The sequence below is a fragment of the Amblyomma maculatum genome, chromosome 6, assembly GCF_055883805.1.
Source record: "Amblyomma maculatum isolate TAMU_Amacu chromosome 6, ASM5588380v1, whole genome shotgun sequence".
Taxonomy (NCBI): domain Eukaryota; kingdom Metazoa; phylum Arthropoda; class Arachnida; order Ixodida; family Ixodidae; genus Amblyomma; species Amblyomma maculatum.
Window position 1 is genome coordinate 12,805,395 of NC_139349.1, and position 59,914 is coordinate 12,865,308.

Consider the following 59,914-nt stretch of genomic DNA (forward strand, 5'->3'; position numbering starts at 1 on the left):
CAAAATCAATTTCGCTTATTAGTAACATTTTAGGGTGAAAATTTACTGATTGATTTCCCGTCAGCCTAACCTGCGGACGATCGGAGGAAAGCTGCCGATGTCTTCAAAAAGGTTTTTGCGCGCACTTCTGCGGACAGTTTATCCGAACAAGTATGTAGTCACACTGAATTTTTTAAAAGTGACATATATTTCGTCTGAGGCATTTATCTATAATTATTAACCTATAGTCTCGCACGTATTAGGTTTCGCTTCTGGTGATCCAAAACAGCTGGTTAGGGTGAAAATATACTGATTTATTTTCCGCCAGCCCTATCCCGCGGACGATGGGAGGAAAGCTGCCGATGTCTTCAAAAAAGATTTTGCGCGCACTTCTGCGGACAATTTATCCGAACAAGTATGTAATCACATTGAATTTTTTAAAAGTGGCATATATTTCGTCTCAGGCGTTTATCGATAATTATTGACCTGTAGTCTCACCCGTATTAGGTTTTTCTTCTGGTGATCCAAAGCAGCAGGCGTCGATGAAATTCTTGTTTCTTCTTTGCAAGAATATTTCGTCATGAACTTTTTGGTACTCTCCTTTGTAGCCGCGGTTCGTTTTTTGGGCGTGCTTCCTTTCTCACCTCTTTAATAACGGCAGTTGTAAGGTCCCTTTTTAAAAGCGGCAAGAAAGATAATGTTGAAAATTTGACGCCTTTTTCTAAGACACTTATTTTATTTGCAGCAATCTATATAAATGGACCATATTGCGTGATTTCGGATTCGGACAAGTTTTTTTTGTTGATGCCAATCATCAGCTTCCCTTTATCTCTCGGCTAGACACCAGTGTTGCACGCAGTGTTAGGACAATGCATGTTTGTGTACACTCTCTTTATCAAAGAAGCAAGATATTTAATAAGAGTTCCCTCCAATAGAAGTATCTGCTTTGTTTTAGAGGTCTGCCATGAGTTCCTTTTGAAAACTATACCTGCCCTGCCTATGTTCTATAACGTAATGATTTTCAACTATAAACAATTGCCACTGCAGTGTAGAGCCATTGTGTCATTCGCCGATGTTGCCTAACCTGACATGCAATACATTAAAGGTGGAATTCATTAGAGTTTATAACATTTTAATGTGCTTTACTTGCGCAAGCAAGGATGCGACCCTGACATAAATTTCTCATGCAATGCCGCCCTTAGCTGCGACAGGCGTGCTGTTTATTGCCTGTCACGTATATCATGTGCGGCTATTTTGTAACAGTTAATTACTTTCTCCGCCTTATTTAACTTGGACCTAGCCTCCTTTTTCGCTAACTTTAAAGTATGCGCCACCGCCCGCATGCCTTCTATGAAGATGGCTTTACTTTGGGGCACGTATGAGGTCCTATAACTCGCCGTGGTGACTCAGTGGTTAGAGCCGTCGGCTACTGTTCCCTATAGGATGCGGGATCAAATCCCGGCCGCGACGGTCCCTTTTCGGTGGAGGCTGAAAGCAAAGCGCCCGTGTGCTGTGCGATGTCACTGCATGTTAAAGGCCCATGAAAAACTAGTTACGAAAACTGAAGAGGCGCGAGAGCTATAGATATCCCATCAATCGTCATCTCAACGCAAAGAAATAAATTCAGTTAACTTTATTAGCACTATGCAGGGGCAGCCGCCCCGTCAAGCTGCTCTTCGAAGCAGATTTTTAGCGGCTGCTCCTTTCCTTTCCTTGTAGTAAAGGAAAAAATAAATTATTGTTATTATTATTATTATTATTATTATTATTATTATTATTATTATTATTATTATTATTATTATTATTATTATTATTATTATTATTATTATTATTATTATTATTATTATTATTATTATTATTGGATATGTTCGATCGAAAATGATGCCCCTCCTCTCCCCCTCAGCTCATCCCACGTTGACGAAAGAAAAAAGAAGTAAACAAGTAACGACAGCACCCTATCACGTTCTGTCTCGACCGCGTAATTTGGGAGCGTCCAATGAGCGGGCGCGCCCAGCAAGCCCATGTGACGTGAGATGGGAGGTTTGCGCGCGGTTCACGAGGGGATGTGTCGCCCTAATCGGTCGTGCGCTTTCACTTGGAGCACGCTTTAAAAAACATTTGCGAATTATACCCTCCGCGCAAAGCTTTCAAATTTGTCTCGAATACTCATAAGGACCAACTCTATAGATTTATTGCATTAGGATAAACCGCCTACCATGACCTCCTCCAGCAGCGCTATGACCACCAAACGCCTGGACTGACACGAGACAATGACAATGCGGTCTCAATCAAGGCAGAGTCCGTGCCTCTCAACCTTACCTTTTCATTGGAGGATCACCCTCTCGACACCAGCTATAAACGTTGTTCCTTGATACATTCAAAAGCAAACATAGGGCCACCAGTTCCATCATGCTCCACTGCAGCATACGCGATTACTCCTGAGCACCCAAATGATACGCAAGACGACATGAAGCAATTTTTCCGCCTCTCTGGGCTCAACATCGCCTATCGATTTCCTCTCCGTTGTGGCTAGCATACAATATTTCGAAGGCAATAAATTGAGCCGTTATTATGCACTGTTGTACCGACTGCATGACTGCAAAATGGGCATTCCGGAACACACGTAGCAAGTGCACTTTTAAAACACACGGGGAACGAAGAAAACGGCAGGACGAGCGCTATCTTATGACGGAGGACCTTCTTGGAAAAACAAAGCAAGCCATTGTTGGGAAAGAGAGCTCGCTGGAAAGGAACACGGTCAAAGCACTTGTGGTTCTGTATGTTCACAAAGTTCATCATCCCTTGAAGAAGATGGCAAGCCAAAATGTCATTCCAATGGTGTTTTCAGCACCAGTGCAGCTCTTCCGACTTTGCTCAAGCATTTCATGTGCGAAAAAAAGAAAAAAGAAATAGTGGCTGCAATAAGAAACATGCTAAGAAGTTTGTCAACTACTGTATCGGAGTCGTCTATGAGATTCCGTTGACATGCTGGAAGGCCTATATATATAGGCCAAACTGGGCGTTGTGTTATTGACCGGGCAGGGGATCATTTGCTTGCGCTACGGGGTGGAGGAACCAACTTTGGTGAGCATTGCACAGACTGCGGGGTGGGTGAGCCGTGACTGAATAATATTAAGGTGCTGAGCAAGGGTAGTCACAAGACGGTGCGAGAACTGCTAGAAGCATATCATATTAGGAAGAGGGAGGAAGAGTGTGTCAGAGAAACATCAATAAAGCTTTTGGAGGAAGAAATTCATTATCTGGAACATGTTTTGTGAAAAGCCGGTGGATTTGAGGTTGTTTGTTTCTGCATATGCTTTTGCTTTCCTAATATTTCATGGCGTGGCTGCAGATGAAATATTAGGAAAGCAAAAGCATATGCAGAAACGCTGCAGATGAAATAGATGAGAAAAAAAAAACAAGAAATTTACGCTTGTCCTGTTGTTATTTTCGTTCCCTGTGTACTTGCTTTTCCCCTTCCAAATCAATGTACCATATAGCCCAGATACAAGTTTTATTAAGTTGGTGTCACCTTGCCGCCCTCTATTCTTCGGCTTCCCATCTCATAACCTCTTCTTGAAGGTGGGGTAGGTCTCTTCATGCCAGCCCTGGAGCATCTTCGCTTTCAGCTGGTTTTGGACGCCTCCGCCTGAAGGCAACTGAATCTCGTCGACTGGCTCACGCCAGACTGACCTGGCGAGTAGTCCTTTCTCTCCCCATTCCCCAACCTCGACCACACGATACGACAAAGACCCGGCCACGACGCTGAGTTGTTCGACCTTATGAAGAATCACCGCCTCTACAACTCACGTAGCTCATGCAAGGTAATAAGTTCGGGTGTAGAAGACGACAATGTGGGCAGTGGCGCGGGATGGAGGGCTTATGCTAGCCTGCTGACATCGAATTACAGTTCACCCTGCCGTCATGTTTTCCTCTATCCCTCAGGTGGCCATCGCGTGACAATGTGGTTTTTAATGTAATTATTACTTTATTCTCAGTAGCAATAGCATGCGCCCTACACGGATGCTTTTATCTTGTCAGAAGGCTCGGCGGAGAGAATTCTTTTAGCGGGAGCTTTGGTGGATGCCGCCGAAAGAATTTCTGCTCAGTAAGGCAGATGCAATCGCGCAGTTATGTACGATTCTAAAAATGCCTTCATTGTGGAAAGCTAATAATTACTTTCCCGGATAGTCTCTACTCATGAAATTGTACTTTTGGTGGTGCAATCTGAAAAAATGACTTTGTTTCTATTGCTTTTGTCTACACAACTGAGTTTGTTGCAATTAACATCATGATCGCAACCTTCTCCGACGATTAACAACATACTAAGGATCAAATGGGACTTATTTCTCCTTAAGCTTCTTCTTATCTCTCTCGCACCGAACGCTGAATAGGCCGAGGCAATTGAGCAATTCCTTGGCTGCCTCGCCCGGACGGGGCGGGCGTCTTTTTGTCCGCGCCTGTGGGCATTGAACTTGTTGAATAGGTAGGGGACGCCAGGCAACCGCAGTCGGTGGATACGTTAGGCCCGGAGAAGCGCTTTCTTCGGCTGCCGTCGGCAACCAAGGGCAAAAACTGGTCCCCTTCGCTTCTTCGTTCCTGTTGGCTACAATCGTATACTCCAAAATGAACTTACGGTGTCCAAAAATATAAAAAAGCTGAGCGAGCAAACAACTTATTTTCGGTTATTATTAGCCTAGTTCACGAAGGAGGTGCATCACGTTCCGGGTGGGTCCTCGAGTGCAGAGTCTGATATGCAGCTGTATACGCATTACCAACTGTCGCTGGCCGATGATCATGGGCTTAGATGGCAGGAGGAGGGAAGAGCTCCAGGCGAAAGATGATGGAAAGAATGAGAGGAGGATGCAGACTGATGCGTAAAATTTCGAAATACCGTGGTGGTCGGCCGTCAGGTTGCAGGGTAATCTTTACCGACTTTAACGGAAAGCAGATTGATACTTTTCAGCAGCTCCGCCTTCTTTCAGACAGCTCGACTGAGTAAATATTTGATACGGTCTTGTTTCTTGCACTTCCACGCACTCTTCCTCGGTGTGCACACCGCACATCGATCAATACGCCATCATCCCAGGCTACAGCAAAACGACATTTTGATGTCATGAATTCATGTCTCTAGCCGAAATCTCAGTCACCATCTTCAATGAAGGAAAATTCGAAATGCCGAGTTCGGAGCATGCGCGTGTTTAGGGATCAAATAACGCTTGTGCGACATTAGCTGATCTCATTTCTCCAGTTAAGTAATCGAGAACTTGAAAAAAGAAATGCTCTGTTTGCTTGCATTGCAGATGAAATAAATAATGTCTAAAGACATCAATATGGCCAAAAATATTTTTTCCCTAAAAAGGTCCTTGTCCCTTGTCCCCTTGCCCCTAAAGAGGTCTGGCTTGTGCAGCCAAGGTGGCCCCATTATTCTACATGTATCCTTACATATATTGCAACTGTCAATTAATTCCAGTAATTGGTAAAGACAAGGCATAGTCCGTGCTCCCCTGAGTGACCTAACATCATCTTATACTACCCGTACTGCACCTTCAGCAGTGTTTACAGGACATGCGATGATACAACAAACGAAAAGTAGTTTACTGGATGTCGCCTATTTATTATTATTGTTATTAGTGTAACTGTCCTCTTATCACAAATTTACCTCGTCCTGTGCCAGCTTTGACTACATTATCCGTTCAACTTGCTGATCCCATCCGCTCCCTTGCCCCCTGGACTGCGCTTGCCTTCTGCCATCCAATCCATTACCTTTAGTTTTCGTCGGTTTCGTGCCTTCGCCTCTCTATACCAGATATTTCCAACATGCCTACAGAGTGCTCAATGCAGTAATGATGCACGAGGACGCTCCTGTTGGGTCCAAAGGGTATGAGGGGTGAGGAAGGTCTTAATGGGGTTTCTATAAAACAAGCGTCACAAAGATGATAAAGATGGAGTTCAAGCTCGGGGGAAAGAACATCTCAAAATTCTACTCAAGGCAATGCCCCCAGAATGGGACGCTGCTTTTCATCATCGTCGCCTTGGCAGTCAATGATCAAATGCGTACAATGTCTGAGGTTCCCACTTATAAAATAATAGCACAAAACGAACAAATCGTCCGGCGAAACTCAACGCAAAACCTCCACCCATATCCTGCGGGTGCGGTGACCCGTAAGGTTGCGTGATTTTCGGGAAACGTTGGGCGTCCTTTTCTCCTCCTTGGCTAATAGCATTGATAATTTCCGAGCTCACGCTTCGCACCGCTCCCCCGCCCCGCCGCGAAATCTGAAACCTGCCGGCACACCTGGCCACGTACGCAGATCAATTATCGTTCAAAAACGTCTCTCGCAACCACTCCAACTCGCAGATGCGCAGTCGGGCGCAGTCGGCCATGCACCCGCGACTTTCTCTCGCCGGGACACAGCGGGGACCCTCGCCGCGTACCTTTTACGCGGAAGATTCACATCGGCTCGAAATATATTACAGTAGCCTGTCATAGCAGGCGGCGGCTGAGGGAATGTGTTACACCACCGCCGTGATGTGCGTTATAAGCGACCAGGTGCTCATGCAAGCGAATCCATTATGCATGTGCCCCTGTCTGGTGTATGAGGGAGAGGAGGGTAGGTCCGCGCAAAACGGAGTCGCTCTGCCGACTGATCTCGAATACGTGGCCAGGTTTCCAGTAGCCGGGTCCATTGTAGAGCTTTGTTGTCGGGACACACTCCGGTGCGCGATGACGGTGCAGCAGCAGCAACGGCAGCCGGTGGGCGCCGCCCTGCGCGGTGGTTGGGGGGGCGCCCCGCGGCGGCTTTGTTGCGCGCGCGGGCAAAACCGGTGCTTGGCGGGGGATGACGTCAGCTGGACGCCGCGACCCCCCCTTTCCCAGCAGAGGCAGCGCCGCTCGCGGGGGAACAATGCGCTAGGCGTCGTCTCCGCCGGCGTCGTTCCGCGCTGTGTCCCGCCACGACCATGATGACGCCGATGGCTGTGTGCTCCGCGCTGCTCCTGGCCGTCGCCGCGCTAGGGGCCGCCGAGAACGTGCTGGATGCCATACGCAACGACGGCGAACTGTCCAGGGTGAGTAGCGCTCGCTCGCGCGGCGGCATCGCGTTCATTTGACGCCATGTTCTCCCGAAGACCCCATGGGCGAGCCGTCATGGCGCCGGTCGATCGAAACCGCCGCAGCGGCCCGCGCGAGAGCGGCCCGCCAGCGCCGCCCATTCCGGTCCTTCGACGGCCAAAATACGCGCGCTCCGGACAGGCCTGCCGTCGCCTCTTCAAGCGAGCCGTGAATGGGCCGAGCAATTGGAGGCACAAAGGGACCGGAAGAAGCGCTTCGGGTCGACGGCTTCTTGGAGCGGTCCGCGCCGCTTCACGAACGCGCCGGCACGCGCGAGTCGTCGCGCGGGTCCTCACGGGGCGGGGCCGGCGACCGTTTCCGCGCGCTCCGCTTCACGTTGCCGGTGACTTCTCGGCAGTCCCGCTGGTCGCGCGGCTTCAAGCTCATCTACCGTGCGCGTCCCGTGCCCAAGAACCACAGGACGGACCTAACTACCAAGACCCCACGCGATAGATCCCCTCGCAGCAGCAAAACCAAGAAGCGCACGCCGCTGAGTATCAAGGGAACGTCCACAGAGACCTACCAGGCTACGTCCGGTGCACTCCATCTATGAGGCCGAAGTGGACGTCTCGTGCGTGCAGCGTCGGCTACGGCATTCGCCATGGGGTGGGGCTTGGGAGCCCTTTTGGTGGGGAGTCATTCCGCGCTCGGATAATCCGCGACGGTTACGGACGCTCCCCACGGCACTTCCCCGGTAGCGTCGCGGCTACACGAGCGTGACGCACGGCCCAATCTTTCTCGCTACCCAGGCGCCGAAAGAAGCCGCAAGGCGTCCAGATTTCGGTTGACAACAGATCCGGCGAGCCCTCACGGCTTCCAGATTGTACGTAAAAAGCGTTCGGGCTATAAGTGTGCGTGACGATGCAGAGAGCCGCTAGCATGGGCGAGCCCCCCAAGACGTGATTCACTGTGTTTCGGTTTCTCAAACCACGTTCGTCCCGGTATATGGGCGGTGCTGCTCACGAGCAAACGGCTGCTTCGCGTCGAGAGCCCTCGGTTGTGTACCGCTAGTGCCATTTTGTTTTTACTTGTTTACAGTTCATAAGCAGCCGCCGTTGCATGCAAACAGGTTCTCGTAAAATGGCACGTGCCTTCATTGACTCTCCTCGGCTGCGGAAGTCTCTCACCCTCCTTGCAGTTTGACGCACAACTTTTTATTTTTTCTTCTTGGGTTTGCATGTGCTCAGTCCGCCGTGGCGAGACGAGTCGTCAAACACGCTTACAAGCCAGCGACGCGCGTAGCTTCAATTGAGCAGTCGAGCGGAGCTGAAAATGAGTTGACAAACTATGCGTTCTGTGAATTTGCGGCGACGATGAAGGAGGGCATCGCACCCGTGTTCTCCAGTCGGCAAGACGGCACGGCACGGCTATGAGGCACACTGCTACGAATCAGCCACGACACGACGTACTTTCTTTTTTTCCCTGAGACAATTTATGATACACCGCTTTGTGTTCTTCTTATGGAAACGTGCGCGTTCGGGCGCAAGCAATTTCCATACCATTTAGTATTTCGAAGCACGCATTTGACGTCGCATTCAGCAGCCGGGTGTGGCACTTGTGAAGCCTCCTTCCAAGTTCTGCTGGGCGCACATCGAACAGCAACTGGACGATGCAGACGAGAAGAGGCGATGTCGATTGGAGATGCGAATAGCGACGACTTTCCCTGACACATACAAGCGGCGGGTGTTGCACGTCCTCAGCCAATTAAATGACGTCGCTACGTCCTGGATCGAGAGAGTTCTGGGTGTTCGTTTGTTGGCATCGCTTTCGTCCTTGTTGGCTTTATATTTACGGCGTGAAGTTCTGTCAGTGCGAACTCCCAGCGTAAGTTGTTTGAAGTGACCGGTATGAAGCAACGCATCTTTTCCCCAGAAGCTTTAGACAGCAGCGCCGCGATGCGCACCAGAGAGGCAATGCAGATGGTATGACAGCAGCCTCGTACTTTGGCGCCCGCCGCTCATCTAATCCGTTCTCTCGTGGTGTCCTTTCGAGGCACAGAGCCGCCAAATACCCCAAATCCTATCTAGCGTTCATCACAAGTCTTCAAGGCCTATACAACAATAAAATACAAAACCATCACACAAGTGGCTGAGCGGAAATCCGTTACTTTTCCTTATGGCATCCAAAACATAAGAAGTCTCAAATTGCCGGCATTTTACAGCTTGCCCCACAAGACCTTAACTTACGCGTTTTGCAACACTTCGATGTTTAGGCGGCGCCCCTTTATTGTATTCATTTTGTGTTTTCTTTCTGGCTGTCCTTGCGTGATGACTCCCTGCTCTAAACGACCAGGGCCGCAGTCGCAGCTTGTTCTCTGCATTTTCAGATCTTGTCGATTCGCGTAGTGTGCAGCGCAGATTGCATTCTGCTCATTGCCCTCGGCCCAGCATACCTCCGATGTGCGCTCGTAATTTCTGTCTCGGGGCATTGTCCGCTTGCGCATTGCAACAGATTTCGGTGAAGGAATGATCGGCGTCCGCAGGCTTCTGCTCCGGGCCGTGCGCCCAACAGGTAGGCGGAGATTTCGCCGTGACGTAAGGTGGTTGCGTAATCGCCTTCTCCTCCACCGCTTCGTGGCTGCCATTACCTGCAGCCCTGTAGCAGCGGCAGGCGTTTTGATCGCTCAACCGGCCGTCCCTCCTTGGACGGCTTGCGACAGCCTAGCCGTCCCTCTGCCGCCGCCGCTGCTTGCACGGGCGGCGAGCAACGCCATGATTCTATAGTATAAGGAAATCGTTTTCGAATAGCTTTATGCAGCACAATTTTTGGAGTTTTGTGCGTGAAGACCGCCTGGAATATTATGTGCGATATGTGGAACGAAAACGTAATGCCTGTCGTCTCAATACATCTTGGCTTCATTTCGCTATAGAGCTTCTATATCATTTGCTTTGACTTTGAAACAACATGCTAAATGCTGATCGATAGCTTCTATCCGTTACAATTGTTCTTCTAAAGGTAGGAGAAGTAGACGAGCCAATAGGCGTTCAAAGCAAATGAGCACTAAGCAACACTAGCAGCACGCACTCGCTCGCACATTCGTGTGAACGTCACTTTCTACATAGAATCTCCTGCAATTGTAGATATAGTTTTGTCCTATTTCTCTATTTCTAACACTGCGTGACGGAGTGCGATTTGAACCAGTTCAGCCATTTTTACGCAGTGGGGTTACAAAAGAAGTACACGGACTCGCAGGCAGTGCTATATTTGACCATAGCAGTTGGATGCGTCCAGACTAGAGCTAGAAAGTCGGATATGGAGCTAGTGCTGAGTGCTCTTGCAAAAGCCTTCCGTTCTTTTTCTTTTTTTTTTTTTTATCAGCGCAGGAATGGCTAGCCCTGTCCCCCTGTTTTGTTCCAAATGCAATAACCGTGCTCCCTGCCACACAAATCTACAAAAGGTAGCTAGTCTGGAAAAGAAAATTTTCTTAATGCCAGTGCGCAAGACCTTAACTTGAAGATTGTAGAGTGCCTTTCAAGAGCGGATGGTGAGGCTATAGAGCTAAGTTTAAAACCACGCGCCTAATTGTCGAGAAAATGTTTCCTTTCACGGTCATATTGGTAATCGGCAAGGACTGTCGCCTCTACATAATGTCCATGAACACGCCTTGCTTGCTTTTTAATAATGTACATACAGCAAATCGATAGCGGCCATTCTGCCCCTACGCCATTTTTCTTATGTCAAGAGTAGCATAGTAATGATAAATACTCTCGGCTATACATGAATATTGGCTTTACAACATGCAGTGTTGCGTTTGTCTTTCAAGTTCAAGTACAGTCGTTCAGTCGTGTCCGACTCTTCGTGACCCTATGGACCATATCACGCCACGCTTTCCGGTCTCTCACTATCTTCCCAACATCACATAACTTCATCTGCAGCGCCTCGAGGATGCCATCTAACCATCGCGTTCACTGCCTACCCCTTCTCCGGTGACCCTCAACCTTTCCAAACATCAAATCTTTCTCCAGCGACTCCTCTCTTCTCATCAGATGACCAGAGTAGCTGAGCTTCTTCTCATCAGATGACCAGAGTAGCTGAGCTTAACTTTAGAATTTGACCTTCCAATGAGCAGTCAGGGTTTTTGGTCGACAATATCGACTGATTTGATCTTCTGGCCGTCCAAGGAACTTTCAAGAGTCTCCGCCAGCACCACAATTCAAACGCGTCAATTCTTCTGCGGTCAGCCTTCTTCACAGTCCAACTCTCGCATCCATACCTCACAACTGGAAAGACCATAGCACGAGTTATACGGATCTTGGTTGGCAGTGTAATGTTTCTGCTCTTTACTAGGCGGTCAAGGCTAGCCATGGCTATCTTTCCCAGAAGCAGGCATCTCCTAATTTCATGGCTGCAGTCTCCTTCCGGGGTAATCTTGGAGCCCAAGAAGAGAAAATCTGTCACAGCTTCCACTTCTCGTCCCTTGATGCTCCAGGACTTGATAGGGCAAGACGCCATGATCTTTGTCTTTTTAATGTTCAGTTTAATCCCTTACACCCGTGTTAATTAACTATTAGCTCTATGAAGTTACAATCTACAAATAATGAATGACCAACGTTACATTGAGGGTGTCAAGACGCCGACGCCAGCAGAAAAGTATCAGTCATGACCTGAAGGCTAATCGTAAAAACGCTGAGGTACAGGAAAGCGAGAATGCGCTCCGCTAACATTGCAGGGGGAAGACTAAGAATGACCAATGACACCGTTATGATTGCCAACCAGGCGATGTAGCGAATGAATCTGAGAAGCCTGGCTCTTTCTACCCGGTTGCACTCGATAACCATATGGTCGCTACTTCTTCGTTGAAAGAAAAAATTTGCCTTATACGTTATGCAAAACCTAACTGGCTATATTTATAATTTCATATAATGCTACATCTAGGTAATGTCTCCAAGTCTGGAAACGTTGGGGCTGCGTTCTGGCCCGGTTCGCCACTACTCCATTCTTTCGCCTGATCGTCCGCGGTTTGAGAGCGACGCTTGTTGGGAGCTTTGAAAACTAAATCGCAAAGCCTATTAGTCACGAAAGAGGCCCTGGAAGTCGAAAGAATGATCCCACATACAGCTTTGACGAAGTACACGGGACCACAAACTTTTGCGGAACATAGACACCAAGTATGACATTAATTCCTGAAGCTCTACATTGGCAATAGAGGTTTACCATTAGGGTCGCACTGTTATATTCGGGGCTGCATGCGTAAGCTACAAGTCAGTTAATATCTTCAGCTAACGTCCATGCTTTAGAGACGTCAGCAGCTGTACATTCGAATCTGCGAGAGAGATGAAGCACCCCTTTTCAGTTCTCCTGGTCATTGATTGATTTACTATTTAAAATATTGTGAATACGACTCAGACTAAAATATGAATGCATTATTATGAACAATTATGCAGGGGACAGCAATAGTCTTCAAAATATATACAATATATATTTTTCTAGACAAAATCAACCAGTACAAGATTAAGAGATATCAAGTCCTATCGACAGAGAGGAGAGTTCCTTAGGATCTTTTGTCATAAGCATGATTGTGTACCTTATTTCGTTTTCACGGTGTTTTAACGAAAATAAAAAGCACTAATTCGTTCCGCCCTAAAGAAAATATAAAAAATCTTTCTATTATCTGCATAGCTAGGTTCTTATTCAGTTTTGCTGGGGAAACGGATTAATGAACGAAAAGCAGTATTCGAATTCATTAATTTTACATGATCTGAAGTAAATAAATTATAAGTCTGGTAATTTAGCACATGTCAAGATAAAAGACAAAATATGGGCGTTATCTGCCATTTCAAATCGATACTCTTTTTTTAAGGTCCAATTCCACAACTTCCGAGTTCATGTGTCTTTATTAACTGTTCAAATATTTGCAGCTGCTTTTGCAAGCCCTATGGCGATATATGCTTTGTGAACGCTACGTGGTTGCAGTAAATATACTTGTTCAGAGTTCTTATTTTCTCAATTGTTTGAGCTTTCGAGTATTTATATAATATACATGCGCTGTGCTGCACATGAGCGTTTTCATCCATGTCGAGAAGTGTGGAGAAGATGAAGTATAGAAATGCCAGCATATTGTGGGTATGTATTAAAAAGTTAAATACTATAGTCGTCTTCAGTTAGACTTGTGGGCCCGTGTTTGTAAGGATTGATCACTTAACTGATGACAGGTGTCACTTAAGACTGATTTGCTTTCTAGTAGTTTTGTTTTAAGACGCGCTTTGAAATTCCTGCCGTACTACTTTGCACAAGATATTCATAATTATGCATTCCGGTATGCCTCACGCCCCAATGTCGGTGCACACTGCCGAGGCGGCACTCAAATGCAGACGCTTGATCCAGCGTCACGAATATGTAAAGTCGATGGCCGTTTATCTGCTGGGTTACGCATCCGCGATCTCGGGGTCGGCGCTGCAGTGGGTCACGCCCTCTTGTTTGCGTGATTTAGTCAAGCGGATGATATCTGCGATGTATCTTTCTCGGAAGAGAAGCGGTCTTGTCCGCGATAATAACTGGCGATGTTAATTCACGCAGTTCATGCCGCTAAGGCCCATGATTGTAACGAGTACAATGCACAACAAATCAAGATCGGTGATCGCTTTGTTTCGTCGCCGCTTGCCAGAGCTCATACATTAAGTACTGATCAAATCAACAGGTGATTGAAGAACATGTATAGCTTATTGGCGTTATAATGCGACTCCATCTTGCCGCAGTCAGCCGAAGTTCATTGACGCAGCTAACGGACCTTTATTTTCTTATAAAGCGCATAGCGATAGCGACCAGCTCTCGGACAGCAAGACGCGTGGCGTGAGCAGCGTTCGATTACCCCTGAAGCGCCGTGATCAGAGTGGGTTTGTTAGGAAACGCATCGCGATCGCACAATCAATCGGTGTTACCGTAAAAAGGGAAACAAAACTTTTGTTTTGTTTTGTTTTGAAGCTTGCGCAGATCAAGACGCTCCTGTAAGGGTGGCGTGAAGTCCTCTGTGATTGCAGCTTTCATAAGAACATTTGAAAACAGCCGTTTGCATTATTTAATTCACTTACGAAATGGCATTGCTGAACACTAGCGAAACCAGATTTGGCTAAGGTCGGCGTATGAGAGACTACCCAGAAAAAGGCGATTAAACTGACGCCATGAACTCGCAAGGAATACCTTTACATGCTTTTGTGCGCCTATAGTCATTTATGGGCTACACAGTTCAGTACAAGCATAGGACATACGCTCAGCTGCGAATACGCGCAGCCTACACGCCTTAAGTTTAACTGGCGATATCACAGGAGCCTCATAACTTATAAGGAAGCCTTTGACAATTTTACAAAGTTTTGCTTTCATTAGCCGACCTTGGGCCTACAACTTTGACCACAGCTTTCTAGTTTAACTTTATAGCGATGTATACAAAGGCTGTTCTAATCAGTTGAGTTTGCACAGCATCTTCTGGAAGCGTCCCAGCCGAATCCTTTTTATAATCTATATTATAGCATTCAAAAAGCATGATGGATATTACCTGAGGCCTCGTGAAGGTTTGAGCCGCATCGACCACTCCTTGTAATTAGCACTAAGTGACGCATAATGCAAACCTTCCACAATTAGTTTTCACAGAGGACGTTACAGCACTGGAACTGCTTTTCCTCGATACGATTGGCTCTATATGGTGTGGCGCGTTTTATTCATAGAGTAGTTAATGTTTTAGTCTGTAAATTCAATTTGTGATCTTTGCCCTTCGTGACTGGTGCCGATTCCTCGTACATGTTGTCTAATTCTCCTTTAATCTCCTTCATGATGCGAAACCAACAATTAAGTGAACTATAAAATGTTTTTTTTTGTGTCTATTTTCTTCCAACTTCCTTCCATGCTTACTTATATGAGGTAATTCTTTAGTTAATAAATTTATTTAGTTGAGTAGCCGTTTTTTAGGCTCACAATGGACTCTGTGAATTCCTGTTCAGACATGAGTTCCATGTGACGCCGTCTGATGTTGCGCTTCTTTGCAAATCTTGTGGATGCGAAGTCGATTATAAACTTTGCAGTCACCTCATAACTGTCTTTGTTAAAACAGGGTATACATACACACAAAATACGTGAAGAAAAAAAAAAGTATCGCACTGATGTAAACGAGAAAAAAAAAATCAACTTTGCACATACGAATTTTAGCTTGATTCGATGGAATCTATCTGGGCGATTAGGTATTTGACGTATTAAATTAAAATTTTACCCATTAAAATTGGGCAACTCAAACCAATTCGGATGGGCTCAGTACGTGTCTCAAATTTTAATTGCTGACACATAAATGATGTTTTACCTCTCCGTTTTTCCCATTTTATCCGTAACTTTACACGTAATGATAATGTCATGGCATGCGCATGAAGGGCACTTGAAATGTTGGCAGCGTATGGTAATGAGTTGTCGTCGAATAGACCTGACGTTCCTTGGCATCCGTGCTTGTCGCTGCGAGGGGCAATCAGGAAAGCGGAAATGGGCGAAGCAGCGGCCGTCAAGGTTACGTGAAAGCTGTAATCTACGGTTAAAACAAGCACGACTTGTGCAGCACATGGTATATATACAGCCGCGTTCTTACGGGTACGCGGCAGTCAGTCAAGGTTCTGCTAGTGCACTTGATGCTGCGAAGGTGCAGCATGGTGATAGCGAGGAACACTGCTGAACGTTGTTACTGGCTGACAGCGTCAATCATTGCATTTACACGTCGATACTGCTCTAGTGTTTATCGCTTTTCATAGCGCGGCAGCGATCGCTGGCACACGTGCACAACGTGAAAGCCCGAGAAGGCAGCATGCAAGGAATCCTCCCCTGTTTTACTCGCTTTTTCCATCTACCCTCTTTTTTACCTCCAGTGCCCTTTAGAAGCACGTTTGTTGTGAATATTTTTTTCTTTCACTTGAATAACTAGTGCGGCTGTTTCTCTTGCGGTTATTCTAAGAAAGCCCCCTCCTCCCCTTTCACAGCATTCTTCGTGCTTTACTCTCTCATTCTATTTGCCACATGTATCAAGGAGTTGATAGTGTATGAGGTGGTATATAGGTCCCTTCGATCACCGAAAATTAAGGGTAGTTAATTTGAGGCAACTACAGCTAAAGCGATCTAAAGAGCGCTTCACGTTCTGGTTCACAGTTCATCACGTTCCTTGTTGCCTGGTGCGTTGTCGCGTTCTGCGTTTACAAACTGAGTAGTCGCTGGGCTAAGAGTGGCTCCTTTTTGGTTCTAATCCTTGACTCTCGTAAAGGATCAGCTGAAAACTTGCTTATTACAGTTTCTGCTGCCAAAGATCAGCGACGGGTGCAACCATGGTGGATCTGGAATGTGTACTGTTAGCCGGAAGAAGGGAAAGGAACAATGTGTCGCGATTACAGCAAGCGGACCATAACCAATATCTTCATCAAATAAGCTCTTACACACACTGATGCGGTCAGACTCTAATGCGCGAACAGCGAGGCTGTAGCAGCCATGCCGAACGCAAATGAAGTGAGTGGCCAATCTGAGCGCCGAGAAGCGAACCTGCCCGCAAAGCCGTGCACCGCAGAACGGTGGAGGAAAAATAAGCGCTGTGCGGTATTTCCCTCCCGGAAACCGCCCGCGCAGCTATCGAGGGAAACGCAAGAGGGGACTAACTGCAAACAGGGGGCATCTGCGAGTCAAAATCATGGCTTTTCCGGTGACGATCAAACAGGTCACAACACGCTGCTAATCGCCCATAACGAAACATGAAAAAAAAAAAAAAAAAAGCGAAGTAAACAGTACATCATAAGGCGACAAGCCAGGCGGACACGGCAGGCGCACCATGGACGTTACGAAAGGGCAGCTTCCAACCGACGTATTCAAGGACTTGGTGTAGCCTGAAAATTCAAAACTGTCTTTGGACCCCATCTCCAGGTCAAGCTCGCTGAGTGTACTCCCAAAGAAGACGGCAGAGCCACCGCTTCAGACGAATAGCCACAACTACAGGTTATAACACTCTATATTCGGCGTTGTTTCCTATCTTTATGTAATGAACTAGTTGCACCTCATATTGTTGTGTGATTGATATGATCACACATTCTTACACGCTGAAGTAGCACTACACGCTGTTAGCAATGTGGTAGTGGATGGCTCGCAATCAGTTTCGGCCCACTTAGGTCGTGAACTTGTTATTGGAAAAACGTCCATGGCATCATCGGAGGAGCAGATGCGATCTAACCATATCCAAAAAGCGCTTAGAGCACTTACAGCAAGCACTTCAGTAACGGCATCGCACAGTGGCCGCAACGAGCGCCAAACAGTGCAGCCGTTGCTTCGTTGCTTCTCGCACGTCTTCAAACGCCAATGATGAGTCATCTCTAGCCTACAGCGCAAAGTATAGCTGAGGTATACACAGCACAACTACGCATATAAATGCTGCACAAGTCTGCCCTTCCACTGTTTTAACGGCAATACGCAGTTCTGGAGATCCCCCGCCAGTTGAAAAAATGCCGCTGTTGAGTGAATAACGCCATAATTAATGAGAAAAAGCTGGTGACATTTTCTCAGTTCCAAAACGCGCGGGAAGCTTACTCTGCTGGTTCACCATACGAGTGACAGCAGTTTATAGCAGACAATGTGTCCCAACGGACGAACATGACGAGCACAGAAATCGAGTTTTCCACGAACGAAACCATACAGGAGCTTGATAGTCACGTTATGTAAGAGGTGCCGAATGTAATTACGAAAAATAATTTTCAAACGTTTTTACTCGCAAATGCTATAATAGTCGTTTCCCCCATAATACCCAGAATCACACCTCCAAAGTCGTCCACAGTCATCAGCCGTTGATGCCCTGTTTAGAATAACTTTCTGTTAGGTATTTTATCACCTCTGGCCTCTTGGTACTAGCACACCAGTGAGCGTTCATTTACCGGTTTAAAAAAGGAAACGGTATCTGATGATAAATACGCGGGCAGTTTTGTGAATAGCCCAGGTGAGGTGACCATGACAGATACACAAGGATAGAAGCGGCAACCGATGGTCAGATGACTATGATGAGATTGCCGGTGATCACAAGGACAGGCGTTTTTCAAAAACTAGCTTGATGAACGCGTCCACGACTCGCGCTATACTCGAATGATCAGAGACCATTGGAATGGTCAACTGGTTCTTCACTGGAGGGTCGATCGTGATGGATTTACGTGGTTGTTGATGATGTTGGCGATGACGGTGACGGCTAAGTTGATTTCATACACTCAGTAACTACGTTATATAGAGCCTAACATCTTACTAAATGAAGCAGAATAAAATATAATTGAAAGCACTGCTGAACCTCCACTGGAGAAATGCCAAAGGGTGGGCGTTGTTGCTGCTTTTGTTGCGACACTTGCCGTGTCGTCATTTTTGTATATATTTAATGTTCTTATATCAAAATTCTTTTTTTTCTACTTTTTATTGTTTAGAATTTCTATCTCGTTTCTACTTTTATTTGTCTATATCCCTTAACGCCCTCCAGCGTCCTTACACTAGACAAGGATAATTATAAGGACAGGTTCGCAGTTAGTCGGCGTAAAGTAGTGGTTAGCGCTCTCGGCTTGGCGTGGACACTATCCTTTAAACGTCAGTTCGTGAGGACACGTTCTGGTGACACGCTTTGGTGACACACACTGATAACAAACTCTGATGATAACAAATTCTCACGATGCCCAGTGATGCGATCGTTGCGCATTGATTGACCTCACTTATGCAGGAGTTTTCAAGCCTGAGAGCAAAACGAGTGTTTAAAATACATACTGTCTACCAATAGAGAATGGAGCTTTTAATACTACAACCTCCTTAATTCACCGCTTCAAAGGGAATGCATTTTATCCCTTTGTCTGGATCTACCTCTGCTGCTCTTACCTCCATTATACCGATTTCCTGTGGCGCTTATGTTTCTGATAGGGATCGGCATGCAGCAGCCTCGTTCCCATCATGAATTTCAAAAGCACAACTTGGACGCTTTTCAAGTCAGGCAGCATAGTAAACGTCGTTCTCCCGGGAGTCTTAGGCAGTTTCGCTAACGTAAAAAACGGAAACTTAAATGCTTCCCTCTCTCTCTCTCTCTCTCTCTCTCTCTCTCTCTCTCTCTCTCTCTCTCTCTCTCTCTCTCTCTCTCTCTCTCTCTCTATTGTTTTTTAAGGTATTTGTGCCCTTGCACACAGCCACTCGAAGAAGCACTTCGTGCACTGAGCTGCGCACAAGACGAGAAAAAACTACTTTTTCGAAGCATCCTTTTACGCGGCGTTCTGCCGCTTATGCCACGAGAGTGCCATCCTTGCTTTATCTCATCTTTCACTGGAACCTAGCAGGGATTTGAGTGGTTAAAGCTTTTTCGGGAAGAGGTGACAATGAGGGTCTGATTAAATCTACGTTGAAAAATAGAGCTGGACTCCATTTTGGGGGCAGTAAATTCTAGAAATAGTTGGTTTTCATGCTTTAAGCAAATGTTTAGTCCATGACCCTTTTCTCAACCATTTCACCTTTGAAGAGCCGAGCCTCAGGCAGGGAAAAACTTGTAACCACAGTGCTTGTAACCATTGAAAACCTGCGGGTACCCTGCGGCACACCAGGGATCGAACCTGGTACCGCCCGAATGAGAGGCGGATGCTCTACCACAAGGCCACCGCTTGCGGTTCGTGGATGGAGAAATATTGCATGGTCATCAGCGGCAACTCGGTTGTTCAATTTTACCGGTGCTTGCGCTCAACGTTACGTTACAACGGGCTCGGTCACTTCACTGACCGCGCGATTGCGAGGTGTAGCGGCAGGGGTGTCGGCGCGCTGGCCGCGAGCGTCGGCACGCAGCCGGTGTGCCGGATTGCCTCAACTGGCGCGACCTCGCCGGAACGAAGCGGACGCGCTCGTGGGCCAAGGACGCCCCATCGACCCGGGCTCCTGCTCTCCTCCTCCTCCGGTCCGTATCGGAGGTGGCGGCTCCCGTCTTGGGCCGGAGAAAGACACGTGTAAAGGGGACACTGTTGGCAGAATGTGGATGCTTCGCTCTGGGCCACCGGGCCAGGGTTGAGAGGGCGCTGCGTACGAGCGTGGAGTAGCGTGGAGGGACAATGGGAGCTTACTTTAGGCTTCCGCGACATGTGGTTTTCTGGACTCTGATGCTGCGCATGCCACTGGCTGGGGTTTGAATATGAAGGCGCACGCACTTAGGTTTCGAACCGGGATGCTGGTTTAAGTTTGTATAGTATAGGAAAGCTGTAGTTCACGATATGACGTAAATATTTTACGGCCTCGGCTTGGGGGGTCCTCCTGCATTGAAAGCAGTGCATTGTAATTACTCTCTATCAGATATTTTGAGAGCAGGAAACGAACATTCCGGTCAAACCTTGGCGTGATTTATGTGTTCTGGCATGCGAACGTTTCTTGGTTCCATATCTGCTAAAGAGCTCAAGAGAGAAAGGGAGGGAGGACATTTCGCTCTTTTGCATTTGTCTTGTATTTCGTCGGAAAATAGCGAGTGAACCTTGCATCAATTGTTTATTACTAGTTAAAACTTCTGAAGTATATCTTAACAAAACTGCAATGAAAATTATGCTCGTCATTAAATCTAGTATGCTGGCAGGCTTATTTTATTTGACAGGCAGGCTACAATGAAGATATGAAAACCTCTCATTCCGCACTCAGCATTCACAGCACTCATTTATTTAGTTTGTAGCTGTTGGTGTGCTGGTGACGTTGTTCTGACAGTTCCTGACATCTCTGCTGTGTTCGTATACATCTTCATATTTAAAAGCGTGTTCATCTAAGTATAAAAGGTCGGTAAGAATTCGTACTTTACCTCCTAAAGAAAATAAGAATAATTTATCATATCCACATTAGAGATCTATCAGTTCCTGTGATCTTTTAAGTGACAGCTCAGATTTTAAGTAAACTCTGCAAACCTTTACGTGCTGCACAGCACGCACACCTGAAAGGATGCTTTGTTTTTGACAGCAACGCTTTTCAGCTGTATATCTTTACGTACTTCAGCAATGCGGTCATAAGTGTCGCGTTTCATACCTGACTGCGTTTGACCGCTCAAAATATGCATAGCTTTGCAAGAACGACGTCTTGGGGCATAGAGAGAATGCGCAGATAAAATAGGCGGGAAGGTTGGGTGTGCTCAGGTCTGGTTTCCTACCCTTACATATGCGGAAGGTGGACACGGAGAAAATGAAAGAGGAGAATGGAGGAGAGAGAGAGAGAGCAAGGAATAGGCGTAGCGCGCACCTAGAAAAGGTGCCGCACAAGTGGTTTCCAAAGATGTGGGACCTAGGGCGATCTGAGCCATTCAGAATGGCTCACTGTACTTAGTCCTCCGCACCAGTCATACGGCAACTATCCGCTCAACCACTGACAATTGAAGCGAGCCACTGTGCAGCTGTTGCATGTATCAATGACAGCCGTCTGGGCGGATGCCATGTTTGCGAATGTCGCCGTACCACTTCGTTGCTGGCCTCGGCAGTGCTGTGCTCCTTCTGACTTTTTCTCTTGGTTTCACCAAAGAATTCAGTGCTCCCTGTTCGAAGGACAAAGCGAGAACCACCTTTCTAATTACGACAATAATTGTTTAAAAACTGGCAAATACTGGTGAAATGTTCTGGGGACTATTTTCTATGCTCGTGCCTTGGTTGAGAGAGGAGATAGCAGAGTACACGCTGCTGCAACATCTTGTGAGGAAGAGCAGAGGGGCTTCTTATCCCTTGGATACCAGAAGACAGGCAGATTCGTGTGTCGTTGATTGATGAGGCGAGCGTGCCAGGATCCTTGGTCCCAGAGCAGTCAAGTGTCAAAGCGGCTTCAAACACTTTGTCACGGCTCGTTCAGCGTTGGACTGTGCCATGACGAAGCGATCTAGAGAGCTGGTTGTAGTAAAGAATGGAACGAACACGTAAAGGAAAGCGCTGTCGTGAGTGGAGTCTCACTGATCATTATTTAAACATGACATCTATTGCTCGTTGAGACTTTCCAGCGCAGCGTCGATTTGGGATTCTGAATTGAACGAACGGCGCTCTTGATCGGATTCTGCCTCGCGTGAAGGAACACTCGATTTGGAATGAAATGATACTCACATCTTCTCTTTAACAGGGTTATTTTTTATGTGCGCGAAGTGCTGTGAACGGCTTTAGAAGGTAGCAGTTCTTTGATGCGATTCGGGAGGGGTCGGTAAAAGCCAATGCGTGGGTATCACGTGGACATGTTTGACCACCACCTGTGTTGTGTGAGGTGCAAAAAAGCAATAATAAAAGGTTAAGCAGTAAAATGCCCACTTCATGCTGCCATTACACGATCATACTTACCGCGCGAAAAGTCTGAAAACAATATTGCAAAAATGTTGGCGCCCCAGCGGAACTTGCAAAAGTGTCATTTGAGGCCACAAGTTAAATACAGGTAGTTAACACAATTAAAGGCAATAGTAAGAAATTATTTCACAAAGGTGCTAATCGATCACGCGCTTAAATTTCTTTTTCGTCAGCAATTTCTATTTTGCTCTGTGGACAATATCAGCATTTGCAGCTAATGATGGTGCCCATATTGAAGAGTGCGTGTTTCTTCGCGTCTCAGTTATTGATGCATGAGCGTGATATACTCATATTGCAAAAAAAAAAAAAAAAAGCGTCAGGAGAAGATGTCCGCAAAAGTGTGTACGGAAAGTGTACACACTTTTTGAGACCTCGTCAAAATTTTACCAACACTCACATCTGACCGAATTCGAGTATGGTCCTTTCAATGATGACTTCCAAATAAGGGTGGGCCGGCCACAAAATTCGTTCTCTGGACGCCTAGAGTATGATTTCGTCTGATTTTGAGCAAAATTGGTGTCAGTTCTAATGGGACTATGGTCAACCCAGTGGTTACTTCCAAAGTTGGGCGGGCCACACCAAACATTTGGCATGCTTATGCCTTTTTAAAGCGTAGAAGGGTACGTGTATCCCTGAAATTTATTATTTCTTTGTCCCTTTAAATTTCTAATTTTCTGCTGGAACGTTGAAACGTTGAAAGCCTCGAAATTCTGACTACCTGTTTATCGAATTTTTTCGCGTTTTAGATTTTCTTGCACTTGGCTGCCTCATGAAAGCATTACCTGCGCATAGCGTTTCTTAACCCCCCTCCCCTCCCCTCCCCGCCTCCTTCCCCAACCCTATCGTCGTTTTAATGTTGATCGAGGCTGCTTTTCGAGCGATCCTGAATTCTTATCCTGGCTGCCTTCGTGCTCCTCGTTTTCATTTCAAGTATTTTGTTACAGTGGTCTTGTTCTTTTCATTACGCCTGCATTTGTTTTTACTCCTGCTGTTGTTATCTTGCCCACCCTGGTTGACCTTCGGGCTGCAGTGTTTTGTGCACAAATCAGTAAAAAAGCGAATAAATAAACACGCAAATAATAAATAATCATGACCTCACGTAACTCTGTTGTTCTCTTTACGCATGCGCAGTTCTACCAGCTGGCCGAGAAGGTTAAGCTGTTCGTGGCGTACAGTGAAAGTACAGACATCACGTGCTTTGCGCCTACCAACGACGCCATCGATAGGTTCCGCGAGAGCCACCCCAACAAGCCCATCGAGGTCACCTACCACGTCGGTGAGTCACTGCCGCCTCGACACAGGCCGCCCACAACTGTCATACCGTCATCCAAGTGGGGATGGTACCGTGTGGAGGCAATGGCCAAGGGCGCGGGTGGCTAACAACCGTATATGCTGCTGGACGGCAGCGCGGGCTGAAACGGCAGAATTGGTAGTGATTTTGGCATTCCTGCAGTTGTAACCACAGTTTTCTGCTATGTAGAGCTAATCGCATTATTATGGAATTATTACAATTGATTATGCTAACAATTAGCATACACGTACTGACCGTTAACATTCAATACAAAGTGAGCAGACGTGAGTCCCGTGTTGGTTACCAAGTTCCCCGGTGTGGGTGCCCATATATGTTGCGAACGCAGAGCATATACTAAGTGGCAAAAATATGTGCTGTATTTTTACACTACTGGACCTCCTTCCTTGTTGTCAGATTGGGTGCCTGTTGCCACTCCCGTCGGAAAGTCATAACACTCAAGGACAACTCTCGAGGAAAAAGGTTCGCTCGTTCGAGGCAAACAGCCTCACGGGTGGAACAGGAAGTGCGGTGGGCGTGTGTAACACTTATTTGTGAGCAGGACAGAAGCATCCGGATGAACTCAAAGAATAAACAAAAAGCGTGTAGCCATCTGTCTAGGTGTAGGTAAATAGGCTTTAGATTAATTAGAAGAGCCGAACTCGACTGCACATTCTTGGGCCGACTTGCGGATTTAAACAGATCTTGTATGGATTTAAGCGTAGTTAACACATATTCACCCAGGAAAACTCGGGTTCGCTTGGGGCAAAAGTTATCACAACGAAAAAAAAAAGCCCATTTTTTTCCGCCTATGAATACGCCTTTTGCACCCGAGCAAACGGCAATCAATATCGACACAGAAAAGTCATCCCATTGGGTTGCCTTCAATGCCCCTTTGATAAGAGAGCAGAGTATCAGAGCCGTGATGCGGCGCAGGTATTCGATGCGAACCTCGAGGTAGTCGGCACCAGCGTCCATCTTCGCCAACAAACCGCGGAAATGTCAAGAAAGGTTTTGCCGCAGATTCGTGAGACTAGTCTGTAGTGTCGCACCTGCATACATTTGGGCACGATGAACACGAAGTCCTTTTCGGCCTTAAGATAATGAGTTTGAACCGAGGGTTGGCGTAAAAACGTTCGATTTTGAAGGATCATTTTTTTTTTTTCTGAGCAGTAAATGCGCCTCTCGCTGCTGAACAAGCATTAACATACCCGGGGAGCGTCATGGATTCAGTCGCTACTTGGGATAAAGAGTAGATAGTCCCCAGCGTTCCTTCAAGAGGCGCAGGCCAATTCTTACTCGTGCTGCGTCCGTGCGAGACCATTTTGGCGAGCAGTCAGATGTGATGAATTCGTTCTACGGGTTTAGCGTAGATGATTACTTCGATAATTTTATTCTAAGTCTCGTCTTCACACATGGCACAATTTTTCTAGAGTGTGGCTGGCTCAAGTGTGATGGTGGGTGGAGAGACAGCCTCCTCTCCCGACCTTTGGCAGAGAGTGCCGTGGTCGAGGTGTGGCTTTTAGAGGGCAGCTGGTTTTTCCACTGCCTCTTTTAATTCGATTGTGAAGGACAGCAGCAGATGGGTTAGTGGCAGGTGGCGCTTCTGGAGAGTAGAGCTGAGTGGTTTAGTGGTAGACTGCGCTTCCAGAGGGGGAGTATGGGTGGATGTTGGAATGGGAAGCTGAATAGAGAGCAACGGTGAGAGGATGGAGGCGGCCCCCTTTGCGGCGAGGTGTGGAGGTGGCTGGTACTTCTATAAAGCAGTAGTTTCACTTTTTGAGGCTACAGACTGACGCCGGCATTTTCTCCTATAAGTACTGATGCTCCTGCAGTAAAAGCCGCTTCTTGCGCCGTGTGAAATTTGCACACAGGTTGCCTCCAACGAAGCATGTTCTCCGAACGGGAAGACGAATGGGTTCTCCTATAAGTACTGATGCTCCTGCAGTAAAAGCCGCTTCTTGCGCCGTGTGAAATTTGCACACAGGTTGCCTCCAACGAAGCATGTTCTCCTAACGGGAAGACGAATGGGTTCTCCTATAAGTACTGATTCTCCTGCAGTAAAAGCCGCACACAGGTGGCCTCCAACGAAGCATGTTCTCCTAACGGGAAGACGAATGGGTTCTCCTATAAGTACTGATGCTCCTGCAGTAAAAGCCGCACACAGGTGGCCTCCAACGAAGCATGTTCTCCTAACGGGAAGACGAATGGGTTCTCCTATAAGTACTGATGCTCCTGCAGTAAAAGCCGCACACAGGTGGCCTCCAACGAAGCATGTTCTCCTAACGGGAAGACGAATGGGTTCTCCTATAAGTACTGATGCTCCTGCAGTAAAAGCCGCTTCTTGCACCGTGTGAAATTTGCACACAGGTTGCCTCCAACGAAGCATGTTCTCCTAACGGGAAGACGAATGGGATGAGGCAAACTAGTGGTGTTAGTCTTGTAGAATAAATTTTAAGACGTTGTTTATTGCCTCAGGGCTGACCGATCTAATGGGGTCGAGGAGGGAGGTATGGTTTGGCCCCTGCGTCCAAGCGTTATGTGAGGACGGGTTATTCGGCGGGAGTCATGTTCTCCTAACGGAAAGACGAGCTCGAGCTAAAGTTCTAACATGTCGAGTAAAATAATAATAATATCAGTATGCAGGTTATTTTCAAAGTGGGTTATTGTACACACAGTCAGCATAGCTTTATAAGCATTAGCCGAAATACGCTATCCCGGCTCCCGCCAATCCATTAATTCGCACGCTGGGAAAACAATCCTTAGTCATGTGTTTTCAGGACTGCCAGCAGGTGAAGGTGCAGAAATGCACGTCTTTTGTGCAGCACGCGTTTTTCTGTTGCACGAAACGAACGATGTCAAGGCATCGTCACAGTTCTGTAGAGCACTCGAGTTATGTGCAGGAAGCTGCAAAAGCGAAGTTGACAGCTGATGGTTTTCCGGTAACATGTGTCCTGCTCACCTAGCTTCTAAGACTTAGTGGAACTACTTTCGCCTCTCTAGAATCTAGCTCTTGTGTGTGGGTGTCTCCACGCTTGCTGGACAGTACGTAGTTCCAGAGCTCTATGTATACGTATCGCCCAGCTCCACATTGCATAGCGCAAAACCACATTGAACACTGCGAATGAGCTGTCGAACGCATTCAACCTCGCGTCGATGGCGGTGGCTGTGCATGGGGCATCACTCAAAGCGGGATCTTCTTGTGCTGACCTGGAACGCCATCCAATGGCTGCGTGCTTCGCATACAGCAATTTTTCCCGATTAATCTATTCAAAGGACGAAATGACGCTCACGCTATACCGATAGTGGCGGAAGCACAATGGCTGCTCAACTCATGGAAGTTCGCGTGAGGAGTCCCAGTGAAGCCAAATTCCAGATGACCTATATCTATAGAGCACAGTGTTCTAAACCCAAGGGTACCACTCTAGCCGAGAACAGACCTTTTATAGACTACAAAATACCAAATAAATAATTCCAGGGGTGCGTTTAGTAGCCTTACCTGCTGTAAGGTGGAAGCCTTGCGATTCTATCTGGGCTCTCCGTTCGAGTTTCGGCTCGACCACATCTTAGAGATATGGGTCCCAGCCCTTTGGTTTGACTGAGCATTGCACAGCTCCACTTGTGCCTTCCGGCTCAGACATCGCGACTCTTTCTGACGTCTGCTGAGAACGAGCTCTGATTTTGGTGGCGTGCACGTCATCTCCCTAGCTCACCTTTTTTTTTTTTTTTTTTTTATGAATTAGCCATGGTTGATTAATACGTGGGGACGAACTGTTGGTAGGTCTACTTATTTGTCCTTAGTTCTGAACGATTCTGGCGATGATGGGAGAATTGAGTGCTGTACAGCTGAGAACTGATTACGATGCACGGTCGAGGTTTTATCTTTCCCACGCGAGGCAAAAATGCATTGCATGTATGAGCACGACAAAAGCAATGCGGCGCGGCGAGAACATGATGTGTGGAAAAGCGCGATACTCGACGCACTAGAGAGGAAGAGTCCATATTGTATTGCAGATACAAGGGGCAACAACGCAGGTGTCAACGAGCGTGATGGATTGTTGCTTCCGCGGATTCAGAATCCTTAAGGTGCTGCGAAATATAACTTTCACTGAGATCCTGATAATAAAAAGCGTGCATGCCTGACTTTTCTTCCGGACATGACATCGTATCGGCCTTAACGACGTCGTCTAGCTCTTAGGCCTCGTGCCTTAGTTGGATCTCGGATGAAGATAAAAGTGGTTTTTTTGTTGTTGTTTTTTTACTATGTTGCTTTTCCTTTCATCACTGGTATCGGCCTATGTCACCTCCAGCGCGTTAGGTCACAAAATAATTTTGGGGCCTTCGCTTCGTCGCTTTCGCACTCGTGGCGAACATTCGGGGCCCAGACTAGGCACCAGAGCTGCCCCGCTGATGCGACCCCGCCGCAAAGGGCGACGAAGCGCGGAGCGTGCCCTTTCCGCGCTCACGCTTCAGGAAATGCCAAGCCCGCTCCAAATCTAAGCGCATACCGGACCGAGGGCGCCTTTTGTCGGAAGAGCCGTCCCCGACACGATCCGCTGTCTTCCTCCCGAGGGCAACGCGCAGCCTGCACGGCACTCGTGGGCGCCAGCGCTCTGTCGCGCGGTTTCGGTGCAGTCCGGGGGCCACTGCCTTCGTGGCCACGCTGCCACTGCAGAGTCATTCGAGCCCTGCATTAATCGCGCCCGCCCTTCGTGAGACCTCTTAGAGAACCGTTTGCACTGTTCTCTTCTCAAAAGGAGACGAAAGCGGCAGCTGCTGGACTGTCATCATCATCATCAGCGTGACTATACCCACTGCAGAGCGAAGGCCCCTCCCATATTCCTCCAACTAACCCTGTCCTGTGCTAGCTGCATCCACTTGACCCCTGCGAACTTCTTGATCTCATCCGCCCACCTAACTTTCTGCCGCCCCCTGCTACAGTTCGATTCCCTTCGAATCCAGTTTGTTACCCTAAGCGGCCATCGCTTATCCTCTCTTCGCACTACATGTCCTTCTCATGCCCATTTCTTCTTCTTGATTTCCCGTAGAATGTCAGTAACTTCAGTTATTTCTCTGACCCACTCTGCACCCCTACCATTTATCGTTCCATAGCTGTCTGCGTTGTCCTCAACTTAAGTAGAACCCCTTTGTTAACCTCCATGTTCCAGCCCCATAGGGGATTACATGCAAGATGAAGTTATTGTATACTTTATTCTTGAGCATAGCGGTAAGCTGCTGGTTATAACCTGCGAGTGCTTGCCAAATGCGCTCTATCCCAGGCCTATTCTCCTTGTTATTCCCTTTCATGGTCGGGATCTGCGGTTACATACCTGTCCTAAGACATATTCGCCTACTACTTCAAGTGCTTCGCTACCTAACGTAAACTGCTGCTCCTTCCCGAGGCTGTTGAACATTACCTTAGTCTTCTGCATATTGATTTTCAAGCCGACCTTTCTTCTTTTCTTGTCTAGGTCATCTATTTTCTGGACTGTATGGCCTCTTTATTCTTAGCTAGTACGTCACAGATGCCGTACAAATTTACACTTTCCCTTAATGCTAAAGGGATGCTGCTCTGTTTTAGCCGCAGCTGAAAGGCCGAGAATAGTGAATTTTGTGGGGTTGGGCTAAGGATTGGTCGAAAGCGTAGATTCCGTTTTGAGAAATCGATTCTTTCTGCGCAAACATCTGAATCCCAACCCACATGAAACGTTTTTCTTTTTCTTTTTTTTTTTTTTTTTTTTTCGGGCATACGAAGCGGGTGGTATAAAAACCCATGGCAGTATAGGGCATTTTCGACAGCACAGCGGTATGCGTTTCATACGCGTAGCCGAATTCACGAACAAAAAACGCCTTACAGATGTGCTTTCGTTACTGGAAGCGACGTGTAAAACATGCCCCAACGGAAGACGTCTTTAGCAGCGCGTGACGATCGACTGTCCTAACGTTAATACGTGCCTAATGGAAAAGATTTACCTAAAAGAAGTTTATTAAAATGAGGGATCAGCCATGCAGGTAAATTTTATCTTCGCCCAGGGAAGCATATGGCGGCATAGCTAGGTTTTTGAAGCGAAATTCTCGTTTTCGGCCAAGCACTTGCTAAGCCATATAGACAGAGGCGCGCGAAGGCGTTGCTCTGATAGATAAAGTGCTCCGTTATAGAAGTGCGTAGAAGGTGGCGGCCTCCTTACAGTAAAGTAATTTTGAGAAACTTGCAAGCTCTGCCAGAGTCCACGCTACATGGCGGTCGCGCGCGCTCTTTCCGCAGCGCTGCACTGAACTGAAGGTAATAGAATGCGACTCGATTGTTCTCGTGTTGGATTGATTGGCCGATTGTCGCACCGCGGTTGACTGCTCTGGGCAGCTTCTAAAGTGACAAAGGAGAATGATCGCTCGCGATTTTGCTAACAGTGGCGCGACAGACAATGGAACGGTTTCCGAAGGCTGAGACGCCTTTACTGTAATAGAGCGGGCTTCCGCGTACTTTTATTGAGCACCTGAGTGGTACTTTTATTGAATTAGGAAGCTAGGTTATTTGAACAAGCATAAGCGCTTGAAAATAGCAAACACATGTAGTCAAGTGCATAGCCTCAAGAGTCTTGCTCTTTGCTGAAAATGCGGTAATTTGTATGGTGGTCAGTAACTCATTTCGCAACTCGAATCAAATAATATCTCCAAGCGAAATAGAGTGCTTATTAAAGCTAATATCAACACTTTGTAGGAGCGTAAAAAAATACGAATTGGCAAATTGAAGAAGTCCACTTTTGTTCTAGAGTCTTGCACTTTTATGTTCTGCGCCTTAATTTCAAGCGTAAAGAAATCAAGACGAAAAGAGCTCCAAGTTCGCCGAAGTGGCTTCAGCTGCTTTCTTTATGCTATATAATTTGGATAGAACTCGGATAGTCACGCGCTCTAATCAAGCCCCGGCCAAGACAGGGACTGTGGATTTTTCTCCAAATCACAAGCTGGAAAGAGAGACAGAGAAAATATAATCATTTACCTATTAATTTGTTTAGCAGGTTTTGCCACAGATCACTTCCAGAAATGAATCAATCCAGCTTAAGTTTCGGAACCTGTTTCGTGTAATTCGTTCGTTCCAGCTCGTCGCGTACGAAGAAGTGCAGAGCAGCATCAATTTACGCGCAGTCGGTAACTGCTGGTTCGTGCTCCAAGACTAAGCCCAAATGTTGCTACTTGCTATTGATTTTGAAACCGTACAAGTTTCATCAGAACTGCATTGCAATCATAGGGGCTTAAGTACGAAAAGTCCTGCAGTTTTGCGAGGAATTTCGAACTCTGATGGAATCACAAGTGAAAACGAGCCGCAAAAAAATAAATAAACAAGAAACGTGAATAATTGCGGTTTCATGCTTTCGTGTTTCCAGCGTTGTTTTATTACTCCTTATGATTTGAAGAATAAGTCTTTTCGTCAACATTTTTTTTTCGTTTTTTTTTTCTGATTTTAAAATATTTTAACGGCTTATGCAGATACGTTTTTCATTCGAGTCTATTCTACTGGCGCAAAATGAGCGTGCACAGAGGTAGAGGTGCATCTAATAACATCGCCTGAATTTTATCACTGTGTCTGGTGCTTTGATTCACTGTTGATAGGAGGATAAAACCATGCGTTCGTGTTATGGGAAGAAAAGCTCTACATTTAGGGTTTTGTACAGAGATACATAAAACGCGCAAACTACATATCTAACAAGCATGTTTGCCACTTTATATACTGCTGCAAAGACGCACCATTGCGTATAGACAATGGCAATGCACAGTATGGGTATACGTGTACATGCGCCTAACCTCTTGAATCGAGGATATTACCTTATTTTTCTGTATGAATAGTGTGCGCTAAGTTTTCAGCGTATTAGCATTACAATACAGTATTGTCACGTAGTGGTGACAACGCCGTAGACACTAATGAAGACACAGGCTTGATGGTACTGAACTTAACTCTTTATTGAGTTGACTTGCGCCCGCAAAACAACTAAGCAACTCGGTGGCGGTGATAGCAACAAACGTGCTCGTCGATCGTCGAACGAAAAATGCCCGTAACACTCGTCAACGCTAAATTTAAAGGCTGCTCAGAACAATCTAGATAACGTCGCAATGCTACTAGCACAACCTGGAACATTGCAGAAACATACGCAAGTGATCGGAATCTTCGAGACAGATTCGGCGCACCGTTCGCGACAAAGAAAATAATAACGCGTCGTATCGCGACAACGAGCATGAACAAACACGGGATACAGAATTGATACGCGTGCCAGAATCACAGTGATAAGGCCGCATGATGGCGGCTGTTAAAAAACAATAGTTTTCAAGGTTTCGCGGTAGTATATTGCAATAGAATACAATGGTTTTTTTTTTTTTTTTTTTTTTTTTTAACGCAAAGTTAAAGGTACACATGCCAGGTTTGCTAAAACGTCTAAGGATTGCGAATGTAACTTGTACATTCAGCCCATTATTACATGCTCGCCGCAGCTGCACAGTTTACATACTTATGCAATATGCGTCGACACTGGTTTAAAATTGATCCAATTTTTACCATACATCGAATGGAGCCAATGTTGTACTTAGCTCCACTTTGGCCTGATGGCAACGCAGGGCCAATGTTGGATGCAGTTTTTGGACATGTTGCTGCAGGGAAAGACATAAGGCGTACCGATGCTTTGCCCCTTCGACGTGATTACAATTGCAGGCGTGTGAAGGTCGCAATGCATACAAAAGAGAATGATAGACCGTTGAAAGGTCATCCACCAGGCAGATCTTCGTGTACTGTGTAGTACTATGGAAACGCATCGTGTGTCGACTGTTATCACATTGCAATCGCGAGCAGCCCTTGGTTGGAATCGGCAAATGGGCTTGCCGAGCTTAGAGTAAAGTGTGAAGATAGAACATGCAAATACGTTTTATGGCCGGAGCATCTAATTTTTCCTGGTCCTTTTCCCATTTTCAGGGTCGCTCAACTTGGCGGAGGACAACCTGCCTTCGTCGGTGCCAACTATCGCCAAGGGCTCTCCGCACCTCTACCTCACCCGAGCGCGTGACAGGGTAATGGAACCGTACACGTAGACGGGTCTGTGCAGATAAGGCATCCCCCATTTTTTTTTTATCTTTGACCCGAATGTGCCTTGACCTGAATACTTTGCATCTATTTGCCTCAGCTGCACCAGTGCGAGGCAGTGTTTACGAGTCCCGGCGCGCTCTACGTGGCATAATTAATTGGACGGCGTCAGAGGGACAACCTTTTCAAACCACTAGTTGTTTTCCGGTCAAGCACTGTTTATCTCAGTGGTTTCTCTTTACTCTTTTTTTCTCTTTTTTTTTTCTTTAGCTAGATACCAAACTAAACTAGTCCACGCATGGTGCGGAATATTGCTGGCAATGGTTATTTCGGCCTAATGGGTACCAAGTAATATTTTCTAGCCACCCGGCGGTGAACATGCGCATGCCTCACCTTTGCTGAACATTTAAGGACCTTTGTTTGGTGGTCTCGCTTGTCACCGGCTACAGTTTGAACCACCTCGTTTCACAGGCTCGGTGTTTCTGTTTTCGAGCGGAGGTTCCGCCCGCCAGCGAGTAATGACGTTGGCTCACACTGCACAGGCAACAACTAGACTTCTATTTCAATAAGAATCTAAACAGGTAGTATCTAGAGAGGGAAAAAAAAAAAAAAACGTATATGGCTGCTTCTCTCGACGCAAGAATAGCGCCTCACAAGAAATTACGGTGTAGTCACAGGGTGTCCGTGTTGCTGACAACTAGAAGCGCTGGATTAGGGCGTTTTTTCTATGACACCTTTAAACAGGCAAGGTTTTTCTTCTCCAGTTCCTGAAATTATACATTCTTGGAGGGGTTAATATATCTCAGCAGATGGCCGCTCTTCGCGAGTACCTAAAAAAAAAAGCAAGGAAGCACTTGCAAAAACTAAGGAAAAATAAATCTGGATTGCATTAATAAATCAGCTCCTATAAGTATTCTGGCAACGTCGCAGCATTGAATCTCTTCATATAGAAAATGAGCAGAGTAATTGCATTCGTTTCTAGAAGTGAGCCTTTTGAACACGGCTCAAGGCAACACACTGTGTGTACATACATAATGATTAAGCCACTTGTTCCTCTTTTATATTAATAGTACCATTCGTAATCAGAACCATTGAATCGGGTACAGGGCTTCTGAATCGTCTTCCAGAGCCCCTTAATTTGTAGATGCTGAACACAAATCGAAATGACTGCTGTCATCTATTATAATTGAGAGGCAATAAATTGTGCAACTGAACAGATACGTACACCGGTGACTGACGGCGTGCTTTTATCGCTAGGCTTTGTGTGAGTTGTGTCAATTGGCCCGGACAGGTAAAAATGAATATCCTCGGCGTTTGTTTTGTTTTGTTTTGTTTTTTTACCAATTACGCACAGCGTCACGAATAGCATTAAAGTTGAATAAATGAATGCCAACAATCAACCGGTTAAGTAACAGCAACCGATTTCATGCTATTTCCGGGAGCGTTGAAAGTATGTCTTCCTTGTTCTGAAATTCATTGTCAATTACTCCTTTATCTGTTCTCCACCTTTCCTATTGCCGCCACCGAACAGCCTACCTCGGCACTGACGTACAGGGTAGTTCGGAAAAGGCGGGCGGAGAGGGTTCCTGGGCGAAAGGATCACGAGTTAACGGTTAGCATTGTAGTCTTTCTACGTACACACCCAATGTATGCGATATGCAGACTCTTCATGCCTTGCCACTGACCACCAGCCACTCTGTAGAGGGTATTAGTCGCGTGTAGCGCTGCTCAATGTGCGCAGAAAAAAACATCCACAAGCGCGCTGAAGTCGGAGGAAAGTGTACGACTGAAATGGTGGGACATATGTTTCACACAAGCCAGTTGGCTTGCTAGCAATGTGGGATTCGGAAATATTGCCAAGCAGCTTACGTTCGAGAGTGCTATAACCAGCGCCTTGCGCCAATTCTCTCGGTTCTTGCAAGCGCTGATCTCGCACACTCAACGAATATGGCTAGGCCTGTCTGCTTGAGGGCTCGGATGTGCGCCCACGCAGATATCTGCGCAGTGTATTGCGCGCTGCGTTAAGTCGCGTCGAAGCTGAAAAGACAACTTCCCTATACCTCCTTCGTGGCTATGTCATCTTCATTCCACCTTGCCTGTCCCGTACGAGGAAATGCGAACATCTTTAAGCGGCAGCCGTATCATTGATGCACGAATTCTTCTTACGCAAGTCCACCCTTGTTATCGATGCAGCAAGTGCACCTATAAAACTTTTTTCTGGCTATGCATCGAAACCTACACAGCCAAAATGCATCATCTCACTTCGCAGCAGTATTTAGTTCATCGATAAATGTCGCGTATCGTGGTCTGGAATATTGTACCATTAGGGAAATATTCACGTTATTATTACATCGCGATTGTACTACAACACAAGCCAGTACAACGCTATAGTGTATTGCATTTTCAAATCAGTGCATTACGTTCAGTAAGCGGGATTGCTGAGCCATCTGTCTGGAATCTCCCGAAGAGTACGTCCGTTGCTTCTGCTGCTTCTGCCGGCATTTTGCAATGCGCGAAAGGCAACGTCTCAATACGTGATATTCATTAACCGACGGATTTACGTTCACTTAGGCCTTAAGTATGCTAAAGAAATTCATGTGTGCGTCGTTGGCGGCTCGAAAACTATAGTTTCAAGCAAAGATTGAACTGAAGCCAAAACCATAACTGAAGCCAGATATGCCAGAACTATGTGGTGTAATACCGTGATTGAAGCTCCGGCCCCGAAGCCTTGGTAGCGTAGCCAGAAAAGGTTACCCGGGAGTATATAAGGCATTATCCTTTAAAGAGCACCTGGACGTACGTTAATTCCACAGACAGTTGTGAGAAAGGTGCGAAAAGAACATGCATCACGCGACAGAGATGCGGACTAGCAGTTCGAAGCTGCGTACCAATACGCGCTCACTCCTTGCTGCTATTAAACCTATATTTGCTCATTTTGAAACTGCTAATGAGTACAGCTCCTTTTTGATAGTAGTGAGTGTTGTTGTTGCCGTACAAGCGAGGTCGTGGACAGGCTAGCCCGCACATACATGTCCGATTTGAGAGCTACGTCAGAATACTCCCAAGTCTTATGGCCGGACTGCACTTTTTTTTTGGCGCACAGTTCTTCTACGTCAATAACGCCAAGGTGATCCGGAGGCGCGAGTTGACCTTCGAGCAGTACAAGCAGAAGCTGTACGTGATTGACGACGTGCTCGAGGCGTTCATCCCGACCAGCGGAGTGACGCCCAATGCCTTCGAGTTCCTTAACCAGCCCTCCATCTACAACCTCAACCAAAGGCTCGTGTGAGTAGCCACCGCTCCTCGCTCACGCGTAGGTCTGGCTTTGTGACGACTTGGATCAGTCTTTCCAGAGGACATAAGTGGTTGTTTATTGTCAGCGTGCTGTGTCGTGACCGAAAACCCACCAATGCCACGTGTGTACAATGAATGGGTATCAAGCTACCGTAGTATCTGGAAGAGAACGAGTTATATGAGGAGAGGTGATAGGGATGAATTAGGTCACGGAGGCCGACGAATTTCGGGACCTTAAATATGTTTAGAGAGAACCACGGTGTAAGAGTGTATATCACCGCGGAGAAAACGCAGGTGTACTATCGCCTCTGTGCCTTGCATGGGGCTAGCGATATATCTATGACGTCCATATGCGACTAAAGAAGAGCACTTCGCAGCACACAACGCTGTCGATGTCGTGAATGTCACATCGAGGAGAAGCACTCGCTTTCTCATAGTGAAAAAACAAGGCGAATTAGCTATGTCCGATGGCTCATACGTGTAACATTTGCGCTTGAGCGAGCTCTGCAGACGCAGTCACTCTTACATTCTCGATGCAGACAGAGCAAAAACGAAAACGAGTTGTCATATACGGGCTCCGTAGTCTCGCTAATGCATGGTTTTGATTTGTGGGGGCCTGGACGTGCCATTTTCGCCTTTGTATAAGTGTGACGTTTACACGTCATACCGGGTTCTTCCACTCGCTCCGCAGGTTCTTCCACTCGCGCGTCCAGATGACGTACGAGCAGAGCCTTTTCACGGAAGACGGCATGCACACGTTCTTCGTGCCCGTCGACGACGCTGACCCGACCAAGCGCACCCGAGTCGAAATCGACAAATACGTGAGCCATGTTTGCTTCCTTTGCTGCAGTGAATGCTGTCTGCATGAATGTAAAACTCCGTGGTGGTCACTGTCACTCATCGTAGCACTTCGAAAAAAGTCACCTTCCATTTCCGCGCTCACTTCGCACGCGTGAATTTGTGTTGCGGCGAAAGGAGCCGCGGGAACGCATGGCTGCGACTTGCCGAAGCGAGTGTCTTCGCAAAGCGCGAATGGCAGAGAGCATTGCAAAAGTACAAGGGCGCATGCGTACTGGTCGCGGTGCTTTCCGCCTCGGCTGCTGCCCCCACCTTCACTGCCTATTGTGCGCAGGTGGTGCGTGGTCACGTGATCAAGAATCGCCGACTCTTCACGCGAACGATGGGCAACGAGACGTACGAATCAGCTGCTTGGGAGGAGAACAACATCAAAGTCGAGCTCTCGCTGGCCAACCAGTCCGACTCAGCCGGGGCCGAGTACACGCGTGAGTGCACGTTTCGTTCTCGCAGACTTGTCACCATGTGCGCATATCTCTGTTTACTTTCTATGGATATGAACTCACTCTGTGGGCTCTATGGGGAGAATTTGTTGCAGGATTCTGTGGTGTCACTTGAACATGGACCCATGGAATTCTGCAACCAATTTTCTCTGCAGAAACCAGAAAGGCAGTGGACCTGTGTATTCGTGGAAAGGTCTACATTCCTGGAACTAAAGCTAGGCTGCTACATGTGCTAGCTGATCGCCGCGACTTTTTAATTTCACTCCCATTGCATGTTTTTTTTTTTTTTTTTTTATTTCACAGCGTAGCTGTTAGTGGCGCATATACAGGCAGGAGTATCGTCGCTGGCGTGACAGATCGCATGACCACCCCGTGTTCGAAACTTTTTGTGGCAGTGGCAGTAACATGTGGCAGTGGCATTACTGTGCATGAGACGTCAAGTGACTGATGGCGTCACCGGCAACGAAGAACCGACGAAGCAGACCCCACGCAAGAAGTGATGGTAGAGACTTTTTGTTACATCGCAAATAGCTATAGCTCAAACAGTTTCTGTGGTCAAATTGATTAATGAGAGAACGTAATCATATAAAGACGTGTTTTTTTTTTTTTTTTTTTTTTTTTTTTTTTTTTTTTTTTTTGCTCCAATAAATTATCCGCCTATGTTGCTTTGGGCGAAGAGTATAGTACCTGGCAGGGACGGTGGTGGGAGCGGCTCCTCGGTGCCTTGTCGTTGATCGCGTTATCGGCGCCTGGTGCGCAGTGTTTGCGCAGAGCAACACCATGTCAAGCGAGCCGCAGCGCCAGAAGGGCGTGGTCCTCTCGAAGATCGTCAAGCCCAACATCCCGGTCAAAAATGGCGTGGTGCATCTGATTGAGAAACCACTTATGGTCGTCGACACCTCCATCAAGGACTTCTTCCAACGGGAGCGACACGGACGCCTCGAGTGAGTTCGTCGTGGGCGCCCTTAGATGGATATATAGCATTGTCATTTGATCTTCACTTTGCCGCCACACTTAAAGCTGATGCAATGCCGACCTTGCAGTGCATTTTATTGCACTCTGAATCGAAACTGAGCGCGTTTTGAGAGAGCGTGTTTTTTTTTTTTTTGCATCCAAAAGAAAAACTCTCTATGCGACAGCACCTAATGCAGCATGAGGAGGCCGTGCGCGGGATTGTGGTTACACAAGCGCGTGGTTCTTACTGTTGACTTAAATTGTTTTTTCTTTTACAATAAATACCGCTCAAATACTAGGAACATTCTCCTGGTTTCATGTTTTTTTTTTTTTTACTTTTATGTATCATATTATTATTAAGGTGCCCCCCCCCCCCCCCCCCCACACACACACACACACACGGGCGCTTTCCCGTGGAGATGGAAAACAAGGCGACCGCGTACTGTGCGATGCCATGCAGTGCACATCAAATAACTTCACGGGGTCATAATTTACGAAGCCCTCCACTACGGCGTCTCTCATAGCCTGTGTCACTTTGGTACGTTAATCCTTACAAACCAAACACTTAAGTGCTCGCCCGCACATACGCACAAGTTATAAGCGAAACAGTGAGTCGGCGCCTGTGAAAACTGGTAATGCACCACCTGTGAGTCATAGTATGCGCATCGGGCATAAGTTTTTCTAGTGAACCCTCGCCTGAAGATAGCCGCTAAACAAATTTGCTTGCTCGTAGTTTCCTTTTTTTTTTTTTCTCGAGCAAGCACGTGTGTGTATATTTTCCTGCCAATAGTTTCACGTAAAATGTGCACGTTGCACGCAGCGGCCCATTTCTGCCTGCTTTTGCAAATGAAGGTAACGATGGTGTTTTCGCCGTCCACTACACACCCAGAACAGTGTTTCTATTATTCATACCAATTCTTATGCACCGTCGTTCGCACTTTTATGTGCAGTTTACCTCCGTGCATTAGCAGCCGTTTGCATATTTTCAAACGCTTTCTTTCTTAATTTTTCTCCGTGTTTTCAGCAGCGACGGCTCTGCTTTTCTGATAAATAGGGGTCCCAAACATTGATATGTCTAACATATGGCCAGTTCAATAATTAATAATTAGGCAAAGTTTGTTCACCGACTCACTCATTCTGCTACACATGCGGCGTCCCCTCGCGGCTCGCGAAATTTTCACTTCTCCGAAACGTCTGCTGGCTACAGTCAGGGAAGTAGCTGTTATCAATACGTCACCTCGTTTCATGCCACAGTAGTATTTGTTATTGTATTGTGTCGTCTGCAGACAGGAAGAAGTTGCGACTGAAAGCTCGCGTGGGGAGTGGACCAAAGTAGCATTTAACTCTTATGCTCAGAAGTTAATTCACAGGCCACATTTTTTTGCGTCAGCATTATGTGCATAAAAGTTGTACTATCCTTAATGCACTCCCCAGTCAGATCAGGAAGCCGGTTCCGACTTCTGCCGCGCCCTGTAATAGGAAACGCTCCTGCAAGGCATTCTGGATTAGCAAGCCACGGTAAAATATATGCAGGCGCCCACACGTCTAAGCTTCGTAATTCCATGAATATGTAACATACTTAGAGTTTAATTCATGCTACAGAGTGGCCGAGGATTATAGTTTATGGGGTTTAGCGTCCTAAGGTTACTCAGGCTGTGAGGGACGCCGTAGTGGAGGACTCCAGACCATGCGAGGCTTTTTAACGTGCACTGAAATGGTACAGCTCATGGGCGCCTTGCGTTTCGCCTCCATCGAAGCGCGGCCAGGATCGAAGCCGCGTCCTCGGGATCAGCAGTCCAGTGCCCTAACCACTGAATCACCGCGTCCGGGCTGACCGAAGGTTGTGAATGCAAGCGTTAGTTTTTCACCCTCTTTTGTGAGGCATCACATGTCACACTTTCTGTTGAGTTACATTGCTGGGTCGTAAAACGGAAACCATCAAACACACGGAGGAGACTCTAGCAGCAATAGCATGTCAACATTGTTCTCTCTCGTGATGGTCTCTAGGCCGGTATTTAACGGTTACCTGGCCGTTTTCTCGCTTATTTGATTGGTTTTAATTGATTCAGCTTCTATTTTAGGGTGCACTCGATTACGTGGTAGTGGCTTTAAAAAACGAACAAGTTGGCTACGGGGCGGTTGCCGGTGTGACCCCTGCGCGCATGTGCGAATGGACGCTCAAAGGGACCTGCTGCAGTGCAACGAAACGCACTTGCAGGGACTTCATGCGGCTGGTCGACTACTCGCCGGACTTTCTGATGGACCTGGACGGGAATCAGCCCAAGACCGTCTTTGCGCCTACCAACGAGGCCCTGAAAGTGATCCCGGCCAGCGTGCTGGATGCGCTGAAAGCCAACACGTCCGGCCTGACGCAGGTACGCGCTGGGCCTCTTTCAAGGCCCTTGCGGGGGTTTCTGTAGGCGCGTCATTAAACGAACCATTACAACGACCTCGGGACGATAAACACCAGGGTGTGCGGAGCGGGTCTGCCTGCCTTTATGTATTTGTGGGCGCAGCAATACGTTTCTTTCCGGCATTGCACATTCAGAGCTAAGGGAGGGGAGAGGGTCATGTTGCAGAACACCCACGAAAAGTGATCCTGCGATGCCTGTTTTCGGCGCGGTCCGTGTGACTAAAGGGGAAGAAGAAATGTATATGACTGGTGACCTGTCGCTGGGAAGCTTCCATGGGATCGTCGCTCAAAGTTATGGTCGTCAAGGGCTATGGTCTTTAAAAGCACGTGTAGCTCAGTCGGTAGAGAACGCGCAGCCTTCTGGAAATGTGCGCAAATGCGCGCATTCTGCCGTTGGTCTTGCAGCCGTACACAGTGTAGCCAATGCATACTTGTAGCGGAGAGTAGAGGAACGGTGTCACTGGGTCTATTATCAACAGACACATTTGATATGGTCACGATTGTCGTTGCAGGCGCAGTTCCTGAAAGTTAACTGCGATTTGTTTCTGTAGTTGCTTACAGATTAGTTTTGCATGGAGAGTTCCGTAATTACTCGCCGAAGTGGGCTCACCAGCGCGAGTACCCGTGGAGAGCAGATGCTCACCCTCAGAAGCCAGTTACTTAATGACCAGAGTTAAGAGGGCGTCAGTAGTCGGCGCGCTTCTCATTCTTCTCTTTTTGCCCTTGCTTTTCTGCTCCATTTGATCACTTCCCGTAAGCTTCCGAGCAAGTGGAGTGGGCGCTCCCTCGGAATCAAACTGAAATTCAAGATAACGACGGCAAAATTTCCCCGCCAGAAAAAAAAAAAAAAAAGAATAACCGCAGTGCGTATGGATTTACATTGTTATTTATTCCTGATCTGACCTAGAATCGTGCGCCGAGACGTCGGCGGGCCGAGTGTTCTCGCTACACCGTCTGGGTGGAGCGCACCTGACGTGCCGCTCGCTGTGGTCATCCAACGCCGGGCGTAAGCCTGTTGGCGTGTGCGCTTCTGGGGGAGTCAGCGCCGTACGGATTCAGTTCTTTTCATGTTTTCTAGAATCGAAATCGGATTGGGAGATTCTTAAACTGGATGGAGCTGGCAGTGTTCTTCGTGTCAGTAGCGTGCTGAGGGCATACGGAGCCGGGAGATACGGCGAGGGAGAGTGGAGAGGCAGGGGGGTATACGCAAACTTGGGACCCCTGAAGAATATGCATTCACTGGTGAAAGCGAATGCAACGACATAAGAGGCACGTCATTACCCTGTCTAGCGCCGCGGCGCTTGTAGCCGCTATTGCCTGTTTTGCTCACACACGTGCTTTCTTTGCATTGCCGCACCGTGCTATTCTTCCTAATATCGCTTCTCATCATTTCACCCAAGTTGTGCGCTTTCCTTCGCAGCTGCTTCGATTGCACATGATCAAAAATGAGGCTGTGGCTTCGGACGAAGTGCTGGATGGGACCCGCACCGGCATCTTCGAGCGAGAATCCGCCAGCAGCCGTCGCATGCTCTACATGCGAGTCGTCGAGGGAGAGCATGGACGGAGTGAGTGTCCCAAGGCAGAAGGTGCTGGGTAGGCGGGTCGCAAACGGGTCCCAACTTGTGACTTGTCGCGGAATAGTACAGACATACTCGAGGGAAGCACATAAAAGGGAAAAACGCACCAAATGACTTATGCAACTATTAAGAACTCGAACTCGGAACCAGATATGAAAAACTAAAATCCTTCTTCCTTACAATTCATACATTTCTTGAGCCCCACTTTGAACGAACGAAAAATACCTGGTGTCGTGGTATTCTTTAGCCAACCGTGCCGTTGCAGATCCGAATCATCACCGCCATAATTATCTTTAAATGAACCGATCAGATTCATTCGATAAGAAACCCAAAGAAACATCTTAACATCAACATTGTGTCCTTATCACAGGTTGCACAGAATACTTCCTTTTCAGAACCAGCACTAGAATTTCTGCTGAAAACGCTGCATGCATGGCCAAGATGAGTTCCCGTTGTCAGATACTGAACTGGACATTATTTTGCAAGCAAATAATACATTTACATATATATAATATGAAGCATTCGCTATAGACACAATTATGTAATTTCGTATTTTGGCAGCGGTACAGTTAGCACAAACGGTACACTAAAACTAGCAGTAGAGGCGAGCGAATACTGGAAATTTCAATTAGGTTTCGAATAGCATATTGCTGTGCAACTCGCACAGCGCTTCGGCTATTCGAGCTATTCGGTCCTCTTAAAGATTAAAAAAGAAAAATTATGAATCTCTAGTTAACATAAACTGGCGGCTAAACATTATAACGTTTCCAAACGGAAGAACCTGGCGCCCGTAAACCGAGTTAACCTGCTATTCCTTCGCAGAGTCGACCATCTGCACGCGGCGAAGTCCCGCGCGCGATGATTCGCTCACGGCTATCGAGAGCCCCCGTCGTGCCATTATCCCCATTATTGCTATTATTTATTTAAAAATAATACGGCAGACGTTTGCGAGAGTAGCGCCAATGCCTTTCATAGCGGCAGGAGGAAAGCCTACTGAAGCGTTGTATCGTTATCCTGAAAGATATAAAACATATTTGTCGTCGAGAGCGATTCAAACTACCGCCTGCATGCGAAAAAGGTATACTTCCGCGCGCCGTGGCCTTAGACAACCCGGCCAACGCCTTATCTTATCGCGCGGCATGCGTGTGGCGCAGGGATCCATTCTTTTTTAAACACCAGCTTCTTCCCAGTCGCCAAGTGCAATAAGGCAGTTGAAACCGAAACTATAGCGAGAGTTTCCTACCCAAGGTGCTGCCTCTGCGGGCTCGCGGATCGGAAAACAAAGTGTAGCGCCACGTGCCTCGTCACCGAGTCGTACCACGTCAGTCGGCAGCCATCTATCTGATAGTAATCAGATAGATCTCTCTAATGAAAGATAAGGCGCGCGCGGAAGTGGCCCGACTTGAGGAAGTATGGAGCGAGGATGGGGCACCTGTGCGCTGCGGCGGTGCCTTCGCTGCGATCACTGTCTGTTTATGCCAGATAGAAGTTAGATACTGCGCATCATAGATCACTATGACAAAACTTTCTATGACGGAAATATAGGCACAGATGAGGCCCGCACAACCGCAGCTCGTTCAGTGCGGTTTGCGTGTGCTGGGTTCGTAGAGAGAGAGAGGACTCTCAGGCCATTTCACGGCTGAACTCGAGGTCCACGTCTCCGCCAGACGGCGTTGCTCGTACAAAAAAAAAAAAAAAAAAAAAAAAAAGAAAAAAGAAGACGTTAGTTTAAGGACTGGGGATGAAAGATAGACTGTTGACGGGTGTAGTTATTACAAATACAGAATGTTTTGGTTGGTGAAATAAAAAAAAAAAAAAGGCTAGAATGAGTGCGAAATATGTTAGTAGTCGCGGCTAGGTGGCATGCGCTTGCATCACCTACCGATTCAAAGGGGGGGTTAGCCCTATTCATCTATCTATCGATTTATTCATCAAGAAAGAAGCAGCCCCGGTGGCGCCGCTTCGGCGGTTTCGGAATTTTTCCAGCTCCATTGAGTTTACAAGATCTAAACGGCGGCTCAGCGCAAGCGCCTGCGTGAAAATACGCGATGTACACACATACACACAAAATGAAACCAAAAGTAAATGTGTGGCCTCCGATATTTGGTGGTTCAAAGCGGCCACCTCTGAGGCTAGCCCTGTCCACCGACTTTTCTAGGTGCGCTGAGAGCCAAAGTCGGTCGCTAGGGCCCTATGGGAGTGCCTCATCTTTTTGGTTATCTTACTACATGCTAGGTCTTATAATGGCATGACTTGTCACGTCTTTGGACCGCGACAGCGATTGAGCCCATCGCGGGGAATTGCAGGCCGGTGAAATTAATACGCGAGAGCGACGTGTTGTCGTGAACCACAGATCTAGACATTCTTCCGCCGTGTCGTGAACACAACGTTTGGGGCGCCATTTCACAATAGGCCTTTGTCTTCAGGCGCTGCAAGACAGTCTGGAAGGGGTGGTCCCTTTCGAGCCGCAGCTCAGGTTGCTACTATTGTGTCCAGTTCATGAGCCGTCTTTTTGCATTTTGGTAGCATTGAATGCCTTGCGTCTTGCCTCTCAGATAATCTACCGCCAACGGCGCTCCTCCAGTGAGGCGCTACATGCATGGAGGCCTTACAGTGTTTCATGAGAGCTTCACTCTATAGTCATGTGAGCAGTAAGTGAAACTGCAATATTAGGCACTTTTTCTTAATTTCCTAACAAGGTTTATCGCTAATGGAGCTACGTGATTTTCCTTGTCTTATTTAATGCTTGGTTAACACTACAAGTATAGTAACTTATGCTGATGATGGATAGAAACAAAGTTTATCTCCAATATCGTTTCGTTTCATAGATATGCGTCGCGGAAAAGTTTCATCTTTAGTTTGAACTACTTGCACTGACATTTGAAATCATTTGAAAATATTAAAAAGTAGTAGTAAATATTCGATTCACTTCACACCCACATTTAATAATTCGTATTCTCTTCATACCCGAAAATTCTACATTCGTATATCTTTTGCTAACACGCAATATGCTCACAAGTATTACAAAAAAAAAAATTCAAGGTACGTAATGCAGTGTAGGATGAGAAAGAAAACCAGAAGAAAAAAAAAACGGGGATTGTTGCGGTTTTCTCTTTCAAAATTTCTCACGCGCTTGGTAAGGAGTTCCATCTTCGCTTTTAATCCGTCGCTGCCGCAGGTGACGTCGCGAATTATAGAGGGGGGTATCCTGGTGCAACAGCACGTCTTGTCATAGTCCTGTAACACTTGCGGTACTGAAGCAATATGGTCCTGTCTACTGCGCGAACTCGCACAACCCAAAATATTTCACAGGTGTGCATCAGAACCGATTTTTAAACATTACAGCATGCCATCCAAAAAGCAAATCTAGCGCACTGGGTGCTATGTCTGAGTACCATTTACCTATGCTAAAGTTTTGTGGAATAATAACTCATGGTAGTTGCCTTGTTGCGAGCACTATGGCTGCCTTCCTGCTGAAGTCTACCTGTCGGTCTTCGCTCAATTCAAAAAAGAGCAAGCTTATCTAACCGTACAAAGGGGTCTGTATCTGACATTTAATTTTAACTTAGTTCTTCTTTTTATATTGTGTTTTCTATTGTGTAAGGAAAATGTGTCATTCGTGACAGTGAGCTTCGTCATCGAGGCAGTCATTTCTCAGCAAAGTGATGTTTCGTCATGCATGCGTTGTGAAAAACGTGTAGGGCAGTGAAAGAACGTAACGTAATTTGCAGAATCGAGGTGCCTTTGAGTTTGCTCTTTGCAGGGCACCCTTCTCACAAAGCCAGTACAGAATGACAGTCTTGCAGCGGTAGGCGTGGCGCCGCAGAGGGCAACAGGCGTTTCCAGCAGAGGCGATCATTGCCAGCAGCGGCCAATGTGTCGCGTGATGCGCGCGCACGAGCGCGTCATCGAGCGCGCTCTGGAGAAGCGGGGCAAGTGCCCGCCGCATTAAGCGACTGCACGAAAACGCGCTTATCGATGGCGCTTTTGCCGGATGACGAAATATGGAGTTCAGTAAAAGCACTGGCGCCCACGCCGGACGTCATCAAAAGGTCAGCCGTTGTCTGCGACCGCTTGTGGCTGCTGGCCGCCGGCCTCAAACTTTTGCGAAGGTCGATTGTTCGTTAGCAACTAAAAAAGGAAAAAAGAAAAACGAAATATTAAAAAGGGGAGTGTATAGAAATAAATGTAATGTTGATATTTTGGAACTGCCGTTTTACTGCTCGAAGCAGGCTCACATCTGTCTTCAGCTGCGACTTAACTTATCTCTTTCATGGCAACAAAAAAGAAAAAAGAAAAAAGGAAGCAGAAGAAGAAGAAGCACTAGTGCCTAGCTCCCCTTCGTTGCATTCTAAGATCGCATTGATTTCAAGGTACTGAAAATGTTTGCATTTTACGCTTGAGAACTATAGCTAAGGAAGCAGAAGAAGAAGAAGCACTAGTGCCTAGCTCCCCTTCGTTGCATTCCAAGATCGCATTGATTTCAAGGTACTGAAAATGTTTGCATTTTACGCTTGAGAACTATAGCGCGTCAGTGCGCTCTGCCGTCGCTACGAAGCGGTTACTCACCCTGGCCGCCGGAAGTTAAAAAAAAAAAAAAAAAAAAACTACAGCATGATAGCACACAAAGTGACAAAAAGCGTAAAGAAGAAAGCGGCAAGATACGGCATCGTACCCAGATGCCCAGATGCTGCCCCACTCGGCCTCTTGTAGGTTACTTGAGGGCAGGTAAAATATGAATGAGAGCTCAATTTGGACAAGCCCTCGTGAAGCCCGAATGAAGCCGCTTTATCTAAACCGTTTTAGATCCCACAGCGGCCGTAATGGGGTTGGATGGTGGGCGTGCCCACATGCTACCGAAATCAGTCCCTTGTAGGGAATTTTAAGCCACATGCAAAAGCAGGCGGGCTATAGGTGCAAAAAACACCCAGCCCAATTGGGGCGGCCCACACAAAAACGCTTTAGGTTCCACATCGGCCTTGGCGGGGATGGAAACTCGCGCGCCCACTTGTTCGTCAGATTTGCGCTCAGATGCGGGCTCTTTTCGGGAAAAATAGCGCTAGCTCAAATGGGGCTGCTGAATCAAAGTCGCTGTGAGTCCTACATTGGCCGTAGCAAGGTTGGACCCATTCGATTGTCCGCAAACTATTGTGCACGCATTCTTCCCATATGCTTTATTTGTATTCGACGTTTGCCTCGATTACTATAACAGATTATTTGTATAACTATTGTAAACAGCTTTAGTCGGTTCGGAAAATTTTATGGTTATCGCGCGCATGCAAATTGCGCTAAAAGACTGGACCATACACACGTGTAACTGTTCCTTAAATTGTCGCCCTGGGCAGCCCTGCAACTCTCCGTACAATCAAACCGTTATCCAGGGTGGCTGCCCAAATCTGTCTTAAGATCATCGGGAAAAGATGGCGGGACGTGCACATTCGACAATGCGGGATGAATGCCGGCCGCCCCTTCATTGGTCCCATCGGGCCCACTTTAAGCCTACGTCAGCCCCCGTTGCAGCACCCGTACGAACCCGCAGGGAGTGGCACGCATTGCCCATATCGTACCAGCAGCAGCCCCCACTTCATAGTCCACTTTACATGGGTGCTCAGCTGTGCAAAACAGTACCCCTTATTTGCATATGCCCGTCCAGTTAAGGGAGGTCAGTTTTTTTAGATCGCGTGCCGAATAAGTTCTGGGCTGCCATCGTCCCTCTAGCTTTCCGCTGCAATGTGGAAACATTCTCATCTTAGAGATTGCTGACACCAGAAAGCTTGCGCAGTGGCGCTTGGCGGCTCTTCTATTTAGTTAGGATAGCAGCATGAATGCATTATTACTCCGAGGAGATACATTTTGCTACAAAAACCTCACAATAATGTCTATGTGTGCCGGTGAACCAAGTCGGACTACGGAAAAACGACGCTGTTCCGCCTATACCGAGCTACACACTTCTCCCCCTGGGCCCTCCGGCTAGTGCCCGCTATCGCGAACCTCCTGGCCACGCGCGCCGTTACGCCGGGTGGCGATGAAAATAAGAGCGTTTGTAGCATGATTATTTCTCTGACAGGCGGTGTTTCAGCAGACTGTAGGAGAAAAGATAACCACGTAACGTGATGAGATTCGAATCCACGACCACAACAACGCTCAAAAACCTGCATAGCTTTAATATTCACCCCCCCCCCCTCCCCTCCCTTTTTTTACTTTTTTTTAGTTTGTTTTTATGTTTTTCTTTCTTTTCAGCTACGCAAAATTTTTCTTTTTGGCCATCTTCTATTTTATGTTGGTTTAATCTCGTTGCGATTTTGGTGATGCGGGCTAGACAACGTTATTTTTATTTGACGCTAGCTTCACGTCTATAACAACGGCTTTCAGTATTAGATCAGCAGAGTTGCAGTGAACTTTCATAATAGTGCTTTTGAAATTTCTACAGCCTCACTGTACGAAAATTGGGTACCAAGTATTATGCACTCCTATCTATCACATGGAATAGTCCTTGCACCAAGTTTCCCACATTGTGAAACAGGCATGCGCGCGCGTTTCTTGAGCGAGCAGCTGCACCAAACAGCATGTATCCAACGAGACCACATGACCTACACGCTCGTGGCGCTTTCTTGCAGCGCTGACGGTGGAAGGCGGCGGCGTCAACGCCACTGCCGTGCAGGCGGACATCGGAGCCACCAACGGAGTGATCCACATCATTGACCGCGTGCTTGGAATGCCCTCCCACACCATTTACGAGAAGATCAGCAGCGACCCCGAGCTTAAGTGAGATCCGCCGACCCAAGGCCCATTTTTCCTTTCAAGGGTGCTGTCAAATGGCACTGTGCAGCGTTTCAAGCCTCGTCTGCCATGACTGGTAGTGAAGGGCTCAGATAACGCAGCATTGGTCCGCCGTCTAGGCGTCACGTGGCGTCCAACTGTTCGTGATATTTGCTTCTGGACCGCCATATTGGCGCGTATGTACAGCGGAAAATGACGCGCCTGTAAAATCTACCTGTCGCCACTTTCAAAAGAAGTTGGAGTCTGTGGCGGTACGTCAAGCAGTTGGAGTTTGTGGCGGTACGTCCACTACGTCAAGCGCGATGCTTGACGTAGTGGATATTAGTTCCGGAGTAAATAATTATCTAGTCGTTTGTGTTATAGTGTTGTTTTAGAGAGTTTGTCAGGAACCTTATCAGCAACTAATCGACGCAGTGCCCAAATAACAAGGTCTCTATTGTGCACATTAGTAACGATCAATCTGACTCTCAGGCTTGGAATGAGTGCTAGTGTACTCCGCTGCATAAGAATCACTTTGAAGATCTCTTGCATGAGCTTTTGCTGCAGAACTCATAGAGCGTTTATCCCGCAACATAACCTCCACACAACGTGATGCCATGCTTGCCCCCTTCTCTCCCTCCAGCTTTTTTTTTTTCTTTTTGGCACCGGATGAAAGTGCGAACTTCTTTTTGCTGGCGAAAAGGATCGCCGTGACAACCGCAGCCTGTTTTTGCTCAGGGACACCAGGCGATTCGCTCAACACAAGGGCTGGATTGAGCGGCTCAAGAACACCGACAAGCGGTACACCTTCTTCGCGCCGAGCGACAACGCCTGGCATGACATCAAGCTCGAGTTCCCGTCCGAGTACAAGCAACTGTCCATGGACCAGTTTGGATATCACGCCGAGAAAGTGAGTGTACTGGACTGTTCGCAATCATTTAAAACGCTTGTCGCAGTAACTAAGATCTGCATAAGCGAAGTGGTCGCCTTGCTCAATTCTCGCAAGGCGCTCCTCGTAGTCACGCATCGTCAAGCTCGACATTAAAGTCTTCCAAGTCACCTTAACCAACTTTCCTGCGTTACACTGTGCAGCATTGACTCATGCATTCTCGGTCAACACCAGGGGCTTTCTGAAGCGCACGCATTTTGGGGAAACTTTTGCTGCGGGTTCTCGTTTATCTTCTAATCTGCTACTACAGTATATCTCAGATATATCCAAACCTGATTTGTCGTATTATTGTTCATAGCGAATTCTCATAATATCGCCTTGAAAATTTCTTGCAAATGTATGGGGCACACGCTTATCCAAATCGCTTTGAGCAAGGAATTTGATATATCGAACAGCGTTAGCGTTGCCTGCTGGCAATGCTGTAACGCCGTAAAACCACTTGTCGAGGTGAAATATCAAGTTCGCTTAAAACTAGCCTTAGGTTTGATGGGCTTCTTTTCAACGCAACCTTGCCGTCATGCGAAAAAGCCAGCGTTCGATATTCCAGTCGGACAGTGAAGCCTGCTTTACTGACCGAATGTTTGCAGCGCTTTTCACTTGAAGAAAACGTTTACTCCTGAATGAGGCGGAGAAGTCAATGCCAATCTTACAGAGTTATTGTGTATTGAATTGATTACTGAGTGGTGTTTTATTTCTGCTTGGATGGGTTTTAATGCTTTGCACTTCGCGACATCAAATGAGGCAATCTGCCCTGTAACGGTGGGTTTGGGACGACACATCCTACCTGTCAGTTAATTTTGGCCGTGCGCTTGCCGGACGAGGAAATTTCAAGCTTTTGTTACTTTTCAGTTTTCTGATGATTTTTATGAATTTAGTTCTTGATTCCAGTCGATTACTATGCCGTTCGAAGCGCGCACCAAAATTTTCAGGATTGTTTTATTTTTAATTTTTTACGCGAACTGTTGGTCAGTGTCGACGTTGTTTGCTAGTTGAAAGCCAGTTTTGATTTCGGCGGTTTGCGATTTTCAATTATTCTGTTTAATTATTTAAAAAGAAAGAGATTTGTGGTAACTAAAGTATGGGGGCCTTGGAATTTTCGTTTTATCGACAACTCAGGAAGCCTGTAAATCTTCTTGAGTTATTTTCCCATCAAAGTGCAGTCATATTTGAGCTTAAAGCGTTCTAACGGATATGCATATGTTTTAGTTTCCTTTATTTGCAGGTTTTGCACCCGTGTGTGAAGTTTTCGTTAGCGCGTAGACTAGTACACAGCTCTACTGTAACCAGATTCCAATAAAAGTTCATCGTTGCCATCGTTGTGCGAATAGATCCTGGAAATCATGGCATCATCTATGCCTCCTCACTGTGCTGCTGCAATGGGAACGTGTCTGCGCACGGGTAGTTCGTGTTAGATGCATTCCTCGGCTATACTCGTATATTTACAGCAAACACAGTGCAAATTTTGGTTTTGTTTCGATGCTTTTTCTCGCGAGTAGCCCGCAATAACTCTATCTTAACTGGCAAGTAGCAGTGGACAACAGTGAAAGTTCCTACGCCTTATGCTAGTACTACCTGTATTTCAGTGCATATTTGCAGCAGCCACGTCTGGCTGCGTCCACGTGGTAGGAGATTCTCCGGAATGCACATTTAGTGCTGATTTGTTTCTTTTGAGTATAACGGAAATTGATGCAGAAAATGTGTTCATATTCCTGCGCCCCAGTTATTGCATTCAAGATGCTTTGAAAGCGAATTTTTGTAGCAAGTTAAAAAAAAAAAAAAAACATAAAGTTAACCGAGCCGCACCGTCACGTTGCCTTTTCCAGATTCTTGAACGCCACTTAATAGTAGGGAGGGAGATACCTCAGATGGAGCTGGAGAACTTAAAATCCATTGAGACAGCCAGAGGCAAAATGGACGTCCGAAACGTTAATGGTGAGTACCACGTTTCCTCTCTGCCGAATGTAGTCGACTGCCAAGCCAACTAGTCCCCTTTATTCTGTGGAAAAAAAACAAAAAAAAAACGTATAGCCTTTCGTAAATCTCAGTTGTGCCAAACATAACGGAGACGTCACCTCCTGCAGCGCATCGATGTTCTGGAACTATTTGATTCCGCTAGGCTAACTATGACGCATGCAGGCGGGTGTAAAACAAATACACAACTTTAGACCCAAGGTTTGTTTTTAGTAAAAATTGATTTAGTGGCTTTTTATGGCTTTGGTAATCATATTGTCCTTCCGTCACTAAGTTCAAAGCTTCGATGTCAAGGCCAAAACGCTCTGTGTGAGCGCCGTTTAGTGCACTCCTAATCCGGTTCCACTTACGTGTCGAAAAATTTCCGGTTATAAGTGGAACCTCCACTTATTTAAGTGGAAGTTCCACGTGTAACTAGAAATTGTTTGACGCGTATACGGAACCAGATGAAAAGTGCATTGAACGTCCGTTCAGAATAGACCGACGGCTAGCCCAACGGGACGTGGGGAGGAAACGAAAAAGAAGCAAACGACAAACATTTTCAGTGAAAGGAGTTATTTTGATGCAAACGCATTTGGTTGGTCCAGTGTCGGTGGTGTCGTCGTGAAGTTTTGGGGATATAAAGGAACACCGGCTATAAAGAAACGTCGACTGCAGCAATTTGGCTAATGACATTTTTGTGATACGACATAGTGATAATGACGTCTTAATGAGGTTACGAGTAGCGGATGTTGTCGTAGTGGTGCAGTACATCTAAGCTAAATAGCGATAAATTAAAGGAAGCGACAGTAGAGAATTCTACTGTTGCATCTCTTCCGCTTCTGTCCAGTTGTCCGGCTGTATTTCTGTTTTTTTTTTTTTTTCTCGTAGAGCGTGGTAGTCTGCAGATGCAAGTCAATGATTGTCCGTCCGCAGCGTTCCTCTCAAAACAGCGACTACCAGCTGGCACTATCGGAATTGCTGTCGGTCCTGAATTGCGCGACAAGAGTGTCCTTGCGACCTGTACCTGCGGAGGCGGTTATATTAGACCCCTTCTTTTGTGCTACGCAGGCAAGATCCACCTGTTGTGGGAGGGCCGCGAGGCGGTCGTTGTGCGCCCAGACGTACAGGCCACCAACGGAGTCATCCACGTGATCAGCAAGGTGATGATGCTGCGCAGGGACATGACTTCGGCGGCCGCCGCGCCGGCAGCATCGGTCGCCGTGTTGCTGGGGCTGGCCGCGGGGCTCGTACTCCGGACGCGCGCCTGAGCCCAGCGGCCACCGCCGCCGCATTCATCGTCCCCCTCCCCACCACCTCTTCTTGTCTCCGCCGTTCTGTTCTGGCGCGGAACGAAGCGCCGTGGCGGCAACCGTGCCAGGGGTACTCCTCAGTTAACTCGTTCTCTTCCCAAACTCGCGCGCGTGTGTGTGTGTGTTAAGTTCGGATGTTTTGGCTGGCGTACGAAAACTGGCAGCTCTTCAAGGATGGGTGACTTAGACTCTTCTGCTTAAAAAAAAAAACAACAAAAAAAAAAAAGGCGCTTCTTGTCGAAGTGGTTCGCTCTTTGACGTTCGCTTTGGCCCGTTTTAGTGTCATTAACGTTGACTTCGGTGTTCAATATCCCATCTCCCTTCAAGTTTAACCTTTTCTCTTCTGGTCAGCTGTCCGGAAACGCCCATCTCTGGAGAGCCATATTCAAGAGTGCTCAGTGGTCACAGTGTGCTGGCTTTACGCGGCGGGGTGAAAGAAGCCAATAATGCAACACATTCCGTGCCCCTCGTCTAAAGGCTGGGCACAAAAGAAAGCCGTTCAGGTAGCTGGAGGGATTGGAGTCCGGGGGCGCGTCGAAGCAAGCGCGACCCCGGGGGAACGTCAAGCTGAGCTTGGCAGCCAGCTCCGCCCAGAGCTGCCACAGATGAGCTGCCTCTGCTTTGCTGCCGCGAACGCAGGTTGTCCTGACGTTCGGTGGCATCGGCGGCGTTTTGTTGTCACACATTTTTAGGTCGGCATCTCCATCACAAATAATTTCCCTGTACATACGCACATTCTGCGGGGTGTCCCTAAAAACTTTTGCGATACGGCACAGCTATCCCGACTCTGTGCTGCTGTTCACGGTTTATCAGCACCTGCTTTTATGTTTGCAACCGTATAGCTAAAGCTCACTTTTCTAGCCGGCTCGAGTGGCTCGATTTACTTTGCGCAGAGGGCAAGGAAGAATTTAGTTTCTCTGCAAATGACCCGAAACTAGACTGTGCCGCCAGCATGAGCATTGTACAGCCCGTGAGTTATGTGACGAAGTCAGTGTGAAGCTTCCATTGCAAGAGAGCCTACTCCCTGCGCCAGGTGTGTTGTCGAGCGCATATTGCCGAATTGCTTCTCGCCACCTCATTGCATTGGTATGCGTTAGCTGGCGCTGTTCTCAAGTCTGCTTCGTAAAGTCAACAGGGCATAATTCTGTGTCCACGTAGAGCGTACGCCTGAATTGTGAAATTCTAAGTCACAGCTGTTCTCCGCTGTCACTTTGAACAAAGGGTATTTCGGCTGCTTTCAAGTGTAGAGCAAGAATGCATCGCGGGAATTAAAGGAAGGTCATATTTTTTATTTTTCACATCTTATCTCGGGAGGCTTTCATCCGCGAAGCTTCGTCAGCTACTTTGATACCGCAGAGATTACGACTTGTTGCGTCTCTCTCGTGATTCCTCGGACACCTTGTACATAGGGATAAACATTATAAGCGTATCTCTTGTTCACGCAACCCGCAGAGATATTTTGGTGGCTACCATCCTTGGTGAACAGTTGGTGTACAGTAGTGTCACTTAATGTTGAAGCGTTTTTTTTTCTGCTCAATTTAAATTCCCTTACAAGTATAGCATATATGTACACACATACTGCAGACGCTCTCTCTCTCTATCTCTATCATATGCATCAATATCTGTATGGAATACTCCATTGTTCTCCCACGTTTCTCGAACTTCGAGTATTTGTGTGGCTTTGTTTTCCGTGTCTGGTTCGGCGCCTCGGCCGAGCCGCAGTTGGGGCCGCGCGCGCCCCTTTACACAGTGTGTTTTTGCTTTTCGCATCTGAGGCGACATAGCTTTCTGTTTTCGCGTCCCGGTAGTACCAAAGAATAAAACGGTAACTATGCTCCAACTAAGAATACTATTTTTCTGTCTGGGGCTCCTGTCGGCGAGGATCAACCAATCGGAAAGCGCGACGCAACATTCCTAATCGCGCTCGCTGAACCAGCGGGGTGCTTCTCGGCTGGCTGATCCGTGCTGCAGCGACCCCGGTGTGATATGGGCGCCAAAAGCGGCACATTGGGTCTGAGAAATTCACCAGCAGCGTAGCTTGTCCAGGCTGCTCCGAGGTCACAAGGCCTGTCGCAGCCGGCAGGCTGGGATGGAGTCAGAAAGGGGTCAGTAAGATTCCTGCGATCAGGTCAGCAGAGAGGGTCTTATTTTTTATACACGTTGTTGTTGGTTTGTTGCGATAGTTGCTGCTATTTATATAGACGCATAGTATTTCATTTCGCTGTTTCATTTTGGTTGGCTAACTGAGTGCTGGTTGTCGAAATAGCGGTTCCCTTGGGCTTCTCAGAAATCTGGCCTCATGCCCCACGCAAGGATCAGGGTGCGCGCACCTCTGGTATTTACACGAGAACAACACTGCCATATTTTGAACGCATGTCGAACCAAGTGTGTCAAGGTGTGGGTCCATCTAATTTAATTGTACATCCCCAGCATACACAGAACGTAAGTTCTCCATGATTACCATTGTGCGATAATGTTGCGGAGAAACATGTTTTTTGTGCAAAGTATGAGTGTAAACCGAAAGATTAAATAAAATAGTGCTTCAAATGTTGACCAGCCATTCGCTTTCGCCTGGCGCTTTCTTTTGCTTCGCATAACGCCAAGACCGCTGCTGAGGCACCTCTCGCTTCGTGCATTGCTCGTTTCAACCAGCGACGCACGCCTGAAACGGTTTGGCTCGGCTTTGTTTCTCCACTAGCTTAGATCTTAGCGAGTAAGAAGGAAATTGTTGAAACTGTGGCAGTGAATTGGTTTTAAAGGCAAAAGCATTTTTGTCTCATGAGTGGCTCCACCAGAAACCGTGTCCGCAGAAGTTGTGGTCATGAACAAGAATTATAATGTGCATTTCACGTATTTAAGGTGCGGAGGTTCGATTCCCGTGGAGACAGGATTTATTTATTTTAACTATCTTCCTCACGGCAGACTGGCCGATGATGATGTCACAATCTCGCGGTATCCCACGAAATCTCGCGAAGAAGTGTGACATTTCTCGCTGCCGGACAGACAGGGTCATGGCCGCGAGTGTGAGCAATTAGTCTTTCGCTTTACAAATTGCGTCTACTTCAGGAATCCAAGCACCATCCCTGTGCCATCGTAACGCGCTAACCACTATACGCCGATTTCCTGCGGATGTGGCCATAATTCTTGTCCGGCGTAAGGATGCTGGAGAGCGTTTATGGAAATAAACAAAAAAAGCAAACAAAAATAAATAGACGCGCCTATAGTATCGCAATAGCAGCAACAACGAGCACTCTTTCGCATTCTTCCATGTGCAGGTTCCACAGTACTCTTATCTTTATTTTTTCGCGATGCTTGAGCTGGTCTCGCACGTCGCGGAGGCTCAGTGGCTGACCCCGAGGATGCGGATTCAATTCAGGCTGTTGCGGCTTCAGACAGAGTGCAGCGTTCAGGACAAATAACTTTCGCCGCACGCACGGTTTCAACGGATTCCAACGCCGCGTAGGAGGTTGGATCTATGGCCGTGGTATAAGTACTATCTTGTATCAAACTAGCGCACTTCAAAACAAAGACACAGGAAGAGAACGACAACACAGCGCTGACTTCAACTGGTTTTTATTAGAGAGTGACACGATATATATGTACGAAAAGTGGGCGTGAAAGAATTGATAACTGCTGAGTTTGCACGTGGCGTAAAACACCGAACGCAAAGTTAAAAGGCGCACGATAACAATGTAGGTCAAAGCAAGGCAGAACGGCAGGGCTATGAAAAATAAAGAAGCGAAAAACAGGGAGATGTGTAGGTAAAAACAGTTAAAGATGGCACGATTCGAATATACATAAACTAAAATCGAAAAAAGGCCAAAAGGGGCATTAAGAGCGATAAAAGCCAAAGGGGGCATTAAGAGCGATAAAAACACAAAAGGGGCATTAAGAGCGATAAAAGCCAAATGGGGCATTAAGAGCGATAAAAACACAACAGGGGCATTAAGAGCGATAAAAGAATCAAAAGGACAATTAATAGCATTACAAGATCAAAAGGGCATTAAAAACAGAATACCTAAAACAACCAAGGCCAGGCCGCTAGAGGCTGAGGAGTGTACCCGGAATCTAAACATTAAAACTACTGTGCGTCTGGTTCAAATATTATAACTCGCGTTTAGTCAAGGCTATTGACGGTGTGCTAACACAATTTTGACCTAGCTTTAGAATGTGTACTAGTATAAGTACTATAGCCACAGCTCCGCACCAGCTGCGTTCCCTGCACGGATCGCTGCGAGGGCAACAAACGCGGCGCTCCCGCACCGCTCGCAGGCACGTATGCCAGAGCTGTTCTGCGCATGAGCGCGGCGCAATTAGAGGAGTGCTCGTGTGCACGGAGAGGCGCCTCAAAATGCATTTCTCAAGTTGGCAGCACTGCGAAAGGTAAGGGTGACTTGTGCCAATCAAGTTGTGGCGCACTGTATGCATGTGTCCCTGCGCGCCTGTCGACCACAGTGGAAGAATGTGGTATGAAAACAATCATATTGTCACGTGGTGGGGACAGTGCCGTATGTAACAAACAAATGGGCTGGTGTAGCACAAACATAAGCTTTTTATTGGACAGACTTGCACCAACTAAGCAACTCGGTCGCATTGGGAGCAAACGTCCTCGCTGCTTATAGAGTAAGAATACATTTGCACTCGTCAACGCTGAATTTATTCTGCAAGGAAACACCTAGATAAAGTACCATGTTGCTGGAACAATCGGGAATGGAGTGAAGTAGACGTGAGTGACTGCAATCATTAGAAATAATTAAATATTGACGCATCTTGCGCTTCTGAGAAAGCTATAAAGTCAATTTTGTGACTCCGAGCATGAAGAAAAATAACGTTCGAGGGCGCTTTGGCGACTAAAGGGATGAAAGGCGAAAGCCTGAGTGCTGAATTCTGCTACGTGACTGTTAGCGATGAATGCTGCTATGAGTAAAGCGAGCGACTACTCTTTCACACTCTGCGAGTGCATTTATTCAGCGAATTCGCTTGGCAGCGACGAGATCGCGTTCCTTGCATATTCGCAGTTTTACGTTTACTCTTGTGTGGTTGATTTTACCGGGTGCGCGCCATTATTTAGTAATTAATTACGCAACTGTCGCTAAGTACTAATTATTTATTATTTAGGAATCAGTGAATTATTTCGAATTAATGAGTGATTGGGAATTAAGTACGAAATAATAACAAGTAAATAATTAGTAAAAATTAATTAATTAGCCATTAGTTAATGATTCAATATAGTTGTTGGTAATTGATCATTCGTTGCCATATGGTCATATCAGGCATGCAATCGCACATACTGTGCTGGTGCTCTGTGATTGGTCGGACCTCCATGATGTCATCCTGTCTCGACCAATCAGAGCCGCCGCAAAAGCGTGACACTTTTGCTGACGACAACGATGAGGCAATGAATGCTTTCACCTAAATACCAGATCTTTCTGGACGCTACAATCAATTTTATAAGGCTGTAAGGTTGCATGCCTGCAGCTGTTCGCAGCGAAAATTGCCAGGGCGCTTAAGGTTCGCCTTTAAGAGTAGAACGGAATAGCTTACAGAGCCTAGTTTGCATCGCCTTCTCATTCGCTCCTTATACTCTTGTGCCTTAGAGCGACGTAGTTCTCGTGATAAAACGCTCTGCTTTGCCTCCAGCTGCCTGGCTCGGTACTTGGCGTCTTCGGCCAATGTACGTGGCATTGTCTCCGCCTGCCTCGCACGATACCCCGGGCCCCGCTTCTGACGTCAGGCTCTTTGCTCGCATCTGAGCATTTTCACGCCGTCTTTGCTTCATCCCTATCTTCTCGGCTTCAGTCTTGCGCCGGTGACCACATCCACCGGCAAGAGCAGACGTAGGTGCCCCATCCGCAGACGACGACTCTGAGCACCCAGCGCCGAGAGACGACACCGCACTCATCGTACACGCGTTACACAAGCGCATCTAAATCGTTTCTTTTTTTTTTTTTTTTTAAGATACGAGAATAATGGTGATGGTTGGCGGCAGTCCTTTCACACTTGGGGACACGTAATGTCATGGCATGATGAAGTAGAGCCTCATACGTTATACCGTTCGTGGGCCATCTGTTGAGGTAGCGCCGCACCATGACGGGGTTCTCCAGTGAGCGCCGCATTCCGGTGATAAAACTGCAGGTAAACAAAGCGGAATGTCAGCGGAAATGTATTTTGATACTTGCCTAACTAATCCGTTGCTACCTTCTAATGATGCACCTACCCATCAGCTTACAGCGTTAAGGCAGTGCATGCACTAGTCCCACCTTTATTCGCAAAGAAGCAATGGGTTTCCCTGCCCGAGTGGTTGCGTGTTTATCTAGCAAGCTATAAATGCAGAGTTCGATTCCGTTGGTGGGCGAGACATTTACGCGCAGCGTACTGTCCTCGTTGTGCCGAAAAACCGTCGCCGTACCCCAGTTTGAAAAGAAGCTTTCAAGGATGAGCCAAATTGCTTCCGGCGCAAACATTTGAGTGGAGCCGCCACGCGTTGCGGCAGCTACAGAAACTAAAAACCTGTTGCGATTCGCCAATGTAGATTGTGCATCCGCGTTCTAGTGCATCATCATCAAACTGCGCGTCATAGCCTAATGCCGGGGAAATGATACAGACCTTTAAAGAATGTATATGAGATACTTGTATAGTGTTTGATCGTTTGGGGGTGGTTGATGGCGTTATTAGCTGACTGATTGA

At 47.0% G+C, this 59,914-nt stretch overlaps 1 protein-coding gene across 1 annotated transcript; it reads left to right on the forward strand.

Annotated features, from left to right (window-relative positions):
* Positions 1-6,876: 6,876 nt before the first annotated feature.
* Fas1 (fasciclin 1 Fas1 domain-containing) lies at positions 6,877-55,805 on the forward strand. Its single transcript, XM_084606089.1, has 13 exons — positions 6,877-7,050; positions 23,500-23,644; positions 32,613-32,707; positions 35,824-36,005; positions 36,706-36,835; positions 37,147-37,297; positions 38,073-38,256; positions 40,485-40,641; positions 42,100-42,244; positions 48,874-49,021; positions 49,754-49,925; positions 51,788-51,896; positions 52,986-55,805. The coding sequence occupies exons 1-13, from the start codon at positions 6,943-6,945 to the stop codon at positions 53,183-53,185; spliced, it is 1,926 nt and encodes a 641-aa protein (XP_084462215.1). The 5' UTR covers positions 6,877-6,942; the 3' UTR covers positions 53,186-55,805.
* The last annotated feature ends 4,109 nt before the right edge of the window (positions 55,806-59,914 follow it).

Coding starts and splice junctions, on each gene's coding strand:
- Fas1 (XM_084606089.1), top strand. CDS start 6,943: ATGATGACGCCGATGGCTGTGTGCTCCGCGCTGCTCCTGGCCGTCGCC. Junction 42,245..48,873: donor CGAGGGAGAGCATGGACGGA/GTGAGTGTCCCA, acceptor GCTTTCTTGCAG/CGCTGACGGTGGAAGGCGGC. Junction 49,926..51,787: donor TTGGATATCACGCCGAGAAA/GTGAGTGTACTG, acceptor TGCCTTTTCCAG/ATTCTTGAACGCCACTTAAT.